Raw genomic sequence first — 71,563 nt, 5'->3', positions numbered from 1 at the left:
CAGTGCATTGCTTTGGTTCAATCCGCAGCCAAGCGGGATGGCCCTTCCCTGGACCCTCGCCCCCATTATAACAGAGAGGTGGCTCCCAAGCAGCTGCATCAGCCTCACCTGAAAACTTGTCAGCAATGCACCTGCTAAAGCAGAAACTCTGGGGGCCGGGCCCAGCTATCCACGTTCTAACGAGCCCCTCCAGCAGTTCCTGATGCACAACCGAGTTTGAAAAGTATTGCAACTAACTTTATTCATGTCATAGAATTTAGCATCTATCACAGCCCACTTCCTGTTGGTTGCATCAAAACGACTCAGAAGGAAAAAATTCCATTGCTTTGCAGCCCCCCTCTCGCTATAAATAGTGAACACTTGCTCACCAGCAGCTGGAGTTCTGGCCCATCCTTGTTGGAGCTCTCCAGGCTCCTTAAGACACAGCTGCTGCAGAATACCAATAGCCGAAAGAACAAGGGTACGCATACGTGCTGAGGGCGAAATGCGACCATAAAGTCATAAAGCGGTTTTGCAGTAGAAGAAGAGGAAAGCAAGAGCTGCCTTGCTTTTTCTTTTTTTTTTTTTTTAATGAGGAAGGTTAAGGTGGAAATAATTCACAGCTACAGCCCCGAATCCTAACTAAATGTGGGATTTAAAGCAACAGCGAGATCTAAGCCTGAGTCAACGAAACTGGGAGGACCAGAAACTGGAATCCTTTCCCTAGCCCTGTTCCTACTTCGCCATCTGACCTTGGGAACATTACTTAAGCTTTTAATTGTTTAATATTCCCATGCGTGAAGTAGGAGAGATGATAACCCCTCCTTCCTTCATCACAAAATGGTGAGTGGATTCATTATATGATCCAGAAAAGAAGTTTTTAAGAGAGCCACGGGCAGAGCTGGCCCTAAGGTACCGCAGCCCTGTCTCTTCCCTACTCTCTCAAACTCAGGGAGATACTGGGGAAGGGCTAGTAACCTAAAGGCCCCTCCGGCTCAGCCACATGCATAACCTGAGCTGCCAACCCAGAACCCACCCCACGGTCAAAGCCTATTGGGCCACTTCAGGCCTTGGCTTGTCTCTCTGACTTTGAGCGTGATGAGGAGAAGTGGGCGGTGCTTTTTCATGATTCTTTCTTATCCCATGGCCACCGTGATCAAATGTTTCAAGCCCAACAGAGTGGCGCATGCCCAACAAATAAAAGGTGCCTATGGAGAAAGGAGGCAGGATGTTTAAAATCAAAGGGCATAGGTTGCATTCCCTGTCCCCTCCTGGATAATCTCTCTCACCCCCCCTTCCTTCATAAGCCCTTCCAAGAGGTCTGTAGTCTGCCCACATTTCCTTCCATTGGGAGCTCCTTAAGAACTGTGTCCTAGCTTTGTTATTCCTTTGCACATTCTAGGTATTTGATACATGTTTGTTGAAGGAAAGATAAAAGAAGAGTGAATGGATTCGTTCTTCCCCTTTGCGAGAGCACCTGACACACATTTTACCCTACTTTTACCTACTTCTTGCAGCTAACAATGGGTTGCCTGCATTATCCCCACTGTGGACTGCCCTGGGCCAGTGCTTCTTGAGATGTAGGATTTTATCATGATGGGGGGCCCTAGTTGTGGCTCAGGCAACCTTCTTTTACATAGGCGAGGGAAGCTCAGAGAGAAGAAATGATCTGGGTCTATGCTCTGTCTAGAAACACCATTGTCAATATGTCAAGTGATTGGATGCTAATCGGTGTATCAAAAGACTTAGCAAACTTCAGAAGTGAAGAATGGATGTGGGATATAAATAACATCTGGACATCGTCTTTAAGCAATGAAGGCACACTCACACAATGCAGCACTCACCCCCGTGTTGATACAACCCCAACTAATTCAGCCGCAATCACAGAGAGCAAAAGATAAAGCTTTTGAAAATAGGGATGATGTAGTTTGGCTGCCACGGGCCTGCCTGAGTCCTTTCCAGGGTTACAGACTGCCCCTCTCAAAGCTCCAGAAGAGAGGGAATGTGCCCTCAATGTCTCTTAATGTATACCGAATACAATCAAAACTTTTATAGCCATTCTTGATCTACTGCTTACTTTTTCTCATCAATTTATGAGGGAGGCCTTGGGTTTTGTCCATCTTGGAGATGAAAAAGCTGGGGCTTGGAGAGGAGCATCCTGCCAAGGTGGGCCAGTCACAATCAGGAGGAATTCAAAGTTTACGACTGAGTCCCCCCCCCCCGGCAGGGTGGGCCTGGACAGAACTCTAATTCTAATCCCCTTCCTCTGCTCCTAATCGCCCAGCTTGCTTGCAGAGATCTCCTGAGCCTCATGCCTGCCCTAAAACCTGGGTCTGGGGTTACCCTCTCTGGCCTGGCACCAAGGCCTCTTCCCAACCAGCTACCTTTTTCTGTCCTAGGCCTCCCACTTGACCTCCCCTCCCAAACACAATTTGCTTTACCTGCATTGATCTCATTTGAGCAAAGAAAAGGGTTTCTATTCCAGACCCACGAATGGCAGACCAGAAAGGGGGACGGATGGCCAGAAGGAGCGCCTCCTTCTCTGCTAGCAAAGTGAGGCCATATTCAATTCGTACCACTTACTCTGCTAAAGTGGGATGCAGATCCACTGTTCTCCCGTGGAAAGATAACGTGCAGAAGGCCTCAAGCAAGTGATAGAAAAAGGTCCCCCACAGGTCCTCAAAACATAATTCTAGCATGATAATAGCCTGACCATTTGTACACGGTCTGCCAGAGATCAGGAATTCCACATCTCACCACAAGCTATGAGGTGTTAGTACCCCCATGTGACAGATGAGAAAGCCAGGGCTTGGAGACATTAGCAACTGGCCCGCTGGTGAGAGAGCTTGAATCTGAACCCAGCTCTGCTTGACTTCAACGCCCACGTTCTTAACTCGCCCATTCTTGCACAGTCACCCTATCTCTGAGAAGGCTGACTCGTCCCAAGCTGCACTGGTACCAGACAGTATCTTACTGTAGGGAGCTGATAATGCCCCACGGTACGGTAGCCTCTCCCTCCTCTTCCTCGTCCCAAACTCTCGCCTCTGCGGGAAGCTGATTTCCTGCCACTTTTCTCTCTGGACTGCCCCTCCTTCCTTTAATCTCTCTACCTTTCATGGGTGGCTTCTGATGGAAGGGTGTTGATGGCTCTTTATAACTAACCTTTCAGTTCTTTGGGGGAAAAAAAACAAGTTTATATTTTAAAATGTGGAAGCATGATTCAGTGAAGTGGAAAATTATGTCAGAACAAAGAACAAAAAAGCCAGAACGCTTAGAGGGAGACATACCAAACCTGGACAGCCCATGGCAAAGCTATTTTACAGTTGAAAGGCTCTCCGGAACCACTGCAGGCAGTGAGAGCATCTTTGTGCTCTCCTTGCAAAGACCACCAGTATTAAAGCCCTAGCACCATCCGGGGAAAAAAGTTGGAAGGGCGGAAGCAGCCCTTAACGGGGGCGTCAGTCAACTACTTGACACCTGACCAACCCTGGTACTCAGTCAGCCTCTCTGGGCCTCAGCTCCCCATCTGCCAGGGACTTCCAGATGTGGGTGCCAGCTTGACTGACCAAATCACCTAGAGAGCCTTTCAAAAGTTCAACTCCACCCTGCAACTCTGATTGAAGATCTCGCAGCTGAAGGCTAAGAATCAATATGTTTTAAAAGTTCCCTGGGTAATCCTTACCTGCAGCCAGTTTGGGAAACCATTGAACTAGGTGATATCTAAGATAGCTTCCAGCTAACTCTGGGGGCAGCCTGGTAGTGACAATTTGCAACATGCTCTGGACAGAGTCGTGCTGGAAAGAATGCCTCCCTCTTTAAACAGCAGATGCCTTGCTTTCAAGTGTATTGACAAACAGAACCAACTTAAGAGTTTCTGTTTTTATACCTCAACATTCTTGGGAGTGCCTGGGTGGCTCAGTCGTTAAGCGTCTGCCTTCAGCTCAGGTCATGATCCCAGGGTCCTGGGATGGAGCCCCACATCGGGCTCCCTGCTCGGCGGGAAGCCTGCTTCTCCCTCTCCCACTCCCCCTGCTTGTGTTCCCTCTCTCCGTCTCTCTGTCAAAATAAATAAATAAATCTTTTAAAAAAAAGAAAACATTCTTGCTGAGCAAAGTCTCTGTGACGATAACATCTTGCAGGGAAGAGATTTTAGAGAGCAAAATGTAAGACACCAGTTATTTTGGAGAATGTTTGAGAGAGAGAACTATCGCTCTTCGGAGTTGCATTGTGTCCCCCACAGAAAAAATAAAAAGGATATGTTGAAGTCCGAGTTTCAGTACCTCAGAACGTGTCCTCATTTGGAAATAGGATCTGTGCAGAGGTAATCAAGTTAAAATGAGGTCACTAGTGTGGGGCCTAATCCAGTATGCCTGGGTTTTATTAAAAAGGGGAAATGTAGACACAGAGACAGACACACTTGAAGATGCCACGTGAGGGGAGTGATGCATCTACCAGCCAAGGAACACCAAAGATGGCGGACAAACCCCAGACACCGGGATGAGGTGAAAGGACTCCCTTGCATGCTGCAGGGGGACTACAGGCCCTGCTCACACGCTGGTTTTGGACTTCCAGCTTCTAGGATTGTGAGACAATACATTTCTGTTGTTTTATGCTACTGAGTTTTGGTGCTCTGGGGCAACGCTAGGACACAGATACAATTACCAGCCTGGAATTTAAACTAACAAAAACAATGGCCACCATTGGTCCCAGGGTTTTACATGCGTGATCTCATCTAATCCTATCCATAACCCAATGAACTGGGTTTATCATCCTCGCTTTCATTTTACCGTCATCCCCATTTTAGAAAAGAGGCAGACCTGGCTAAGTCAAATTAAGAAATTTCCTAAAGATCAGACAGCTCAAAAGGGGTGGGACTTGGATTTGGTCTAGGGCTATCCGACCCCAAAGCCCTCGGTGTTATGTTGCTGTTGACACTACAGAGGAGGCTCCACCGGAAGAACCACATCTAGAGGAGAGAACTAAGCTATCCCTAGAAAACCGCTGAGGCCAGCACTTATGGCCTCGTCTCATCATTTTGCTTAAAGTAAAAATGCAGATCGGATAGAAAAGGTAAATACCAAAACACAATACTAAGTAAAATGTAAAATGGTTTTAAATTAAGTCATCTGAGATTGTCCAGACCCTGCTTCTAGCTCTTAGTATAAATTAATCAATAATTGAGTCTGCGTATTTTATAAATACGATTAAAAACAGTCATGTAAGAAGTACAACTGTTTCCATTTTACAGTCAATGAAACTGAGCATTTCAGAGCAAGAAGGGACTTGCCCGGAGGACGCGGCTGCACCGAATCCAGAACCAGAGCCTGGGCAGTGGAACCTCCTCACTCAGTCCAGAATGGTCTGCCTCTGTCAGAAGCAAACATGTGTGTGATGTGTTCCACATATATAATGTGATCTTTTTTTTTTCCAGTGAGATTTTTTTTTCCCCTTGAATTTGCCCAGTTGGGTATATAAACTATTTTAGGGCTATAGATGAAAGAGTCAAATGCCTCTAATATTTAAGAAATTAATTTGGGGGGCGCCAGAGTGGCTCAGTCAGTTAAGCGTCTGTGCTTTTGGTTCAGCTCATGATCTTGGGGTCCTGGGATGGAGCCCCATGTGGGGTGGGGAGGCTGCTTCTCCCTCCCCCTCTGCCCCTCTCCCCTGCTCATGCTCTCTCTCTCTCTCAAATGAATAAATAAAATCTTTTTTAAAAAAAGATATTAATTTGGTTGCCCATATATTTAAATTACACATTACATAAGAAATATTACTATTTTCAATCTCATATTTCATGAGACAATTTTATTCGAATCCTTCACAAACATCTTCAACATCAGTGGCTTCATCATCACGAGAGCCCTTTTTGGAATCACCTAACACAGTTTTCCAGAGCACATTCTTCTCCTGCCTAAGCACTTAAAATTCCATGTAGGACATGTAGTTGGAAATGTTACCTTCTTTTGTATTTGCCCTCTGTATTTAGATTCATCAGTGCTACAAGTTTAACTATTTACCACTATTACTTTTTAAATGACCTTTAAGAATTCATTTACAATGATACACAGCACAGCAATCGTGAGGTCCTCTTTCAAGGAATAATAACTGACCAACCATGTGTTAAATTTCTTTGCCTCCTTCTTTATCAGTTCTACCAGGAGATCCTCTCTACAAGCCTCCAAAATGAGGGTTGATTGGAGTTGTTTCAGGTTAATGGGTCTTTCCCAACCAGCATACTTTCTTATTCAAAATAACATGAGAAATTTTAGAACACCCTTATAATGAGAACCTCCCCCTCCCCGCCCCCCGCCGCCCCCTCTTTGGGAGGCCTAAATTTTAGGTGTTAAAAGCTTTGGCCTCAAGGTAGTGGTGGAAAGATCAGCTACAAGGGGGAAAATGCCTGAAGTTCCTGAAGTTACCTAGTGGGAATTTCAATGATTTTCAAAGATGAAACCAAAACTGAACCAATGATTTTTTAAGTTGTATTATCATGTTTATACTTAGATAACTCAAGCCAAAAGTCCCGGAGAAAGCTTCTGAGTCACTGATTATTACATACTCAGATCTCGGTTTTATGGAAGAATTCTCACATGTTGAGTCTAGCCACTCAAATTCCATGGGTGGAAGCGTTGGCGTCGGCCCGCTCGTGCCCTCTGTTGCATGCGGACCTGCAGGAATGTTCCTTCGGACAGGCTCAGACCTGCCTATGCCCGAGCCGTCCTGACAGACGGCGCAGCTCTTGCGCAGTGCACAGCCTCGGCCCCTCAGCCGTGTGGGGCCGGGGCAGCCGGGCGTCTACTCTGCTCTCCGAAACTTCCACACCCCTGGCCCTCGCCTCATCCTCCTTTGTGGGAAGCTGCTTTTCCTCAAGCACTTCTATTCAAGATAAACATTTAAATTGTACTTCGCATTCATTTTCCTCATTTTGTGTCCTAGAATTTCAACATGCTTTTTTCTACTGAGCATTGTGGGTTAAATAGGCTTTTGTGGGCTAGTCTGGGAACATTGTTTCCAGTGAAAAATGCATTCTGTGTTGGAAACAAACAACATACACAGAGAAATGTTGGGAACACGACCTCTTTGTAGAGTGGGGACTGCCTGTCCAGCCTTATGTATCAGAGTTAAAGCCTACAAGCATTCTTTTTTCAAATCTGGGCAGCCTTTTTTTTTTTTTTTTTTAAGTCTCTATCTGGGATAGAAAGCTATGAATCTGGCCCCATGTGGGGGGACCCTGAGAAACAGACCGTTCTGATTCTATCATTCTTTTTTCTAACTGGGAGAGAGGTATGGAAACAAAGTGATTTGATTGCCTTCTTCTTCTTCAGGAAAATGTCAGCCTTTTTTAAGGGGAAGGTGGTGGGAGGTGGTGGTTAAATTGTTCATTCAGTTGACAACGATCATCTACTTAATTAATGAAAGCATCCAACAAGCATCTATGAAGCACCTATGATATGTCAGACATGGCTGCAGCTGTTCCAGTGAAACCTCTAACGAAATGAGCAAGGGTTACGGGGACACTGACTCCAGGTAACAGACTAAAACAAATAAACAAAAACATGTAAAGTAGTGACACATGCTTTGATGAAATTTAAGCGGGGCTGGGGGAAGTATTGAACAGGAGAAGTGTGCTTGGGGAGCTACTTTTGGTTGGAGGATCAGGGAAGGCCTCCCTGGGAAGGGACTTTTACACTGAGACCAAAACCCAGCTATGAACAGATACAGGGAAGAGAATTCCAGGCAAAAGGAACAGGGACTGCAAAGGCCCTGAGGTTGGCCAGAACTTGATTTTATTCCATGAACGAAAGGGTCAGTGTGGCTGGAGTGTAGAAACTGAGAAGGAGGGAGGGTAATGTGAGAACTGGTTGCAGAGGTGGTGAGAAATCAAATCCTGTAGGGCCTTGCAGCCAGGCTGAGCTGGTTAGATCAGGTCCTGAGTACAAGGGCAGCACCAGAAGGATTTAAGCAGGGCAACAGCTTATGTGATCTGACTTGAAAGGCCACGCTCCTACTCCATGAGAAGGTAAGAGTAGAACCAGAAGCTTTCACTAACACGAAGACAGTTGGGATGGTGGTGGCCATCAGCTACTGGGCACTTACCCTATGCCTGGAACTCTTTAAAGTGCTTTTACCTGCAATACATTGAGTAATCCTCACAACTGCTCTCTCCAATGGAAATTATTAGAATTTCCATATTACACACAGGAAAAATAAAACCTAGAAAAGTAAAGAAACTTGCCTCTGGCTAGTAGGATTTAAAAAAAAAAAAAACTCCTTTTCTAATTATATAAGTTAATAATAGTTATTATAAAAAAACTTTCTTAAATGACAAAAAGAAAAAATTAAATCACTTGAGATCACATCACTCTGACTTAACCACTGTTAACATTTTAGTTCATGTATTTAGAGATGCTGTGCTGTGAAATACATTATCTACTATTTTCAAAAGCATATGACTGCTTACTTGTATGTGACATAATTCTTAGATTACAGGGCTTTTACATTTTTATTATTAATTTTAGAAATACTGTCTACAAATCCATCTTGAATGAAAGTATGAAAAAAAAATGTCGACTCGTAATACATAGTAAATGATGGTTTAAAATTATAGAGTAAGACTGGATTTTTTTAATATGATGAAGTTCTCCGAAAAGCCTATTTCTGTCCTTTTCTGTGCCGAGAGTTCAAAAATCATCTGTCAGACACAAATTGCTCCCAAGATGGCCATACCCAGCCACCTGCCCCGGTGGGCTTGTTTGGGTCGGTCAATGGCAGAGGACGCCTCCGGCAATAGGCTTGCGCTCATCTCCCACACGGCCACACATCCAGCACCGGGCCTGGCACTTGAGGCCTGACGCAGCAGCAGCAGACCCAGTTTCTGCCCTCCCCTTCAGCCTCTATAGCCAGAAAAACTGAACTAATTGGGCCCGAGTAGTATGTCATCTTAAAAAAGTGAGAGTCCGGGCACCTGGGTGGCTCAGTCGGTTAAGCGGCTGCCTTCGGATCAGGTCATGATCTCAGGGTCCTGAGACCAAGCCCCGCATTGGGCTCCCTGCTCACCGGGGAGTCTGCTTTCCCCTCTCCTTATGCCCCTTTCCCCACTCATGCACTCTCTCTCTCTCTCTCAAATAAATAAATAAAATCTTCAAAAAAATAGTGAGAGTCCTCTCAAATAAGAGAGGGTCACTTGAGACTGCTCCGTAAGAGCGTACTTCCAGAGATAAATTCCTCTGCCATCCGAGGTTAGACATGTATATGCCCACCATACATCCAGCTTGCTGATACCATGCAATCTGATGTGAAGCCTCTCCCTGAACTTTTCCTCTACTCCGCCTTCCTCTAGAATTGTTTCTCCCCCACTGTCCAGTTATTTTCCTTTCCCTTCTGTGCATTTTCATGGTGTGGACAGTCATGGTTCCAATCCCGCTATCACTAGTTATGTGACCTCAGACACGTTATTTAGACTCTGACCCTCAGGTTTCCTAATCTTTATTCGGAGATAATCCTTGGCAAGATCATTTTCAGGATAAAATGAAATCATCAGGATCAAGCTCCTGGGACACAGGAGACTGTCTCTACATGCTGTTCCTTTCTCAATTCTCACCTGCCCTCTCACCCACCCTTCAAAGGATCTTACTCTGCACTGAGATGTGTGGCATGGTTGAAGGACCCATGGGCCTTGGTTTCAGCCCCAACTGGACACGTTTTTGTTGTGGGATCCTGGGCAAGTCTTTGAACCATCATGGTCTTGGAGATTACTCTTAGATACAAATGAGGTCATAGAAACCGAATTACTTTTTATTCAAGATAAAGCTCTCCAAAAATTAGGAGAGAATGGTAATAAGAGAAATGGCCCTTGGATGAAAATGAACCTATAAATAAGATAAATCCACTGTATAATCCAAAAACTTGCAATAAGCATTTTCAGACCATTTTGAAATAGGGAAGTTAATTGCAAAATACCCAAATCTTATACAGGATTGGCGGAAGGGAAAAGAAAAGAAAATTGACTTGCCCCTCTCTCTTACCTTATATACAACTGAGAATGAACCTAGCCTGCTTCAATTCACCACCTTTGGCCACGTGGAATGGGTAGAGAATCACAGGGGGAAGCCAGTCCAGAGACGGAGAGCCCAAGCTATGTGGAGGAGGTGCCCACCTTCCCAGCTGAACAATAACGAGGCTGCCTGTTCTGATGGAGAGCACTTGCTCAGCGCAGGCTTAAGGCACTGACCAGATGCCAGGTTGGGAAGAGATGCTCAGTGCTTACACAAGATGTGCCCCCACACCCAGGCCGCTCAGCTAGGATTGTTCTCTGTGGAGACAGAGCAAGGCCTGCCACAGGGCCCTTCTCCATCTTCCTCTATCTTGAGCATGGGGACTTTGGAGCTGAGCTCTTTAAATTTGGCTGAAAGACATTCCAAAATGTTGGCCACAGCCTCTTTCCATGGGAACTGAGCTATGGACTCAGCAAGGAGGAGCAATAGGACCTTAAATGACCTGAAAGGACACTCTACATTAAAAAAGACTGGTGCCCAGCAAAGTACATTCAGAAAAGGGATGGTTTAGCATGAATCTCCTCTGGGTATGGGCTGTTTATGGGTCAAAAGTGTCTTTTCGAGGCCAGGGATCCCAAAGATGTCATCAACTTGTCCTGGTTTATGACCTGAGTTAACAGGGCCATGTGAATATTTTCATTTCTAGATAATGAGTTCAAAGCCGGCGTCCTGTTTGGACAATGAGGAGCCCACTTTGCTCTCCATCTACGTTCTAGTGGCTGGCACCTGCACCCTCAAGGTGAAATTTCACAGTCTAAGTCATCATAGCAAAAGGCCAAACCTCTCAACCTCCCCAACAGAGGAGAGGAACTATTCTTTGGCTGGATACCCAAGAAAACATGGATGACTCTATCACAGCCCAGAATATATGATCTTAATAAGCCTGATCTCTTTATCCAAAGTGCACGGTAACCTAAGGAAGGTTAGGCTGCTGTTGGTGACCTATGTAGCAAAAATATGCTCCTTCTCTAAGACCTCAGAAAGTTAGATGGGCAAAATCGGCATACACAAGGGATTTGACTAGAATTCAGAGGGAGTAAACCAAGACAGTGACTAAATTTGTGACTGAGGAATTTGGCGATACCCCAAATCCCCATCAAAGTGACTTGACTGTGATATCGGGAAGGTAGAAATAGAATGTGATTATGACTTTAAAAGTGTAAATCTGCCTAGTTGGCTGTATAGGATGCTGTGTGGAGAAACCGGTTTGAAGAGGCTAAAGCATGCAGAAAAGAAGCCCAAAGTCTCAGAGGCTGGCAGGGCCATCTAAGCAGGGATGAGTGGGGCGGGTGGGCAGCTCATAATTTCAGGAGTATTTCTCTTGGGGACCACACAACTAATCTCATTTATTCTAACTTTAGGCTAACTAAGCAAACATTTGGATGGAATTTGTCTTCTCAAGTATATTTATCTACAAAGGAAGACTGTGCTTGCCATGACAACGTGAATTTTCTGGTCTGTTGGTCATCATTTGGGTATATACATCAGTCTCTGAGGTCTGATTAATGTGAATCCACTTAAGGAAGGGCAAGATCAGGGCCTCGATGAATGTGGTGTCATTTGTGGTAAATAAGTCAGCTGGAAATACCCTTTTATTCACTCAGTATACAGTACTGTCAATAGAGTACACAACATACCCACCCCTGGCCATGGTAGCATTTGCATATGAATGATGGCAGGACCTAAAAGTCTTAATTATAGCCAAGTAAAATAATTTTTAAAGCAATAAAATCAAATAATACCTAGGAAAATACATTTGGTTTTGATGGTAGTTGTGTTTTTCAAATTTCGGCATCCTACTGATTTTTCTGAAGTAATTTCTAAAGCAGGTGCCTCTTTGAAAATTGTTTCCCACTTTTCTTTCTTTCTTTTTTTTTTTTTCAAATTACGTCACTCGGCAGCTTCACCAGACCCAAGCCCGACAAGGATTTTCATATCCCACCACGAAAGGACCAAAAGAACCAGGCACACTGGGGAGGAAGAATATTTGCCCAGAGTGCATCCAAATAGGGAGATCTGGGCTGCCTCTTCCCTTCCCCCATGTCTCAAAAGATCTAAATTTAGTTTACTGGATATACTGCAATGACATTAACATGTTGCAAGAACAAGAATCAAGCAAAAGAGAAAAAAAAGAAGCTTAATGTGATGCGAGGTATTTTAATACCATAGCAACTATGATGTCTTCTCTATTATTCAATTCACTTCCTCAGGTCAGGTTATTCTGCCCTCTCCTGCACTTCCTGTTGCCGTAATCAAATCAGGTCACCCGGAATTCGGGAGTCCTCTTCATGACTGCAGTCATGTCTATTTCCAGCAGGATGAATTTTTCGCCATCTCTTCCTTTGCTCCCCGGACCTTTATTTGGTGCCCTTGATGTTCCTGGTTGCTCTTTGCTGTGCACCACATGCTGTAAATGCTTCCCTTTCATGCACATCTCCTCCCCCACACCCTTCTCCTTGCTGCTCCTCTCCCTGCCCCTCCCTCCAGAGCTTCTGCAGTTGTCACTAACACAGCCACTTGATTAGTGACTCAGTAATTCAGGATCCAAGCACCTTGATTCTCCTGAAAGGCCCAGGTCTCTCTTCCTAGACTAAGATAAAGGTCTCTCTCTCACCCCCAGATCTCGGTGCCGTTAAGTTGAGATGACTTGGGTCTTGAATATTCAGTCTGTGAGAGTTGCCCTGGCTGCTTCCCCTCTCCCTTTTCTATGCATGTCCCTGGGTCTCTTCATGCTCTATTTAACTTTTCCCAGGAAAAGAATTTTTAGAGCCCACTTACAGATGGAAAAACTAAGGTCCAGAGAGCGTAACTGCCCAGTTGCATGGCTAGTTCTTGAAGGATATAAAGCAAATGGGGTGAAAATTCAATCAAATTGGCGAACTCGGTGCGAAAAAATCTTGTTAAGGGGTGAGCAGTGCCAAATTAAGACTTGATGGTTATTTAAGAGTTCCTTCACCCATTCTGCTCTTGTCTCCCTGTTGGCCGTATAAGCAAATAAAGCAGAGCCAGGATATCAGCCACAGTTCCTCCAGGACACCTGAGGCGTTCCTGCCTTCCAGGATCATGGAGGCTCAGAAGACCGCCAGGAGCCCCTCCAGACCTACCAGCAGGGCAGGATGAGGGATCAGTCATCCCAGAGTCCCTAGCTCGGGGTCACTAGCCAGCACCAGTGAATCCTGCATGAGCTCCCCAACCACTAGGTTTTTCACAATTCATTTAGTGCATAGAGATGAATTGACAGAATTGTCGCCCCTAAATGTAGGAAGGTGCATAAAATACAAGATGCCTCTAAAAGTATATTGATCGCAAGAGTTCCAGGAGTCTTGTAAGTAAGTATCATCCTTCTCTGGGGGAAAGACAGGGGCAGTAAAATGAAGAAGATAACTCAGTATTGTTACTGCTCACTGCAGTGCTGCGCAGAGGGACTTACGTTTCCCAAGCTGAGTGTGAAGAGAAGTGTATATCCTGGGGTGCAAGGAAGCAAGACCGAGCAGCTCAGAAAAGTCACATCTTGGTGTGAGCATGGAGGCCATCGCCCCCCCGCCCTGGCTGTCCGAGGTCCTGTGCAGCCCCCTCCTCCTGGTGGGGCTCGCTGCGGCTGTGCTCTTGGATCTGCTGAGTTAGGAGCCAGGCCACGCTGCCACCGCTGCACATGCTGATTAAGAGCTTGATTGATTTTCTAGCCCGTGACCACATTGGTGGGGACAGAGTACGACAGAGGAGAATGGCGGGGAGCCAAGTGCAAAGAGGGTTTATGACATGAGCTCTCAATGAAGGCAACTGTGGGAAAGAATGCGATGGAAGCAGATTTGGGGCCAGTAGATGTGGGAAAGTAGAACAACTCAAAATCGCTCTTCAGACTTGAGCTAAAACAAAGTACTTTGCCAAAACACAGGAAGAGGATCCAGTCTGGGAGACTCAGCACTGTTTATATAAAACAAAATATTCCTGTCTGCAAAATCAGCACGGACAAGGCTTAACCTTCACTCTGTACCAGGCACCGTGTTGGGTTCTGGAGCTACAAATAAGAATCAGTCTAGAGAAGACGATCGAAAACGTACACGGAATGATTTGTAAAAATGTAAATATATCTTAAGGGAACCATAAAAACAATTTTGCCTAAACTTTGGGCCCAGAGCCAGCAAGGATGAATGGTAGGGGGAGGGGGCCTGCGGCTGTGTCCCCACCACTGCTGCCTGCCTCGTGTGCAAATCTGAGGAAGGTTCTCAGGGAACTTTCACTCCCTACAGCCCGTTCTGACAGGGAGGCCCTGGTGCTCCCCACCCCCCCCCCCACACTTACAGTCCAGAGAAGGCCTGCTTCAGTGACAGGGGCCGTGGGCAGGGTTCCAGGTGCTTTCAAAGTAGCAGGTGCAAAGTGAGCACTTGACAGTGGGGGGGGGGGGGGGTGGGACCTTACAGCACCAGGGGAGAGTTGGACATCCTCCTCTGAACCTAAAGTTAGGGGCAGGACACTTGGGACATGATTCCTCCCCACGCCCCCACATACTCGCTCACCATAAACTTATTACCCGCGGTTCCACCTGTGTGTTGTGAGAGGCGATTTCTTCCAAGCCACCTGTCCCCTGCTTTAGCTCCCTTTGAGTAAAGGAACAAATTATTTTTGCTTCCTGTAGCTTTCAGCATCTTTTTTTTTTGCCCCCTGGTAAACTGGAAACTGGAGAAGATGAGTATCTGGTGTGTTTTTGTGCATCCATATAATACGTAAGGGAGGAAATGTTATGGTTTTTTTGCAAAGGGGGAAATAAGAACAAATATCATATAACTCAAAACCAGTGAGTGACCAAGTTCAGTACCTGATAGCTTTTTTAAAAAATCAGAAATAAACTCCTCTTACTACGGTTCATGTTTGAAAATGATGTAACCCGGAGTGGCTCTTTCATCTTCCACTGCAGCAACACCTCTGTGTAGCTTTAAAGCCCAGGTATCTGCACTGGAGGACTTTCAGGAGGTTAAACTTAAGCCAGAAGACTTCAGAGAGGTGTAGTCTAAGCCAGGAGACCTCAGAGTAATCTAGCTTCAGCCGGGGTGGGACCTCAGAGTGGTCAAGCCTAGGATGGCAGACCGCTGGGCGGCCTAGACTAAGCTGGAGGGACCTTATACCAGTATAGCCTCAGCAAGAGGAACTCAAAGTGATCTAGCCTAAGCCAGGAGATCTCTGAGTGGTCTACCCTAAGCCAAGGGACCTCTGAGTGCTTTAGCCTAAGCTGGGGATCTCAGAGTCGTCTAGCCTAAGTCTCTTATCTCCTGCAGGAGGAATTCAGGCTGGCAAGGGGAGGGGGGGCTCCCAGGGCCCCTCTGCAGGTCAGCAGCACCAGAACCCTAGTGTCCTAACTCCTGGTCCAGGGCCCTTCCCTCTGTTTCTAAAATAGTCAAAAGGAATTGAAATTCCTGGCAATGTATGGAACGAGTGTCCCTAACATTGTTCTTTTTTTCACAAAGGGAAAACTGAATTTAAGAAGAAACTCACAATACTCGATAAAAATATTTTGCACTTAAGCACAAAGCCAAAAACAAGGCGTGGTCGCCCGGGTGCTGGAAGTACTCTGAAATCCCCAAAGTCTCACTCGTTGTTCAGAAAACAAAATGGAACAACTTTTCTTCGCTCGCTCCTGTCCCCTCCTCCCGTGCAGTAGCTGTTCTTGGCAGATGCCCAGAGCAGCACCCTGTAATTCCACGGTACATTGTGTACATTTGCATCCATTTAACCAGCTATTTACAGCCGCCCTTTACCGCCACCTGTAAGAGGCAATGCCATAATGACTCTAAGTGGCTGGGCCGGGAACTGGGTGCCCCGTGATTTTCTCCACTTGAAGAGCCCGAATCTATGGAGCGGTTGGCACTTGGAGGCACTGGGGTATCACACGTACAGGGCGGAAGGCGCGAGAAGGAGGCGCGCCAGACGGAGGGTCGTTCCTCGTTAGCTCCGCTCGGTGGCTCCTTTTCCATTACCGCAACCACGAGGAGGAACCTGCCGGGCCTTCCGTGCGGCTTGTTTCCTGCCTGATAACGAGCCCGCTGCCATTTGGATTTGCTGAATTTCTCAATCACCCGAGCCGCCTGACAGTCCGGAGGAGGGTGGGGACTCGGCGCGCTGGGGTGGGGGCCCCAGTCCGGCGGAATCAGGGCTGGATGTTACCCCCTTGAGTCCGGGAAACCTGCTCGCGGATGTGATGCGGCGACGCAGGGACACCTGCGCTCCCCTGCGTGCTGCACTCGTGCAGCTCCGGGTGGCAAACGGGGTGAAGTGGGGGCGAGGGCGAGAGGAAGTTGAGGTGCTGGAGCGTCAGAAACGCTGCCTTGGCTTCCCTTGCTCTTGGGAGGCTGTCCCGAGGCGGGGCTGGAGGGCTCTGCACGGCGGACTTCCAAGTTGCCCCGGCACAGCAGGAGGTCGGGAGTTTTGAGCCCCCTGAGGGCGGTACCCCGGAGGTCCCAAGTCCCCACGAGAAGCCGGGTGTACAGGACGGCGTGGCGCGCTCGGAGCGCACCGAGCCGAGCAGAAGCAAAAGATAAACCCTGATGGGCCCGGGGGCTGGCTGGCTGGGGCGCAGAGTCAGCGCGGACCGGGAGCGCCTTTCGTTTTAAGGAGCCTTACTTCTGGGAAGGGACAGGGAACTGTCAATCAGCGAGGGAGGGAGCGCACCGGCGCTGGGTGATGTCAGCGGATCATCTGCTCGATAACAAAGAGGGGGTATTACAGGAGAAAGTTGCAGCGGCGGCGGCGGCCACGGCGGCACCCCGGAGCCTCGGAGACGAGGGGCCAGAGGGCGAAGGGAGGAGCGGGGGGACGGCTGCTGCCGCAGCAGCTTAAGACCAAGGAATTGAAAGGGCTGTAGGGGGAGGCAGTGCGAACCAGCCCCAACTGCCCCTCCTCTTCCTCCTCCTCCTCCAAACTCGCAGGGTTCAGCCCCAGCGCTCGCTCAGCCACCGGGAGCACCCGGACGGACGGGAGGCAGCCGCGCGGCCCCGAGCTGGGCACGGTCCCCAGCCGCCATGGATAGCGACGACGAGATGGTGGAGGAGGCGGTGGAAGGTACAGCGTTTCTCTGGGGCTGGGGGAGGAGGCGCCGAGGGCTTGGAACGCGGAAGGAGTGGCGGGCTGCGACCCGCGCGGCGCCGGGCCCCGCGGCCGCCACTGTCCCCTACGCGGGTGGCCCGCTGCCCGGCTCGGGCACGGGCCGGGCGGCCACGGCCACGCCGCCGGGAGCGCGCACTGCGCGGCGGGGCGCAGGCCGGGAACGGGATTCTGCCGGGCCGGGGCCCCCGGGAGGGTCCGGCCGCTCCAGCCCGCCGGGCCACAGCCTGCATCCGCCCTCGGAGTTGCGAACCTGCCCCGCACTCTGGCCTCCCCGCTTTCGGGGATGGAAGGTGGGGGTGCGCAGGAGGACAGCCCCCCCGAGACCGGCAGTCTCGGCGGAGCGATCCCCCCGCCCGGTTTTGGCAACCCGAGCCCCTCTCCGGCCGCCAGCCCTTTCCTTCCGCTCGCCGCAGCGACCTGCGGTGACCGCGGCCGCGTCCGGGTCCGTCCCCCGGCGCAGCGCACGGGGCCGACCCAGGCACGTGGCAGCCGCGGCCGGGGCGGCCGCTCTTCCGAAAAGATGAAATCATTGCAGGGCAACGCACCACGCTCCCGACCCGGGGCTTGAACGCACGCCGCCCCGGAGGCGGTGGCCTTCCCCTCTGCTGCCCCCGAGCGAACTCAGGCAAACCGCCCCTCCCCCTTCCTGCTTCCGCGCTCGGGTGCCGCCGCCGCCACGCTGTGCAGGCGCGCCGCAAGCCCTGACCGAAATTGCTGGGTGACACTTAACTTTCTGAATTCCATGCCGTTGGCTGTGGGTGATATCACCGCCTCGGTGTCGTGTTTCTCCGCCCCTTCTCTTCTAGCGCCCCTCCCCCGACTTTTCTCGCCACTTTGTTTTGCTGAGTTTCTCCACCTCTTTTTTTGCTAGTTCTAAAGAGCGAGGTGGGGACGTTATACAATCTAGTTGTTTGTATCAGGGGACGTTATGATTTTGTAACAGTGAATACTGGAAAATACTCTTTAACGTGTTTACTTATTTGATTCCACCCCAGACAGTACGTCGTGATGTTTTGAAATGTTGTGTGGTATTATTCCAGAATATTTTAAACCAAGTGTCCAAGTAAATAATGTTAAGCTTTTGGTTGAAGCTGGTTTCTATCTAGTTTGTATAAACAAGCGGTTATAAAAGGTAAAGCAAAATAAAGTAGCAACACTGTGCAAATGCATAAGGATACATAGTTATTGCTACATTGGCAGAAGAAATCAATTTTTATAAAACATAATTAGTGATCTTGAGGTCTTACGGTGAGATTAAGTATAATAATAATTCTGAATTCTCTGGAAGATATCCATCCTGATGTAACTGTTAAAACTTATTTCTCTATCCAGCTTCAAGGAGTGTCGGTGGTGGTGGTGGTTTTAATTTCACAGTGTTGTGAATTCACAGCACTATTTATCTAATAAGCAAATTTGGGGGCTTCTGGGGACCCCAAAGACAGTGATTGAGAGGGTCCATTGGAAGCCTTCGTTTAATTTAAATTATTGACTTGTGCCTTCGTGTCATGAAAAATAAATGAAAAATGTGCTCTTTTCAAATTGTTAAGGCTTGTTCTTATTCTTCAAAGTTTACTTTTATTTGTAAAAATGTATTTGTAAAAATGTAATGCAAACCCTTGATCACAAGCAGTGCTCCTCAGGTTAAAACCACATTCCTTTTTGAAGCTGTTTAGAAGCCTAAGGCCCCGTTGTCCGTGATCCCTGGGTTCCTTGCAGAATGTGAACAAGCAGCTTTAGAAATATATCTGTTGTTTTTGAGGTTGTCCACTGGATAGTTCCTTATACAAACAAGGAAGAATCTGTTATATAGGGCAAACCATATACATTATCGTCCCAAATCAGAATATGCGTGAGAGTGAGAGGGGTCACTATTAATACTCATGCTGGCACAACTAGTTTAAGCCATCAGTGTCTGGGGGCAATCCAGGACACATGGTCACTCACTTGTACCTGACAGTAAACAAGAGTAGCACAGACTCTTTTAGAGTCTTTAAAAGCATCTAAGGCTCGAACTCCCAGTGTCTAGAGCTTGCGTGTGTACACGAAGTGAACTGTACCAGTGGGCTTTTCTCTAGCCATTGTTGGCCTTTTTAGTGCTGTCTGTAACAGTCTTTGCTTATCATCTAACATGTCCTTGGGAGACTGGTAAAAGGCTACTTTGAATATCTTGGTGTTGAAGTATCACCTACCTCTCTCCATAAACAGAGCCTCTGGTCTCCGCAGTTTAGTTGTCTTCACTATTATGATCACTGCTATAATTGTTCAGTCCTTACTGTGTTCAGGCTCTGGGCTAAATGTTTCACACACACATTATCCAGTCAGTCTTATGAGGTGGGCCCTAATATTATCCTAATTTTACAGGGGAGGGAACTGAGGCACGGAAGAGTTAAGAACGAATCCAGGGACACTCAGCGAGGTAGGGGACAGGCTTAGACCTCCAGAACCTCATTCCACCATACCAGACTGTCTCCCTACATTTTTCCTTTTTTTTTTTTTAATTTTTAGTGAGTCCGTCAAATATATGAAATACTTGGTAATTGAGTTTGGAAGCAACAGTTAAGTACTGTGTCAGTACCAGTCTTTATTGCTCTAGAGTTTGATTCTGACAGTTCAGTGACTGTCAGAAAAACGTATTTGGGGAAAGAGAATTTAGCTTACAGTCTCTCCAACAGACATCCTTTTTCCTCTTTTTCTTCCTCCTTAGCAATTTACCCTGGGGAAGAAATTGCTCTTTGCAGGACTAGAGTTGAAATGTTGGTTCTCTGTCAGGGTGGAACCGTAGCCTGGGTGAAGTTCTAGGCTCTGAGTGGATGAATCCCGAGGGGAGGTGGACAGTGGAGGGAGTAACTGTTTCCTCCTGCTGGCTGTGCTCCTTCGGGAAGGCAGCAAGCCCTGGGCCTCAGAGGGCCCGAGAAAGCCACCTGAGATCCTGCTGTGGCTTTTTAAAAACTCTTCCAGGCTCATTGGTTCAGGAGGAAGTGGTGTTTATTACTAGATTTATTGCTTTGTCTACCCATAGATAACAAAAATGAATACAGTGGGGTCCCTACTATAATTTTAAATAGGTCTGTCATATCCAAACAGATGAATTATGGTGGTTGAGAGGAAGTAAAAATTACTTCCAGCTTGGGGAGGGAGATGGAGAAAGATTTCCCAGAAGAGGTGGTATGGAGTTGATTCTAGTTGAATCACCTCACCTCACCTCAGTGAGTGAACACAGAGGTGGGCACCTTGTCGTTATGGAGGCATGTTCAGAGACTAATCACTTGGCTCTGCCGGAACAGGAGGCCTAGGAGAAAAGTGGGGGGTAAGACAGGGGAAGAGGCCGTGTCACAGGCTGAAAATGTGGACTGTGTACTGAAAGCGATGGGAGGCCACAGGGGCTTTTTAGAGCTGGGAATGACAGGATCAGAGCTCTGTTCTGGGAAGATGAGCCAGCAATGGTGAGCAGGATAAGGGATCACCGAGAAGGTTCTTTGAAATAATCCAGATATGTGGTTAAGCAGGCAAGAAAAAATGGAAAGGCTTGGAAAAATATAGGAGACGCTGAGGAAAGCTACTCAAAAAAAAAAAAAAAAAAAAAAAAGGAAGTATCAGAATGTCTGGAAATAAGGAGCCAGAATGAAAACAAACAAATCAGTGTTCCACTACCCCAAGCTCCTCAAAATATTAAAAATATTTTTAAGTCCCCCAAATATCTTATCCTGCCTGTCTCTAACAAGGCTGGCTCGTGCTCTGTACTTAGGAAAAATGCATGCTAAGTGCACGGGCACCACCCCCTCCCTGTGGGCCACGCACTAAAATTATGACCCTCACAACTAATCATTGAGCTCTCACAAAGAATTACTCTCAAAAATGAAAGTATGTTTTTAACAACCAGTGTAAATGCATCATCGTGAGGGCATGTTTTTTGCACTAGAGAGAATCAGTTTGCCTTTTATTAATATTACTTTTTTAAGCAGCTCTATTCCATAAAACCAACAATGCATGTAAGGGTCTCTTGTTCTGAAGGAAACACACTACACACACACACACACACACCACACACACACACAGAGGCCCTACTCTCAGATCTCCTGTGGGTCTCTCGTTCTGAGGGAAACACACACACACACACACACACACACACACACACACACGCAGGCCCTACTCTCAGATCTCCTCTGGGTAAGCCTGAGGCAGTCAGCAGCCGGGTGCCTGACCCACAGGGAATTTCCTTGGCAGAGATGGACCAGCACTGCGCAGAATACAGGCCTGGCTCTCATCAGGTTAAGAAAAAAAGCTCAGAGGTAACTTGAGGGGGAAATTTTAACTTGCTATCTGTTCAATAGATAATGATCTCTAGAACAAAGTGAAAAAGTAAAGGTATGAGACTGTTATATTTTTTTCCTTCTCTAACCTCTGTAAATATTTAAAATCACGCTGGGGACCGATCTACAACACATGAGCTGGGACAGCATTATCAACACCGAACAGTCATTCAAGTGAATTTTCCTGTTGTCTGAGTGGTGTTCAACCTCTGTTTAGTGGGAACTGGCCCAGAAGGCTGTTGGCTGACTTGGAGCATTTTACAAATTGACCTCAATCCAAGCAAGGAGGACTAGTGTTTCTCTTGGAGTTAGGTAACACTTGGAAGGGATAGGAATTTGCTATTGGAGATCCTGGTGGTTTTTTGAGAACTACCTTAACTCCAAAGGCTTCTGATCCACTTCTCTTCCTGGGTCCCCAGGATACCTCTCTCTTTAGTGATACCTTCTTCCATCAGAAGCAGGGAAGAAAGGGCATGCTGCTAGTTTGCCCTTATCTGGAGAGAAAAAGATTGAAAGAATTGGGGAAGGGGCTTTCAGTATTCATTAGCACGTTCGGAGTGGCTAATGTGTTTCTTGGGTGCAAGGCGAGGGCTTCCTCAGATGAGCAAATAAGCTTGGAATGTGGGGGCTTGTTGTGAGGTTTACTTGAGAGAACAGGAAAGGATGTTATCCATTGCCAGATGCCTAATAGGTATGCAGACTTTTGTCTTCTCTGTATCGCAGCAGTATTAAGTGACTAATACTGACCAGACAACTACTCCATGATGCTAGTATCCACGTGGTGTTTGAACAAGAGCTATACCAGAAGATCATCTGTAGAAGCACTAATGTTGAAAGGTGTGAGGGCATAACAACCTAATCTCTTCTCTTCCCTACCTTGCTTTCTTTGGGAAGTCTCTTTGTTGTTGTTGCTTTGGTTGTTGTAGATACAAGGTTCTACTGCTAGGAAAACCACTCCAGGCTATTAAATATTCAGGGTAGAATTCTCGAATGATCACAACCCTTAATTTCTTGCTCTTTTTAATTGATCCTGTTAATCGATAACATCGTCCTCCTTTTGGAAAGATGAGAGGAAAACAAAACAAACAAGCCAACAAGAGGGGGCCTGCTGTGGACTGATAGAGGGAGAGGGAAACAACGCACATCCGCATCTTTCCAAACACACAGTGTCACCCAAGAAATGGCTCGCATTCTCTGTGCCTCTCTCACTAGAGACTAAGTAGGTGATGGGACAACTCTTCACTGGCCTGTTGAAAGACCCATTGACACAAGCATCCTTCATGGAATGGGATTGACATTTTTGCTTTCATCTCAGTTGGGATCAGTGCTGTCCTTCAAGTGCTTTTAGCATGTTCCATGCTAAGTGTCCACATGACACTTTAAATTTTCTCTAATTTTCCGCTGCTGGGGTTGTACCTGCAATGTTTTATTCAGAAATAGGACAGGACTGCTGTGAATGAGGGAGGGTGGAATTGAAATTTCTACACTGGATTTTTTCTCCCTTAGTGCTCATGTTTACCATAATAGTTCTCTTGATCTAAAGTACAATAAAAAATTTCATCAAACTTGAACTTTTTCAAGTCTGAAATATGTGAACTGTTTTCTGTGGGGAAAACACTTTCAACTAATTAGTGAGCACTTCAATATAAGGCTAAAATGATTATTCTGATATTTATACCTAAATTCTAAGTAGAATGCTAAATTCACAGAAATGTTAATCCCAACATTTCATAAAAGCAAGCTTTTAGCTATACACGGGGTGGGTCTTTTTATGAAAGGAAAAAAGGTATATTTAATTTATTTCAATGAGAGAGATGTCACCGGTACCTACTTAGAAAATAATTGTCCAAATGATTTCATATGACTCAAGTATCATTGAATATGCCATGAATAGTTAGTTTTTGAGTTAGAAGAAAGCAATTATGGCCTAGTTGCTTTCTAACCATTAATTCCCTGGCCCTTTGTAGAAAAAAATTTGTGTTAAGAGGAAAGGAACCATATTGATTGTGATTTAAGTAGTCATGTTTTATTGTAATATTCTAGGTAATTCATTCTATACAGAGTCGGATGTAGCAATAAAATAGTGTATTTGTTTATTGTTATTTTATGTTTATGTAATCAATAACACAAAGAGCTTTTTTGTGCTTCATAATAACACTTAACCTCTCTTCTAAGGGATTTTTTTTTTTTTTAATCATGTTAGAAGAAACCGTTTTAGGAGACTAAAGCATTCATTGTGGTGATATGGTTTGTGTTTTCTTTTATGTCTGTGAGCCATCTGGAAGCCCCATTTAAGTGTTTAATGTTCCTGCATTGCACACCGTGTTTAATGCTTTCATACCTTTTACATCCATGACCCAGGTCGTTAACCCAGGAAAAAGCCAAGAGATTAACTACTGCCTTCATTTTCACCCACTTCCATAAAATTAGCTCACCAGAATAATTGGGGAGATACCAATGAGGTGACTTCTGGGTTTTGTGAAATATGTAGATAATAATAAAAACCTAAATATTGACTGTAAACATAAATATGGGAATATACCGGTCTGTGACCCAGGAAGAACCAGCAATTTAAAGATCACAGTATAATAAGAGCTGCTGATGTTCAAAATCACTGTTGAAATGGCCACGTGGATACTTGCAGCTGCGTTAAAGCACAAACCCTCTGAACGTAGTGGTAGAGGGTATATGACAAGGTTATTACTAAACATTCAAGGCTGAAAGACATTGTAAAGGAAAGCAGTAAGTTCAAGGTTAAGCTTAAGTTCAGGCTTAGAAGGACTATGAGTTCATGTGTTAGTACAGTGTGAGGTGTATAAATATTAGGGCAGTTTCAGAGACGTGGCTATGTCCCTTGTTGTGTGAGCATACAGAGCAAAGGTTTTCAGAAGTCACCCGGCTCGCAGTCCTCCACATCATACTATATAATGATTTATAAAATCATATTGTATACTGAGTTCTACAACTAGATAACTTACTGCAAAGACAAAGTACCTTACAATAGACTATAAAATGGTGCTATCTCAATCACATTTCAATTAAGCAAGAGAGTTGGGGGCATTGATTCCAAATATGAGCAGTGCCATGTAGGGAAGTACTTGGTAAACGGAAACATGCAGATGTTATTATTGGTAATAACTTGTAGTTCCCAGTAAAATGCAAGCTCGTTTTTGGTCCCTCGTCTGAAATGTGTTTAAGTCCCTCTACTGTGGCCCCCGTCCGTTCACAAAGTGTACATAACAGACAAGTTGGTACTGCTGATGCGGGCACAGAACGCTTGGCAGGCGCTCTCCCCCGAGAGGGGGCGGGGGGGGGGGGGCTTTGGCTGCTCAGGGAACTTGCGGGCAGGATCTGAGCACAGACATGTCGGTGGGAACGCGTTGAAGATGTTAAAGTTTGCCTTGTGATTCCCTTTCTCCAGGGCACCTGGATGATGATGGATTACCACACGGCTTCTGCACGGTCACCTACTCCTCCACGGACAGATTTGAGGGGAACTTTGTTCACGGAGAAAAGAACGGACGGGGCAAGTTCTTCTTCTTTGATGGCAGGTAGCACTCACCGTTTTGTTTTTTGTTTTGTCTTGTCGGGGGATGGGTACCAAATTACTTCACTTGAAGGAATGATACAAATGAAAGAATTCAAGTGGATGTTTTGGTCCCACTTATAGAAGAGGCAAAAGTCACCCCAACATGTATACACTGCTCTGGGGACCAAGGGAGTCACTCAGGCTGCTCTGGGGAGCCAGCCTGCGGCTTAGGTCCATCATCACTGCCTCCTAGGCTGTGCTTACCACAGCTCTCCTGTCATGCCCGAGTCAGGGAGCTCCCATTATGCACACGACAGTTACGGGGCTCACCCAGTTCTTTGATGGATTTCACCTGCTTGTCCCCGTGTACTCAGTCTCCTTGAAGTCACACAAACGGGGCTTGTTTTTGTCAGGGGCCAGTTTGGGCAGCTCAGATTGTGACTGATTCTCACTGCTTTTCAAGGATAACACCCAGTCACTCCAGTACACGCAGCCCTCTCTCTCCCAGTTGTCACGGTCTGGTTCCTCCATACCCTGAAGGATAGTGCGGCCACCTCGTGGGTTCTGCAGCTTCATTTTCTCAGCATTTTCCCCGTCCTCACGAGATGGGTCAAGAAAATATTTAGCAAGGCTCTTCCAAGCTGCCTCAGCACGGTTCAAGCAGGGAGACCCGGGACAGGTGAACGTAGGAGGGGTTCAGCTCCAGATTCACGGTGCGTGGCAGGCTTACTCTTTGGGATGACTGTCACTATGTGTGGTACCTTCGTGCTGGTATCACAACTCGTACTGTCGACGTTCTACCTCTAGCTAAAATATGTTCCCCAGCAGGGTTCTTGTTACTTTGCTTTCACCTCCCGTCTGAGAATGCCATGAGGCAGAAGCTCCTTACCCTCTTGAAATAGGCGGGAATGACCCTCTTGAAATAGGCGGAGAAATGACTTTCTCTTTCAGGAAAAGATGGCATTGTACGGGTGCAGCTTTCCAACCGCGACTTTTAAACCATGTCGGTTTCAGAAACAGAGAACGACCGGGTGAATTTCTCAAGCATTTGGAGGAATTCAGAGGCATGGGGAGGCCAGCTCTCTTTCTGCCCACTTGACTGGGGAATAGGGAACTGGAGTTAGCTAAAGCAGGTTATAGGATTCTGTAGGGTAGAGCACTGCTTCTAAGCTCTGGACATTGGTAATAAGCCGAAGCTTCCTAAGCCACGGAATTCCTCTGGGAAAGGGAAATGTCTAAGCTGACAGTTCAATGGTGACAGAGGGACTGGCTTGTGACCCAGAAGGTCTTTTCTATGGAGGGAGTGGGTTGTTTTTAAAGTTTTTCACAGTTCCTCAGGCCCTCCACTATCTGATACAAGGAGAAGTGAGGAAAGTAATAAAAACCCATCATAGAACTTTTGTACAATTTCGTTTTCATTATTAATCCCAATCTTCTCTTTCCCATGTTCCCTAACCCCACACCACATCTCTTTTTAGCAGAGCTTTGCTTACAAACTATATATGTATTTTTAAAGATTTTAAGTTATCTGTACACCCAGTGTGGGGCTCAAACTCAGAACCCCGAAATCAAGAGTCTCACGCTCCACCGACTGAGCCAGCCAGGCGCCCCACAAACTGTACCTTTTAAATGGCCAGATATTTTACTCCCTTTCCTTGGCCCCGCTGGGGATACCTGGTGGACATCTGAGTCCCACACAGGACTCTTGCAAGATTTGGTATCAGTGCTTTCTTCTCTCATGATTCCTTTAACCTGTCCAGAGGGAAACTTTTCCTGCCTCATTCTCATAGCAGTTTATTTATACCTCTTTTCTGGAAAGTGTTACTTCTTACCTCATGCTGCAGTCATTCTTTTATTCATTCAACAAATGTGTATTTGTGCAAATGTCTTATTTCCCCTATAGGACAGAGGTTTCCTTGAGGACAGAAGCTGATCTGCTATGTTAATGGCACTTTCCCTTAATTTGATACTAAAAAAAAAAAGAAGTCTCGCTAAATGAGTATGGAAACAGAAAGAGAAGGTAGAATTCACTCAGAACACCCGCTCCACCCCCACCACACACACACACACACACACACACACACACACACACACACACTCATGCTTTAAAGCTGGTAGTTTGATGATCATACCCGGTGATTGACTTGAGGGCAACAGTGCAGCAGGGTTGGCTGGTTGTAATGTTGCTTTCTTGCTTCCCAGACCTGACATGCAGTGTTGAAGGGCTAGACTGCTCTTCCGCACCAGTGTGCTAGGAATGAGCTGTGTTAGCTCCAAGATACTGATCCTGTTGGCCCTGGGGGGAGCTGAGTGGGGCCTGACACTTCCCAAGCACCTCCCTCCCTCGGTCAAGCTAGTCACTTCTAGCTGCAGGTAGCTTTACCCACTTCCTCTTGCAGTCCTGCGCATGTGTGGCACCGTGGGGGGCGGGCAGGGGGGAAGCTGAAACACTGGTCAGGTTGAAATAAGAGGCCAGTAACTATCAATGGAATAGAAAGAAATTCATTGGCTTTTTTTTTTTTTCTTTTTGAGGCACTAATTCACTAGATTTTATATGTACCAGTTAAACGTCTATAGAGACTTCGGTCAGATAGAATCAAAGAATGATGGTATTAGCACAGACCTCAGGAGGTTACCTTTGTACCCTTCTTCAGATAGATTGGGGCTTAGAGGGGAGAAAGTCAGTATCACTGCTTTTATCATATGTGATGTAGCGGTGTGGTGACAGGTTCTCAAAAGGTCACTGTCACCTTCTTTCTTCAGCCCAATACTGAGCATATTACGAGGCATCTGCTGAAAGAATTTGCTATAAACATTAGTGAGATAATCTTATGACTGAAAAAAAAAAGGCCGTGGAATCTACTAGGTCTTTTTAAGGAGGGTGCAGGATGTGGTCATGGAGAAGTCAGCTGTTTCTCCATGGAATAGTACCTTAATTTACATTTGTCAATTATTAATTTTTCTCCCTATTAACTGCTCCCAATTTTTAGGGTCTGATGTATTGGGTAAAACAAAGTGGGGACCCCATGCTTTCAGTGCCAGTCAGGAGGCTTTAGCCTGAAAAAAAATCCCCCCAAAAAGGCTAAAATCAAGGTTTTAAAACAACAGGTGAGGAAACAAAAAGTTTCTTTGAGAGTTTTTAAAAGCTGTCCAAACCTGTAACACAGGCTTGTGCTCCCATCAGAGGGTTTGTTTGCAATTGCCAGAACCTGTCTGGAAAATTGCAGAGTGTAGTGACAAAAGATTTAGCCTGGTGCATTCTAATCTTATATGACACCTGAACCTGGGTGTGGGATTTCTGTAACCCACTTTACTGCGGTACAATTCACGTACAGAAAGCTGTCCATATTTAACATATACAACTTGATGAATTTGGAGGTAAGTATATATTCATGAAACCATTACCACAGTCTATGCCATAAGCTATGTACGTGATTTATGAGAGGGTTACAAACAAATATAAATTTATATCAGGGAAATTCTAGAATCACTTTTCTACTTTACGTAGACTATGATAATCCTGAATAAGAATTTTAAATATTCAGATCACCAGGAAAAATGGCTCTGTTAAGTTTTTTAGCCAAGTTCCTAGATAGAAGCAGAATATTTTTAAATTGCACATAGAGCAGATACTTGGTAGAATAACAGACTTCAAGAAATACACCAGTGTGGGGCGCCTGGGTGGCTCAGTCAGTTAAGTGTCTGACTCTTGGTTTTGGCTCAGGTCATGATCTCAGGGTCCTGAGATTGAACCCCAAATGGAGCCCTGCATTGGGCTCTGCACTCAGCAGGGAGTCTGCTTGTCCCTCTCCCTGTTCCACCCCCCATGCACGTGCACTCTCTCATAAATAAATAAATAAATAAATAAATAAATAAATAAATAAATAAAATCTTTAAACAAATAAAAGAAGAAAGAAATACACCAATGTAAAAAGTGAATATGCCTCCCCTTTTTCTATACCCTCACCCCCCACATCACAGAGGTGAGCACTGTTCGCAGAGAATTTAAGCATCTTAATTAAACATATTCACGGTAAAATAAGGAAATAGCTATTTATTTCTAAATCAATTTAAATAGCCAAAATGTACATTGTACATTACTATTATCTTAGCCTCAGAATGTTTGCTAGTTTTGAGATCTTCATCAACAGTGGGTCTCTCTCCTTTATTCTATGGCAAAATGTAGAACAGAAAAACTTATTAAAACCAGCTTAAGGGGCGCCTGGGTGGCTCAGTTAAGCATCTGCCTTCGGCTCAGGTCATGATCCCAGGATCCTGGGATCGAGCCCCGCATCAGGCTCCCTGCTCAGCGGGAAGCCTGCTTCTCCCTCTCCCACTCCCCCTGCTTGTATTCCCTCTCTCCCTGTGTCTCTCTCTGTCAAATGAATAAATAGAATCCTTAAAAATAAATAAATAAATAAATAAAACCAGCTTAAGTCAGAACCTTAAGTCAGATCAGTCATTCTTTACCAGATAATTTATCCCAGGAATTAGGAACGAATGGGAAAATTGACCTTATTTTTTAAATTGTCTTTTCAAGCCGTTACTGTTTTCCATTTTCTCCCCCTTTGTAAAGAATGAAGAAAATGCCCTAAGACTAAGATTAGGTCATTGGGACTTAGTATCTGCTCTGGTCCTGAGATGAAGGCATTGATGCAGTGAGGAGAAAGGGATCTAGAAGCTTCATTGCTGTGGCTCTGGAGTCTGTCTGGCACCACTGGACTGTGGTGGGTGCCTATTACGAAAGTATTTAGTATGCAGAGTACTTTGATGTACACATCTCTCATTTTTATATTAATCCCCAATTCTGGATGCTCATTTTAAGGCATTTTTTCCCTAATTGTTCTCATTTCAACCAAGATTTATAGATGCAAAGGTAATTTTGCAGAACTACTTGAAATTTTAGAATGGTAACAAGAAAGGTATTTCAATGCAGCTTGGCTTTGGGCTGGGTAATATTAGGGAATTGTGTGGTTTTTAGCCTGACTATCAGGTAAAGGTGAGTTAATTCATTTAGTTACATATTTTTTATATTATTGATGCTTCCCCTTGACATGCCAATAAGATTTCAAAGTATTATTTACTAGTCCTAGTGTTGATTGCGACACTGATGTGTCCAGCTAAGAGGTCTTTCTGTAGTTTATCATTGGCCAAATAATCTAAGCAAGGCTGTCCATTCGGTGAGCCACTGAGAAAGGCTGACATTTTCCAGGTGACGGACCCATGCACCATTCCTTGGGTTTGGTTTTTAGAAAATACTTGGTCACATTTCAGGGAGATTGGAGTCGGAATGGACTTCTGAAGTCATGTATTCCCAGCCTCCCACACAAGGCAGAAGTCCTTTCTGTGTTCCTGATAGTCATCCAGCTTTTGCTGGAACCAGGCTCAACAAATACATTTGTCTGTATTCTAATGAACTGTTCTGATTAAGGCAAAAACTTTTGTGACATACAGAAGGAAAGGAAGTGGGGGGGGGGGAAATGAATAACTTTGAATACCTATCATTTGTTCAACCCTGGACACGTTTCCTTCAGAACAACCTGTGAAGTAGGCTTTATAATCCTATTTTACATATGAAGAAACGAAGGCACAGAGTGGTTAAATAACTTGCCCAAGGTCACCTAATCAGCAGGGGTTGGAGTTGAGATTCAAGCCAAAGTGAGCTCAATTCCAGAGCCCTTCTCTTCTCACTACACCTAAAACTCTCCTCTAAAAAGAAGCAAGGAAATAGCTCTGACCCCGACTGCTTTCTTGCTTGAAGTTTACTTGAAGTCACTTGTTAGCTATAATTTGTGAAGAGTTCAAAAGAGTGCTGGGTTGAATTTATTTACTGTCTTGTAGGGGCTTGGCAAATTGTTGGAAAGTTTACTTGAAGAATCAGGTCTGAAGAACTCTAATCTGTGAACTTATTTCCTCATTTGTAAAGTGCAGATAATTATACCGACTCCTCCAAGTTATTGTGAAGATTGAATGAGAAAACCTGTAAAGACCTTGCAGAGTGGAGGGTTCCTAGGAGGCACATATGGGAAAAAATGGATTTGTTTCCTTTTACTCTGTATCTGTATTTTTCCAGCTTTATTGAGATATTATCAACATATGATATATGTAAGTGTAAGGTATACAACATGATGATCTGATACATTTATATAGTGAAATGATTACCACAATAAGGTCAGTTAACACCTCCATCCCCTGATATAATGACCTTTTTTTTTAATGGTGATAATATTTGAGATCTACTCTCAAGAACTTTGAAGTACATAATACAGTATTGTTAATTATAGTCATCATGCTGTACATTAGATCCTCAGAACTTACTCATCTTATGGCTTGAAATTTGTCTCCTTTGACGAACAGCTCTCCATTTCCCCCATCCCCCAGCCCCTGGCCACCACCATTCTACTCTGTTCTATGAGTTAGGCTTTTTTAGATTCCACATGTAAGTGAGGACATACAATATTTGTCTTTGTCTGACGTATTTCTCTTAACATAATGCCCTCAAGATCAAGGAGGATTATTATTATTATTTCTCACTATTGCTGTCGCTATTATTTGTTGATAATGATGGCTAGGATTATTTATTTATTTATTTTTAGACAGGGAAAGAGAGGCAGAGGGAGAGGGAGAGAGAGAATCCCAAGCAGATTCTCCACTAAGCACAGAGCCGAAGAGGGGCTCGATCTCACAACCCTGAGATCATGACCTGAGCTGAAATCAAGAGTCTAACGCTTAACCAGCTGAGCCACCCATAGGATTTATTTTTAGAGAGCAAAACTAAATTTCACTAATTGCTATTCAATACTGTCATCTTGAGCCTTTATAATAATCAGATCCTACAGACTCACAGATCTTCTACTAAAGGATAAAAAAAAACTTTAAAGATAGACAGCACACTCTATTACATGGAAGCATGGTAGTGCTCCATTCAGCTTGCTTATCACCCCTTGTAAGAAGTTGAAGTTTCTCTCAGATAGAGCCCGAGCAGATGGTTTAGGTTTGTGGGAGATGTTCTTCTTTTTCTTTACTTAGTGTTCATCTTTACTTTGTGTTCAGTATTTTAAAGAGATAATGTATAATATATTACTATATGTCAGTTACATCTCAATTTTTAAAAAAAGAGATAATATATATTGTCACATAAAATAACTGTTTAAACGATGTTTCAATACCAAGAGTCACAATTTAATTCGGTTAGAAGTGGGAATTTAAAGTAGAATTATGATTCACTTAAAATTTCCCTCTTGGTTCTTGTATTACAACAGCTGACGAAAGGAAGGGAACACAATGGGGGAGGGAACAGAGTTTGTGCCTCACGAGGTGGAAAGCCTGAAACATTCTGGACCCCAGAATAACAAGGAGAAGCCCAAGCTGTCATATCTCCTAAGAGCACTTTTGTGTATTCAGATATTAAAGAGAATTTTAAAAAGAAAATATAATAATATTTGAGTAAAATGCAGATGTGTCTGTCTAGGTAAATAATTACAAAAATTCCCAGTTTCTTTTTAAGTTAGATTTCCTAATTTAATTTATCACTGGAAATTTAAGTACAAGAGCTTTGATAAAACAGGTAACAATGGTCTGTGTGTATATGTACAGAAAGAAATTTAATTAAAGTTGATGTTTTAATTTTCTCCACATTTTCTGGTTACTTGATTCAGATGTGGGTGCCAGAAAAATCTAAGTCGAAAGACCATTTTTGAAGTTTCTTAACATACTAAAGAATCTGCCAAGATGTTGAAAGAGACTTCAGGAAATACCAGTCAAGAACACTGTATATAGTATGATACCATTTTTATTAAAACAGAAACAACAAAGGTGGGAAAGTGCATGATATATAAATGGGGAAAAAGTCTTAAATGGTATATGCCAAATTGAGCGAGAGGACTGGGAATTTCTACGTTCTACATCTTTGTAGTACTTGGTTTGGTTTTTCTTTGTTTTACAATGAATACGTGTTACTTTTTTTACTTAAAGGAACATTTATTTCATCCTTTTGCCATGCAATGGGTTGCTCATAAATTATTCCAGACAGAGGAACCTTTCTTGCCTGTTTTTTTTTTTTTTTTTTTTGTAGATTTAAAGCAGTTTTGGTAAATGTCTTTGACTATTCCATTATCTCATAACTATTTCCCTGATGATGTTTTAAGCCCAGTTTCTCAGTAGAAAGCTCACCATCATAACCATGAGTGTGCATGCTTAATCATAATAGCTATTACTTATTTGAGCAATCAGTATGTCCTAGATCATCTTCTAAGCACTTGATATATATGAACCCATTTAATCCTTATTATAACCCTGTTAGTAGCTACAGTTTACAAATGAAGAAATGAAGCAGGGAGAGTTTAAGAGACCTTCCTGACGAGCAGACTCTATGCACATATACCGCATAGAAAGAGTACTCCCTGCACTTGCATAACATTGTTATGTTCCCTCTTAATTATCTCTTCTCAAAGCAGAACTAGCCCAGTTTCCATTTCCATTCTTTCATTTAGGAAGTACCACTTGAAGATAGGCTGTGTTCCTGTGTTAGGGAGGGATACGTGGATGGATAACACCTAACTTGTTCCTACAAAGGGCTTAGAGTCTAGTTAGAGAAATGGGACACGTAAGGTGACCATCAGTAAAGACACGGAAAGCTCTGCGATGGTTCGTGATGAGGCTCCAGTGAGAAATATGGACTGGTTGTGGAGCTCAGGGTAGACTCTGGGGGAAGTAGGGTGGGTAGGCTCCGGTTAAGCCAGTATGAGCAGACTTCCTCCAAAATGCAACTCTCCATCCAGTTTCAGCAAGAAGGATGAGAAAGCTACTCGTATGTAGCTACCTCTCCAGTATTCTCTGATACTAACAATTTAGTGGCCACAAAACAGTGCCATTTTCTCAGCATATTTCTTTTTTGAATAGAAAAATGCCAGAGGCTTGAGGATAGTCGTTATTATCCCAAGGTTATTTTTGCTTTGAATGAAAAAAAAAAAAAGGAAAGAAAATGTGACCCACAGCTTTTTTCCTGAATGTGTCCTCAGGGATTTAAACCATTTGGTTACATATGTTTTAAAGGCAGAAGCAAGGGTGCCATAGTGTGGGAGCTAAGATACAGAGAGGTGCGTGTGCCTGGGGCCAGTGAATAGACTAATGTGAGCAGGGGACTCTAGAACAGGGGTCAGCGAACTTTTTCTGTATAGGGTGAGATGGTAAATACTGTAGGCTTTTTGGGCCTACAATACAGGGGTCAGTCTTCCCTCTGCAACTCTGCTGTGGTGACATGAATGCAGCCACAGAGGACGCGGGGAAGGACGGTGCGTACAGAAACAAGGAGCAGGCCGTGGTTTGCCACCCTCCTCTGGAAGAAAAGTTAGAAAGAATGGCAGGACCTTGGACCCCAGACTCAGAAGCTTTTATTTTATTTCCTCGGTGCCAGAGGATGTCAAAGCCTTACCATTTTTCTTGCCCTGGAGGCCCCCAGTTCAGCAATAATGTGCCCCTTTGGTCGTCAGATTTCCTCCAAGCTATCACACTGATTTGCTGAGAGCACTAACAGTCTTCCTCAAGCAGGTGCTGAAAAATAATGCAGTCAGTTTTGCTCTTCAGCGCCGTAAGAGTTTGCATTTGTGCACCTTTGTCATTTGGGCAAAGAGGGAAATAGCTATTGGTTCTTAGTGTTATGAGACTAATAGGGATGGGCTCCATTGTAAGGGACGATGGGACAAGCTACTTAGGGGGAAATATGTGCAAGTCCATATTACTGTTAAGCGATTTGCAAGACCCAGGCCTTGTAGATTTTATCATAACCTGAGAAATATTGGCAGCCTAGACTAGTGTGTCAGGGGAGAATTCTGCTCAAACACACACAGGAATGTTTTGAATGTTCCTGAGAACTTAGTAAATAGGGTTGCCAGGCTGAGCAAATAAGAATCCAGGGCACTCACTTAAAATGGCATTTCGGATAAGCAACAAAAAATATTTTAGGATAAGTGTGTGTTCTGCTCAATATTAGGGACCTATTTATACTAAAAAATTAACTGTTGTTTATCTGAAATTCAAACCTATCTGAGCCTCCTATATTTTATCTGGCCAGCCTAAATGGGAAGATAGGTGAGTAAGTAGTTTTTTGCACTATTGTATCATTACGTCAGTTGATTAGCTATCCTTCCCCAAGGTTGTTCTTATTTTTATTTTTAATTTTTTTTGGTCATGGGTGGGGGGAGTCTAATGACAGTCGAAACTAATTCCAACCTCATTGATACAGAATTTTGATTATTTATGCAAGGGCTATGCTAAAGTGCAGTTTATTCTCTTCATGAATTTATTCAGCCTATTTATCATTGGTAGTACAAACAAAACTGAAAGAACTGTTTCTTACCCATAGTGTAAGTACAGTGTGATCAGCGGCTACAGTTACTTAGATTGTGCTTTTCATTTAACAATCATAGATCATTCTGTCATTCAGTAAGCAAGCCCAGACTTTACCAGGCACAGCCAGGTGCAGCCACATCAGTTCCCACGGCCCCCTTGGCATCCCATCTATCCACATACACAGTGTGTGCCTGCCATGCTCTCCTTGTGTTCCTCGTGCTTTCTAGAACCTCCCACAATGCTCGCTACTTACGAGGCACCCTATAAATGTTTGTTAGGTGAATTAATGGGTGAGTGCTATCTGCAGATGTTAAAACAAACTGTCACCATTGCTAAACATCTTACATTTTAAATTTTAAAAAATTATTTGAGGTACTCTTTTCCCTTATTCCAAGTTGTAGTACATAGAGGGAATTTTTGGTAAAGTTGGTTTCGTTGCACAATGGCCTTTGAGAAGCTAATCCTGAAAACAGATTGAAATTCCAAAAGTGTTCTATGAAGAGGGAGGGGGAGGTTCTTATAAATTCACCATGAGCAGCACCCCTGTGAGTTTCTTCTGTTGTGGAAGGAGGGGTCTCAACACTATCAGGCTGCTAATGATATTAACGAGGTTCAGGCTGCAGTCTTCCTTACTTGTCCCCATTTGCCCTGATCATGTACACACACACACACACACGCTCAAACACACACACACACAGGTGCGCACATGCATATACTTAAGTAAATCCCCATATATCATCCAAATAAATGGAAGGGGTTCTTTTGACTGGATATCAATTATGGTTGTCACCCATAAATAATACACTAATGACCTAAATAAATATGTAGATATTTACATTCTAAACCACTATTGTGGTCCTTAAGGACCACTATATACAAGCCATCTGAAAGAGCTTGAGAACCCAGTGAAGTCTGGACCAGTGTTGAGGGAATTAAACATGAGTGGTTTATATGTGAAAAGGGTAACACCACCATTTCTATTGCCTGGTACTGGTCAGCATCTTAGCCTTGAAAACATATTCAGATGAGGCTTGGTCTCAGTTTCCACCTGTGGCTTTATTCTTCTCTATTTCTGCTAGCAGAGAAAAAGGATGAATGGGAACCGGGAAGTTAAGAATGAAATCTCCCTCTGTCCCTAATCCTACCCAAATCGCGGGAGTATTTTTCTTAGCGATGTAGGGAATTCAGGAGGTGCACTGAATACAGGTCAGCAGCGAAACAGAGCGTTGCCTGTGATCCTTTCTTCTAAGAGAGTGGGGCCATGGTCTGACTATTCCCTTCTGTTCTCCCTTCTCTCGCAGCACCCTGGAAGGGTATTATGTGGACGATGCCCTGCAGGGCCAGGGAGTGTACACTTATGAGGACGGGGGCGTTCTCCAGGGCACATATGTAGACGGAGAGCTGAATGGGCCCGCCCAGGAGTATGACACGGATGGGAGATTGATCTTCAAGGGGCAGTACAAGGATAACATTCGGCATGGAGTCTGCTGGATATACTACCCAGTAAGCCTGGTGACTGTTCATTTTGCTGGAACGTAACATGGGTTAAGCCAATGCTTTGGCTCCTGGCAATAAAGAGTAAAATGTAGCCTCTATGTTAGAAAATGTGAAGCTATGAAACTTGAGAGAGTCACAGGAGCTGAAGCCACCAGCTTCCAAGGGGTGCCCCTCACTGTTACTCACTATCCTCTTAGATTGTTGATCCTCACAGCTACTATTCATTCCTCCTTGGTGTTGTTTTGGAAAGGAATGGATAGTCATGATTCAAACAAATTGGGACAAAATGGCTTTATTGTACCACTAATAAAGACAAAAATGTGTGCTTTTTAAAAATATTCTTTTGGGGGGCACCAGGGTGGCTCAGTCGTTTAAGCGTCTGCCTTCAGCTCAGGTCATGATTCCAGGGTCCTGGGATCGAGTCCTGCATCAGACTCCCTGCTCAGCGGGGGTCTGCTTCTCCCTCTCCCCGCTGCCTGCCGCTTATGCTGCTTCTGCTCTCTCTCTCTTTCTCAAGAAAATAAATAAAATCTTATATATATATATATTTTTTTTCTTTTGGTATATAGAAAGAGATGGTGGAATATTCCATTGTGTTGCTATTAATTTTATTCTGGTTCTCATACAGGAGAACTGATCCAACAATCTCCCATCTTTTGGGACTTACTGCACTGTTACTACTTGATTTTACAACCCTATTCCCTACTTTATAAGTGATTTATGGCTTATGTTGCTTAAATTAAGGTAATTAAAATTAACTTGCCTTTGAGTATTTGATAACATTTTCCAATATTTCTGGAGTTTACTAGAGCAAATGATGTGGCAGAACCCATTGGCTTGGGAATTAATGCTCTAATTGTTGTTTGCATTTCAAATATCCCATCTGTTATTAGTGAATTTTCAGAAAATATGTCAGAAAATAGACCTTAGAAAATATTTTATCTACTATTTTATTTTGTCCAGGGCACCTAGCTCATTGTGTCAGTAAAGCATGCAGCTCTTGATCTTGGGGTCATGAGTTTGAGCCCCGTGTTGGATATAGAGCTTACTTTAAAAAAAAAAAAACTAAAAATAACAGTAGTAATATTTTATTTTGTCCAGAGCTTAAGTCAAAATACAAGACAATTTTTCTTACTCTGAACCCTATCTTCTTATGATTAAAAAAACGTTAATAAAAACAAATGATCTATTACATGTGTAATAAGAAAAGTAGCCCCAGCTAAATCTACTTACACATTATTGTTCTTTAAAAACAAGTTATACTCTAGGAACAGGGCTTAAGGAAAGAATACTGTAAAACATTTTTAAAATAATTACCAAAGCAATTACATATCTTCTTGGTAGGCTCTGTGATAGATCAGGAGTCCTTTGGGTTACTGCCCATAAGGCAGGCAGGAAGAGGGACATCATGGAGGTACTTACCAGCTTAGGAAGACTGAGACTTCTGTTGCCTCATGAGTAGGCCGGTTGAGCATCTTGCTGACTGGGACTGGGGATCTGCTGACATGACAGTGAATCATGAAGTCAGAGAAAGTGGAACCCTCTGCGGGAGGCTGGGTATAGGAAAGAGGCCTCCTCCTACCTGTCATCTTACTTGTGACTATGATCAATTAAAGTCTCTAGAGGAGATCAAAGATGCACCAAGGTGAATGGATCCATTTCACTCAGTGTAGTTGCATCTTGACACCTAAATGGTGCACCTACATTTTATTTTAGTCTTTGGTGTTCATTATTACCTTATTAAATGCCAAGAGAAGACTCTGCCTTAGGAAAGAAGCACTAGGGAGTTATGAGCTTCCAAAATTAACTTGGGATAACACTTGCTTTATATATGGTATCTGTTGGCAGTTGAGGGGGCTGATCACACCCCTCTTCTCTCTGGATTCAGAATCAACTAAGACACCTATGTCTCCAGGTGTCAGAGATCAAGATGGTTATATTATAACAGTAGTGGGGGATTGGAGATGTGATGTGGACCCAAAGTCAAAATGGGCTTCTATTCTTTCCCCGTCTGAACTAAACAGTTGGACCAGCGGCAGATAGAGCTCTGGAAAGTTGCAGGCCGCCCCCCGGGGGAGTAGGGCCTGCCTGGGGAGCTTCCCCAAGGAGAGAACAGGAGAGGGCAACAGGTGCAGCCTGCCGGCTCCGCCAGCTCCCAGGACAGCGTGAGTGAAGATGTCGCAGGACCTCTGGGAGCAGCAGGCTTTATCCTGCTAACCCCCACCCAATAAAGAGATGGGTGTCAGTGGGTGTCAGACTCTGCCTTCTCACTAATCAAATGAATGATTCCTTCTCCCATGAAGAGGAGCCACCGAGCAGAGGAGAGAAGGTAGCAGCTTCCTCCCCGACACTCCCTGACACAGCAGACAAGGACGTTTTTGTGATACAGAGTCAAAGCAGGAACAAGAGGAGGGAAAATAGTGATTCGCCTTATACTATTTATAAGCTTACTCTCAGGACAGCTTATTTCTTTCAGAATGATGTCACTTGGGTGGCTCCGTTAGTTAAGTGTCTGCCGTCCACTCAGGTCATGATCCCGGGGTCCTGGGATCAAGTCCCGCATCCGGCTCCTTGCTCGGCAGGGAGCTTCTCTCTCTCCTCCCCGCTTATGCTCTCTCTCACTATCTCTGTCTCTCTTTCACAAATAAATAATCTTTAAAAAAAATGTATACCTCCTTTTGGAAATAAAAGAAGAAATTCTGCTTTATCATACTAGACAAATAGATTCATTGCCTCCCTGACCAAAAGTTTAAAGTACTTAAGGAAAAAAAAAAAAACGTGAGAGCTTAGAAAGACAGAATTATGCACAAATAAGTCGAGACATTGGCTTACATTAGTTACGGCATGTTAGACGCACAAGTGCTCTAACGCCCTTCAGCTCAGTAATCACCACTGAAAGCCTGAAGGCAGATCTTGCAGAAAGTATCATCCCCATTTATGCTGGCTTATTCAGAATTAACTCTGGGAGGAGAAAGAGCAATCATATAGCTCTAAGGCACTTTCTACGCGTTAAAAATGCTGCCAAGTATTTTTCTGTCTATGAAAGTGCTGTGGTTCGTTTTTAAACTTATAACCTTTTTCCTCCAAAGAGCAATTAGACTATGGTGAGCTGTAGAAATCAGGTACCTGATGTTATTTATTCCTGCTGTCTCTCAGTAAGCAGCATTTGAGATCACTCAGAAGTCATCCTACACCACTGACTTTGAGTAGCTGTTTCTAGAACCTTTGATTTGGCGAAATAACCAAGCTTTTAGAAGATGTCGTGGCATTAGTATTGTTATATTGAACCCACATAGGTCTCAGATTTTCAGTTATACCATAAAGACCTTCTACATGGGGGGTGGGGGAGGAAACGTCGCTTGCACCCTAGATCCAATTATTTTTTGATTATTTATTAGATTATTTTTTGGTATCCCAGTTCAATTCAAAAGTCATTTATGGATCACCTGCCGTGTCCCTAGCGCTTACCAGGATACAGAATTCTATCAGAGCCTCTGCCCTAAAGTATTTAATGACCCTTAGGAATGAAAGCAAGTGACAGTTAAGCAGGAAGCATAGCTGGCTTCGCTCCTGGAAGGAGACAGAAGGGAGCAGTCAATACAAGTGGGAAGAAAGAGATGATGGCGAAGGGAATAGAATTTAGTTGATTTTTTTTTCACTTTTCCTTGTAATACCATTAAAGTGACGGTGTAAGATTCTCGGAAAGGCAGTGTCCACAAGTCCTTTTGTTTATCTCCTAGAACATGCAGACGGCTCTCTTTAGTCATGTACACTAAATTAATTCTTGAATACATTTGAACTAAAGATTTCCTTAGTAGACCAGAAATCCAAAATCCCACATGGAGAAGAAGTGAGATGGTATGAAAGCGGGTAAAACCATCTTGCTATAGATCCTCATCACATTGGATATGGGCCCACAGTTTAACACATAGTTACATTTCCTTTAAATATTTGTAACTAATATTACAGATACAATGCATTTGCTTCTTAGATAATGAACCAAAATAGAGTGACTTGTCAGGATTATAAAGTGCGGCTCAGTCTCTGACTCCCTAAATCAGGCTTCTGTGCTTCTGTGTGTGTAACTTCTAGCAGTTTATTTGTATGGGGCTGCATGGGGAGGTATGCATCATGTTTTTCTCACATGAAAGCTTTGAGTTCAACTGTTAATGTTAGCGCTAGCAATGATGGGAGCACGCAAGAAAAAGTCCTTGAAGTCGTGTCATATAGATAAATACTACATATAATATTTTCTGGCTTTTGGTTTCTCCCATCAGGATGGAGGCAGCCTTGTGGGAGAAGTAAATGAAGATGGGGAGATGACTGGAGAGAAGATAGCCTATGTGTACCCTGATGAGAGGACAGCACTTTATGGAAAATTCATTGATGGAGAGATGATAGAGGGAAAACTGGCTACCCTTATGTCCACTGAGGAAGGAAGGCCTCACTTTGAGCTGATGCCGGGAAGTAAGTCGGATCTGCTTCAGATGGGCTGCTCCAGTTCCAAAGCAGGTTGTTAGGGCATATTTGAGAGAAATTAATTTGTCTAGTCCACTTGAATCGTGTATTAATAATCAGCCTTGCTGCATAACAGACATGTCCTCAAATACAGGTCTGCTGACGAGCTGTACTCAGCTGGGTCAGGCTGGGCTGGGCTGGACATGGCTGGACTTGAGACTTCTTATCTTATTATGCCTTATAGGTCTTAATTCTGGGGCCCAGTCTGAAAGGACTGTGGTGACCTAGGTCAAGATTTTCCCAAGTGGGTCCAAGAAGCCAGAGCATGAGTAGACACCTAAGCTGCTTCTAAAAGCTTAGCTTGAAATGGACATGATGTCACTTTCAGGCACTTTTCATTGGTCAAAGCAGATTGCACAGCCAAGCCAAATATCAGTGAGATGGGGAAATAGATACCATGCATTTCAGTAGCAGATGCTAAAAAGTCACATGATAAAGGCATAGCTATATATTCTAATACAGGGAAGAAGTGAAGAAATGACAGCAGTAATTCAATGCATCTCAAAAGGTTAGATCTCAGAAAAAACTGAAATACAGTTTAATGATATTAAAGAATCAAATTAGGTAGATCTCCAGGTTGGTACAAATTGTAAAGCTGATTCAGCCTGAGCTCTGATTTGGAAAGATAAATGCGTGTTGGCATCCCCTGCCTTCTTCAGAGCCCAGGATCTTCACGGGGCACATACTGGATACGTGAGTGAGCCCAGTGGAATCCATATTAGAAAAAAATCCTTTTTCCTTTTAGAAGTACAGTATGGCATACTAAGCATTTTTTTTTCTGAGTATAAAATTATTTATTGGGGGCTTCTGGATGGCTCAGTCGTTAAGCGTCTGCCTTCGGCTCAGGTCATGATCCCAGGGTCCTGGGATCGAGCCCCGCATCAGGCTCTCTGCTCCATGGGAAGCCTGCTTCTCCCTCTCCCACTCCCCCTGCTTGTGTTCCCTCTCTCGCTGTCTCTCTCTCTGTCAAATAAATAAATAAAATCTTTTAAATAAATAAATAAATAAATAAATAAATAAATAAATAATTTATTGTAGAAAGTCTGGAAAAAAACAAGGAAAAAAACCAAGATTTTGTATTTTGGGTAGCATAACAAACGAAATCTGTTTAAATTGGTCTCATTCCTTGAAAGCAATGTGTGCATATATGTCCCATCTAAGTTAGGTTATACAGAGAAAAAAAGCAGAGAAGATAATAAATCTATGCTAAATAGTCCTAAATAATATTTAGCTATTTGTGATCTGAAGGAGAATCTCCAGAGGAGAATGTCCAAAACTAGGAAATCTAGCATTTACACTTAGGTCTAACTTGGTTGTTTTAAATGTCTCAGTTTTTGTTTTTTTAAGTTAAAAATTGAGGCAGCCTAAATGCAATGTGGGATTCTGGATTGGATCCTGGAACGGAAAGAAGGCATTAGTGGAAAAACTGGTGAAATCTGAATAAAGTTTGAAGTTTAGTTAATAGTAACGTATTTATGTTGGTTTCTTAATTTTGACAAACATACCATGTAACATAAGAAGTTACCATTACAAGAAACCGTGAGGAGTATTGGGGTGCTCTGTACTACCTTTGCAACTTTTTTTTTTTTTTTTAAGATTTTATTTATTTGACAGAGAGAGAGACAGCGAGAGAGGGAACACAAGCAGGGGGAGTGGGACAGGGAGAAGCACGCCTCCCGCCGAGCAGGGAGCAGGGGCGGGGGAAGGGGCAGAGGAAGAGGGGGAAGCAGACTCCCCCACAAAGCAGGGAGCCCAATGTGGGACTCGATCCCAGGACCCCAGGATCATGACCTGAGCCGAAGGCAGACGCTTAATGACTGAGCCACCCAGGCGCCCCATCTTTGCAACTTTTCTGTAAATCTAAAATCATCCCAAAATGAAAAGTTTTAAGTGAAACAGTCATCTTCGCACTTCAAATTCTACTCTCTGTGCTCTTCACATATGTTCTGAACGGAGACAGTGCTACCGTGTTTAGCAGTGAGGGGCCCCAGGCCAGGGGAGGATCCCAATGGGTGATGCCCATTTTAAAACTTAAGCAGTGGCAGCATGTTTTAGTGGCAAGAGCCACGTGAACTTGAGAGTCACCTGATTTGGGTTTCAGCTTCAACATTTACCGTACTATGGTCTTGGGCAAGTTATTTATCCCTTCGGAACCTATTTCTTCATTATAAAACACAGATATTGGTACCTACTATACAACAGCATAAGGGAAGTTACTGTTCTCTTTACGTTCTTCTTGGTGTGAGTAAGCAACAGATTTTGGGAAGCGAGGGTGATAATTCTCAAAGGGTTATTTTTCTTAGAACTCCTGGTTGTGGGACACCTGGGTGGCTCAGTCAGTTAAGCATCTGCCTTCAGCTCATGTCATGATCCCAGGGTCCTGGGATCGAGTCCCACATTGGGCTCCCTGCTCTGTGGGGGAAGTCTGCTTCCCCCTCTTCCTCTGCCCCTTCCCCCGCCCCTCCTCATGCTCTCTCTTACTATCTCTCTCTCTCTCTCCCTCAAATAAATAAATAAAATCTTAAAACAAACAAACAAACAAACCTCCTGGTTGTAAATAACAAACACCCTCTTCACCTTAACTTAAGACCACAAAAAAGGTGGGGAGGAGGCACATGATTCTTGGTAAGATTCTGGTAGGACTGTTAATTTGAGGACATGTTGAGCAGTTTGGGTTTCACAGGCATCAGGAAGCATGGCTGCTTCGGGTGCCTGGGAGGAACATGGGCCTTCGGTTTGGGGCACTTCTCGCCTACCCCCCAACCCCTCTCAGTTACAGTGAGTGAGCTGTGGACCAGGTCTGACGGGGCCCTGCCACCATCTGGTCCGGCGTGGGGAGGAGAAGGAAAACGTAAGGCAAATATCCCAACCTGCCCCTCGCTGACCTCTCCCCACACCCTTTCTCTTCGTGCTTCTGTAACCGCAGACTGCTTCTAGTTATCCACTCCTGCATGCTGATTTCCTCGTCAGGGCTCAGGCTGGACTTTCTTCCTGCCTCATCTCTTCCCCTCTCCGCAGAGGAACTCCTTTCTCTGGTAATTCCTGTGCTGTCTTTAAGGCTTAGAATTCATGTCTGTCAAGGAAATGAATGAATTCTGGTCTGGCGTAGTATAAATTACAGAGGAGAGGAGGATAAGTAAAGAGTGTGCTCCGTGTGCCCGGAGCCTTGGCCCATTGGCCAGTGGGGGAAAAACAGGAAGGGACAGCGTGTGTCGGAAAAGATGGCGTCAGCCCCTTGAAGGCAGCCGGAGATGTCCCTCCTGTTTGCATCTGTACCGTCCCTAATGCGGGGCTCTCCATGTAGCTGGTCCATGGTTACATTGTGATGACAGGTTTAGTCTAAGGAAGGGAGGGGGGAGTTCAGAGGAGATTTTCTGCACAATAGAACAAGTATTTCACAGAAAAGTCTGGTTAAAAAGTGTGGGTTTTTTCTTTTTTCAGCTAACTTGCTTTAACGGATTGAGCATTGGTCCGTTACCAGTTTGCTCTCAGATGCATTTCTCGTCCTTCTCTTGCCCTGCTTTTATTGCAGGGGGGCTTCTGCTCCTCGAAGGCCACATTGCCTAGGCCCTCGTGCGTTGGCTTCTGTCTGGGTTTGGCCACAGGGAGGCACTGGCCAGGGCCACGGAGAGGAAAGGCATCAGGAAGAAGCTCTGTCTCTGTGTCCAGCAGCATCTCCAGCAGGGGCCTGTCTCCTGACTCCATCTCCCACCAGGAAGGTCCCCCCACATCCCAGCTTCCCTGGGCCGGTATACCCCAGCTCTAGAGCCCCGGGCACACCACCTCCACCTTTGTCCCTCTGGCTTAGGGTTACGTGGCTTCAGCTCCTGCCAGTCTCTAGGCTCCTCACTGACCCCTTCGGCTTCTCAGTTCCTCTGTGCTCCCTATAACCAGTTCCCTAAGTGAAATTCTCTCTTTGAAATACGCAAATGGTCTGTTTCCTAGCTAGACACTGACCAATCTGGATTGCTTTTTAACTTTTAATTTGAGACACTGATTTGGGTTTTGTGATTGTACCAAACAAGCAAAAACCAGAAGGAGGACCTGGTAACCGCTGAGGAATTGCTTAACGGGATGATTTGTGATGCCTTAGTGCCTAAAAGAATTTACTTTACAGGAGTAAGCCCTTCGGTTCTAAAATGTGTTTCTTTGCTTATTAGGCATTAGAGCATTGGTTGTCTTCATTGCGCTTTGGGAGGATTCCCGGAGGCTAATCCTTTGCAGAGAACCAATGTTAATTCTAGAACAGTTGTGTACCTTAGTTTCTGAATAAATTACTGATTGGCGTCTGAACCACCTTGATAAAAATAAGAAGACTTTGTTTTTGCTTTATCAAAAGCAGTTCTGTTCTTAATTCTGGTGAGGCAAAGGTTTATTTTTAGCGAAGGGGACAGTTGCTGGGGTTGGATGGTTGGAGTCTACAGCCCCTGTGTCTAGTAGGAAGAAAATCACAAGAAAATTTTAAAACCGTCATCCAACCCGATCTGACCAGAGAGATCTCAAAATTTCATGACAAAGCAGGATCTTGATTAAAAAATTTTAATTACACAAGCATTTTGGTAAACCATTTGAATAAAGAAAATTCAAAGGCAAAAATGGGATTTTAAGAGATACATCTGATGGCTGTTCATTAAGACCTAAAAATAAAACTCAAAAGCAAATCTAAAAACTGTTCATTTATATTGGAGAATTTATTCTAGTCGGTGTAATTTGAATAACATTTTTCATTATTTAACTCCTGCTTTAAAAGCTCTCCCCTAACTCGGTAATCTCTAGATTGAATGTTCTCTTGCTTTTCAGGTTCGGTGTACCACTTTGATAAATCGACATCATCTTGCATTTCTACCAGTGTTCTTCTTCCAGATCCATATGAATCAGAGAGGTAAATTTTTTCCTTGTGGTTTGAACGGCATTGTTTATGGGAAGTTAAATAACCCTCATGGTGGGAACTAATCCTCCTTTGTAGCCCTCTGAGCAGAAGAAAATATTGATATATTCTGAGGAAGAGTGTTTTTATGCTTCTTTTGCATCTGTCGCTGTGAGAGAGTTTCTCCACCCATAAAGCACAGAACGACCACGTGTCAGTCCCAGAAGGAAACTTCTACATATAGAGAGCCCACTGTGCCCTGCCCCAACGTCCCCTTTCTTGGGGCCCTGGTGCAGCTGGTGCTGCAGCCACGTGCTGGCCTTTAGGGGAGCATTTCGTACTCCTTAAAACTCTAGCCTGGGCAGGAACCAGAATGCCTCCTTTACTCAGCCCCGCCGAGCAGGTCTGGAACACGAGACAATTTCTTGATTCACGAAGGGAGAACAGCAGTGAAAGAAAGACTATAAGAAGCATAAGAAGCTTCCAGTGTACAAATGACAAGCTTCTGATTCTGTAAGCTCGCTCCCCAAGTGTCAAGTCCCGTTCCAGTCCATCTTCTCTAAACTCCAGCTCTCCGTTGTTGGTGTGGCTTTCCCTGGTACTCTGCCCGAGACTTTTCTCCCCTAGCAACTGGCCTGTTGGTGAGGAAGAGAGCCATCTGCGGTTGGTTTTCTCTTTGCCTTGTTCTTTGTAAGCGTGGCTTGCAAAGCATAACTTCCACTCACTTTCTGTTCTGTTCCCATCTGAAAATAGGCCTCTTCCCTGGTTGAAGTGACAGGGCTCCCACCACAATGTCACAGTGAATGAATGGCCTCTTTCTTGATGCAGAGCTCTGGTCCATTTACAAAGGGAAGGGTTCAGTGTCTTGGTAGCCCCGAAACACAGTAGCGCGATAATCGTATATATCGGTCTTTTTTGTTACTGCCGTTGTGACGAGGCTGTAGAAGGATGCCCTCAAAACTCGCAGTGGTTTATGAATGCACACATTTTATTTTACACTCGTGGTTCTGTAAGTTAGCTGAGGTTCAGCCACTTTTGACTGGGCTCCACTCGGCTCCCCTTGGCTCAGCTGGACGAGGCTGGACTCCAGATTGCAAGTTGGGCTCTTCTGGGCTCACGTCTGAATTCCAAGACTGAGGCTAAAGGAGGAACAGCCACCTGGGGCATCTTCTTCCTATGGAGATGAATGGAAATTCAGGGAAGCTGGCAGAAACTCGCCATGCCTCTTATCACCTGAGACCTGGCACGCAGTCCTCCTGCCCATGTTCAGGTAGCAAAGTAGATCCTACGGCCAAGCCCACAGGGATTGAGGCAGGGGTACATCTCGTCTCCCCACTCTGAAGGAGGCACCGCAAGGTCACGTGGCTAAGTAGCAGGACGTTTAATTCTACCACAGGGAAGGAGGAAAGAGTTGGAAGCAATAATTCAGTCCCCTAGTCTACAAAATAAGCCTAAGATCCATGTAACAAAAACTAAAGATGACCAGTTCCGCCAGAATCATTGAATCCCAGTGCCCAGAGAACTGAAATAGTTGTTGATGGGGCGTGTCTTCTCTTATTAAATCCAGTTCAGTAGTCATGAGTGCTGTTTTCCTGTAAATCCAGGGATTGGCAAACTCTTTCTGTAAAGAGCCACGTTGTCCATATTTTAGGCTTTGTGGGTCTCTGTTGCAACCCCTCAGCTCTGCTTTTGTCACCCCAAAGCAGCAACCGACAATACTAAATAAATAGGTGTGGCTGTGTTCCACAAAATTTTATTTACAAAAGGGCGCAGCTGCCAGATGTGGGCCTGGGGCCATAGTTACTAGACCCGTTATGAACTCTTTTGTTGGGAAGTGCTTACTGGATATGTTTTGTTAATTGTTTGTCACTCTTTCATGTGAAAGATTCATCTTGGAGCTTAATTAAAACAGTCTTTCCCTCCTATTTGGCATTGACAAACTTGGGTATAGCTTTAATTACTTTGGAAATGTTTTACTTATCCAGGAAGACAGTGAAAATACTCATTAACTAAAAATATAAATTAAAAAAAAAATCTTATATCAAACATTGCTTTATGAATACAGTGAAACCTTGAAAAACACACGGGTTGGGGCATCGACCTCTGTCCCTACCCCATGCAGTTGAAAATCCACATGTAACTTTTAATTCCCCAAAAACTTAACTACTAAGAGCCTACTGTTGACTGGAAACCTCACCAATAACAAACAGTTGATTAACACATATTTTGTATGTGATATGTGTTATACACTGTATTCTTACAATAAAGTCAGCTGGACAAAAGAAAATGTTATCAAGAAAATCATAAAGGGGGGTGCCTGTCCGGCTCAGTCAAGTAGAGGGTGCAACTCTTGATCTTGGGGTTGTGAGTTGGAGCCCCATGTTGGGTGGAGAGATTACTTAAAAATAAAACCTTTAAAAAAAAAAAAAAGAAAGAAAAGAAAGTCATAAGGAAGAGAAAGGACATTTTCAGTACTGTAAAAAATCTGCATGTAAGTGGACCTGACAGTTCACACCCATGTTGTTCAAGGGTCGACTCTATATAATAATCCCCATATCAGAGAGCAGATTTTAAACGCCACTCCTAAAGATACATGAGTACAAGTTCTTCAGTTTTCATTGCCAAATACTGTGGTTTAACTTCTCATCCTCCCTTCCTTCCTTCCTCACTGGATTACTATGAACTGATGCTTCGGATTCATTAGCTATCCTGATATTTTGGTGGTTGATATAAAGAGTGACATATCCAACTAAAAGAACCATCACTTGGCCCTTTTTTCTATTTAGGGTTTATGTTGCTGAATCTCTCATTTCCAGTGCTGGAGAAGGACTATTTTCAAAGGTAGCAGTGGGACCTCATACTGTTATGTCTTTTTATAATGGAGTCCGGATTACACACCAAGAGGTGAGCGGGGTCTAAGTGGAGGATCAACTTGATTGGTTACAGGGCTTGGTTTCAAACACTCTTAATTTTCCTGTTAGCCCCTTTACTTTAGTATTCACTAGAAATATGAAGGAATAAACAGTCTTTTTTTGTAAAATTGATGGGATATTGTCTTATAGCAGTCTTCAGATTTCTATAGCAAAAATACCATACACGGGGGGCACCTGGGTGGCTCAGTCAGTTGAGTGCCTGCCTTTGGCTCAGGTCATGATCCCAGGGTCCTGGGATTGAGTCCCACATCGGGCTCCCTGCTGTGTGTTGGGGGGGGGGTCTACTTCTCCCTCTCCCTCTGCCTGCCGCTCCCCCCACTTGTGCTTTCTCTCTCTCTCTCTCAGTCTCCCTCTCTCTCAAATAAATAGTCTTTTAAAAAAAAATACCGTATACTGGGTGGCCCATAAACAACAGAAATTTATGTCTCACAGTTCTGGAGGCTGGACGCCCAACTTCAGCGTGTCAGCAGATTTGGTGTCTGGTCAGAAACCACTTCCTGGTTCATAAATGGCTCTTTTCTCTCATTGCAGCCTCACATGGTGGGAGGGACAGGGGAACTCTCTGGGGTCTCTTTTAAGTTTCACAGCTACTTTATAGAAAGTGGGATGGCGCCCGTCCAGGAGACAGCAATTGCTTTGTACCGTACTACACCCAGTTTCTGAAAAATTGAGACCCAACTGGATTCGGTCAATAATTAATTTATGATCTTGCACAGGCTACTTTATGGGAAGGCTCCCTACTTCTGTTTGTGCAAAAGTCATACAGTAGCCTACATCCAGCCAGGAAGGGTTCTATTGCCCAAAAAGCTGAAAATAAAAAGTTAAAGAATAATCACCTCTTGCCTTTAAAATACAATCTTTGATCAGGCGCCTGGGTGGCTCAGTCGTTAAGTGTCTGCCTTTGGTTCAGGTCATGTTCCCAGGGTCCTGGGATTGAGCCCTGCATCGGGCTTCCTGCTCGGCGGGAAGGAAGCCTGCTTCTCCCTCTCCCACTCCCCCTGCTTGTGTTCCTGTTCTCCCTCTCTCTCTCTCTCTCTCTCTCTGTCAAATAAATAAATAAAATCTTTAAAAAAAAATACAATCTTTGATATATTTTCCAGAATTCGGAGGTGTTTTTGTTTTTGCTTCTTCGCGTCACAATTAACTTCCTTACATGTCCACTTAAGGGCAAAAAGTCTGCTGCTTGAGCCTGGCTTGTAGTCTCCATCTGGTCTCACTTGCATTAAGGGTGTGGGACTTGGGCTTGTTGCTCATATCCCTCATTCATGTACTTCCCTTTTTCACTTATTCCTATGGAATGCTACGGGGGAAATGCCGTGAAGTAATCAAGTGTTTGCCCATTCAGAGCCGTCGTACAGACAAAGACGGCTTGGCGCTCACACTGAGCCATGGTCTGGCACACGGTACCCCTAGTGATGGCCAGACCTCTGTGTCCGCAATCCTGACAGTCCAGGAAATTCAGCATATGAAAGGTGGCTCAGGATATTGATACACTATCTATCTATTCTAACATTTTACAGATAACAAAACTGAAACCCAGAGCGGGTGAGCCATTTGTCCGAGGTCACAAATACAGTTACTAGCAGAGTTCAAGCAGGATTTCAAATAGAATCTGGCTCCCGGCAAAACTCACTATATGCTGTGCTGTGGAAATGAATGGGGCACCCTCCTTGCCTTCATGAAATTTAGATTCTGTTGGGGAGAGGTGCCTGGGTGGCGCAGTCAGTTGGACTCTTGATTTTGGCTCAGGTCCTGATGTCGGGGTCGTGGGATCAAGCCCTGCATCAGGCTCTGTGCTCAGGGGGGAGTCTGCTGGAGATTCTCTCTCTCCCTCTCCCTTTGCCCCTCCTCCTGCTCTCTTTCTAAAGTAATAAATAAATCTTTAGATTCTGTTGGGGAGATAAGAAAAATATACAAGTAATGGCAACGTAAGGTAGATGGTCCCAAGTACCATATATCAGTTCATATAACAGGGCTGGAATACTAAGATCCATGAAGATTTTTTTCACTTTCATCACTGCTGTATCCCCTACACCTAGAACAGTGCCTGGCGTATGATGGGCACTCAGTAAATATTTGTTGAATGAATATCAGAAACAAATAACAGCATAATTATAATTTAGGGGCAGGAGAGGCAGTATACGTCTGAGAGTCAGCAGTTCTGTATAAAAATGTGGTCCTAGGGGCGCCTGGATGGCTCAGTCGGTTAAGCCTCCGACTCTTGGTTTTGGCTTAGGTCAAGATCTCAGGGTTGTGGGTGGGGCTCCCTGCTCAGCAGGAAGTCTGCTTGTCCCTCTCCCTCTGCTCCTCCCCCTGCTCTCTCTCTCTCTCTAAAATAATAAACAAAATCTTTTTAAAAATTGTTTGTTTTTTTTAATTTATCTATTGGTCAGAGAGAAAGCACAAGCAGAGAGAGCTGCAGGCAGAGGCAGAGGGAGAAGCAGGCTCCCCGCTGAGCAGGGAGCCCGATGCGGGGCTCGATCCCAGGACCCTGGGATCATGACCTGAGCCGAAGGCAGACGCTTAACCGACTGAGCCACCCAGGCACCCCTAAAAAATTGTTTTTAATGTAATCCTGTTTGCTCAAAAAACTGCTCTGCTGACCTCAGCAGATGCTGGGGTGTGGGTTGGAGTGGGGCGGTGGGCTGGAGAAGTGAAGACTCTTGGTGCCCTGCAGAGAGTGAGTGCTTGTTGTAGGTAAGAGAGCACACTGGGAATGGGTGACACCATCTGCTGGTCACATTGATCCCCCACTTGTAACAAAGGTGAAGGACTCCGCTTGAAGCACGATTTTGCATTCCTCATAGTTCCCGTTCCATTTGACGTTCTTGTGTGTTTCTTTTGCCTCATCTTCTTCACAGCGGGGCTTCCAGGGATCTGGGGGTTGGTCAGAGCGGCAGATCCGACCACCGGAGGCAGTAACCCACAACAGGCTTCCCTGGCACGGGGCAGTGCTTGGACAGGGGGGCAAGAGAGGGGACGTCCTGCCAGCCCGAGACGGTCCAGAGGCTTGTGGCACAGGGGCCACCATCCGGAGCAGGAGGAGGGCAGGGAACTCCCAAGAAAGAGAGGGTCAGAGAGGGGGCTGACGTGTCTAGGTGACGTGTAGTACAGAGAGGAGTCTCTGGGCCACAGAGCTCCGAAGGACAGAGGCAGTCTGGAGGCTTTGTGGTGCTGGGCTTTCTCTCACGAATCTGCTAGCAGATGTGGGGTCAGGTGTCCCAGGGGAAGCAGGCCTGAAGTGGCTAAAGCTCCGCTTTGTTTGGGCTATTTAAAGAACAACTGGATGTGTAAATTTGAGTTTGGTGCTGGAGGGCTTTGGAGGTAATAGGTCTTAGCCTGCAGTGAAGAAATAAACCACCTAGGGGCATCGGGTTATATTTTTGTGTGTCTTTGTCGGGGACTTTCAGTCCTTTTTCTCATGTAAGATGAGGAGAAGTCAGTACGTAAGAAGTTGAGCTGCCTGATGCTGCCCACAAACGGCTTTCGCACCATCGATGTGCGGAGGGATGCCTTGGGTTCTTTTCATGCATCTAGCACTCACACAGCAAAACGGAAGGAGAAATGAGTTAATGTTGCTGATGTTCTCTGAGATTTGGGGAGAAAGGCCCTATCTAACGTTCGCTTTCTTGTTTTCTGCAGGTTGACAGCAGGGACTGGGCTCTTAATGGGAATACCCTCTCCCTCGATGAAGAAACGGTCATTGATGTGCCTGAGCCCTACAACCACGTGTCCAAGTACTGTGCCTCCTTGGGACACAAGGCAAATCACTCCTTCACTCCAAACTGCATCTACGATATGTGAGTATGACACCCAGCTTCCAGGGTGGATCCGGACCCCGTCTGCCGGGGCCCTGCGACTGACGAGGGCCTGTCAGAGCTGTCATCCTGCCCCAGGTGAAGGACGCCCCCTCTGGGTTCCTGAGGCTCCTCTCCCAGACGTCTCCCGGTTAGGACTTGACACTCGGAGTCTAAACAGCCCCTTCCCTGGCCTTGGTAACTCAGACAGGGCAAAGTGCTTAGAAGGGTAGAAATGCTATGGAAATGAGACACTTCCTGGTTGCTGTTTCGTCGATGCTTTTTTGTCCTTCAGTGGTCTCACTCTGGAAAATTAAGGATAGTGTTATTTGAAATATTAGAAAAATTAAAATTGTTCTGCACAGTGAAAACTCGTGAACTCTTTTATGTTGTGAAAGGAAGGAAGAAAATAAAATGCCAAGCCTAGAGCACAAGGTCTTGGTGCTGGAAAAGACGAATTAAATCAGAGTCCCCATTATTTGACAATAAAGAAGAAAGAAATACTGACACATGCTACAGCGTGGATGAGCCTTGAAAATATTATGCTAAGTGCAAGAAGCCAGTCTCATAAGACCCGATAGTGTATGATTCTATTATTGATAGGACTTGTCCATTACAGCAAAATTCATAGAGACAGAGTACAGATCAGTGGTTGCCCAGGGCCCGGGGAAATGGGGTTGATGGCTAATGAGTATGGGGTTTCTTTTGAGGGTAGCACACTATACTAAAATTAGATAGTGGTGATGGTTGCCTGCCTGAAACCCACTGAATTGTATGCTTCAAATGGGTGAATTTTTAGGGTATACGAATTGCATCTCAACAAAGCTGTCATTTTAAAAAGTCAAATAGTCCTGGGTGCTTGGGTGGCTCAGTCGTTAAGCGTCTGCCTTCGGCTCAGGTCATGATCCCAGGGTCCTGGAATTGAGCCCTGCATTGGGTTCCCTGCTCCGTGGGAAGCCTGCTTCTCCCTCTCCCACTCCCCGTGCTTGTGTTGCCTCTCTCGCTGTGTCTCTCTCTGTCAAATAAATAAATAAAATCTTAAAAAAAAAAAACACTCTAAAAAAAAATAAAAAATAAAAAGTCAAATAGTCCTACCTCTCGGAGTTTGAGCCCTCCCCTTCCAACGGCTCACTGAACCTCTTCTTGTAAACCTCCATTGATGGGGAGCTTCCTGTTAACCACGAAGGCAGCTATCTGGACAAACTGACATAGATATTGTTGTGAAATTAACTTTCAGGCTCAGATGATTAAAATGTTCTTTGTATGAAGCCCAAATGGGCTTCCCTGTAACATCCAGCCCTTTGCCCTAATTATTCCCCTATGCACTATGCCAGTCTCTCTTCGACATAGTAGCCCTACAAATATTTTAGAAGCTTTCATATGCCCCCTGAATGTTCTCCTCCCAAAGTCAAGCGTCTCTGACTATTCCTTGAAGAGTACAGTTGGCATTCCTTGGATCATCATCATTGATCTCCTTAGCTCAGCCAGAAAATGCCTGTTCCCCCTGGGAGGCAGGTGGCCACATGCCACCTTTTCTGCTCAGTTATAGCTCTCAGTCCCCCCTGTCTATTGCTTGTTAACAGAAGCAGGATCCAATCATGTGCATTTAATCTGTAGGAAAATTGCCAGGATATGAATGTCCCTCCTCACATCCCTGAGATGGCTTGGAAATTGCTCTGGCAGGGACTTGCTCTCCTTGGCAGCCAGTACCAAGTACTACAGCTCCGACTTCTGTTTAAAGGGCAGGTAGAAATGGCAAAGGACATGTGTCATGTGAAATGAAACCGACACTGTTATTAACTCCATGGCTTTCGCGGCCAATGTGAATTAGGCCAAAGCATCGTTCCAGGCTGCACACGGCTTCCCAACAATCTTTTAAAGCAGTGGTAACAGTAACAAATGCTACTTCAATTTCTCTTTTAACAACTACTCTTTTAAAACGAACGAGTTCTGTGATTTCACTGCAAGGACATGGTTTTTCTCACCAAAAAGAAGAGCGCACAGGAGACAAGGGAGAGATCCATTTGTGCAAAATCAAGTCCCCAGACTCGTCAGGGTTATTTCCTTCCAGCCCAATGTGAACAATTAGTTATTTGGGGTAAAGGGAAGACTACCTGAAAAATAATAAAATACAAAATTCAGATACCGATCCATGGCATTCATTTGCTTCTAAAATTATTGGTATCATTATGCACACTTTAACATCAGCAAAGCAATATCCCTGTATAAGCTGCCGTCCGGTACAAAATCCAAACGGACAAGCGGACACGAACCACTGCCCTCGTTGTCAATAGAGGTGACATGTCGCCAAGGGCCCAAACCACTGGGTGCAGAGAGCTTTGCTTTGGCCACTAATCGTGCTACTGGCATTGATTGAGCACTTTGGGCCAGTGCCATGCTAACGCCTTCTCATGAATTCTCTCACTCAGGCCTCCCAGGACCTCCATGGGGCAACCTCTGTTACCTACCCCGCCCCCCCATCACAGACTGGAAACGCGGAGCTCTTAGCCGCAGTGGCTGAGTGTCCTTAAGCGTCATGCCCCATGCTGCCTGGGAGAATCAGCACCTGAAATGGAGTGCCTTCTTTTCAGTCTGTCCTTTTTCTACTCTTTGAAAATAATAAGCAGGAAAATGAAAATAAAAGAGGATTATACCACAAGTCTTAGGTTTCTCATGGAATTTTGTCAGTGTGCAGTAAGATTAGCTAGAGCTCCGTTTCAGGGGTATTATTTTTTTAATGCAGTATTTTAATTTAGAGACAAAGAGCTGTGATTTTATTTTTTTTTTAAAGATTGATTTATTTATTGAAGAGAGAGAGAGCACAAGCTGGGGAAGAGAGAGAGAGAGACAAGCAGACTCTCCGCTGTGTGGGGAGCCCCACGTGGGGCTCGATCCCAGGACCCTGAGATCATGACCTGAGTCGAAACTGAGAGCCGGATGCCCAACCGACTGAGCCACCAAGGTGCCCCAAGAGTTGTGATTTTAATAAGGACTTCCCGAATCCCTGGTCAGGGATGTCTGTGATGGAGCACAATATGAGAATTCTGTGCGCACGCACACTCACTCACAGATGTGCGCACGTAGTCACTAGTAGAAGCTGAGTCCTCACTTTGTGCCAGGCCCTGTGTGAGGTGCTTCCTATATGGGACCCTATTTTGTCACAGTGACAACTCTTAAATGATTAGGATTGCTAGTATTACCATGAGGTGAGGGTGAGGAAAGTGAGATTCAGAGATATGGAAGTGAGCTTTCTGAGAAGGGGCAGTAATAATGTGTGGAACCGGGACTCAGGCTAAAGTCTCTGACCCCAAGTCAAGCGTGCTTTCCAGAAAAGATGACACCCAAGTGGGGTGGACATAGAGGCCCCTTGGAGTGAGGGTGCGCTTGTTCCTTTGTCCTTCACATAAAAGATGTCCCTAAACCACAGACACACTCCTTTCCCCACCACCAGTAGAGGGAACCAGCCAGGTCTTTGCTATCATGCCCCCTGTGCCCGTCTAACTTAGGGCCTGGAAGCCTCTCCTGTGGTGTCGCCAAGTCCTTTGCTCACAGTGTGACGATAAATGAATGAGACTGATTTGACCGGATGCATATAGAGATAAAGCGAATTTCTTTCTGGCCATGCCTTACATATTTCCGTTCTGGGTTTCAGAAGCTGTTAGGTGAGCTAAATCTATTCCTTATTTATCTCCTGTTCTCCTGCAGGGGTCATAGGGGTGAACCGGGTTGGGAGCCTTTGGCAGAGGAACACAGTCAGAGCGTTAGCCCTGCCTCGGGTTCCGAAAGGCTCGAGGCTGCTCCCTTCACAAGATGCTTCACAGGGAAATATTTAAAAAGCAGGTTGGCAGAGAGGTCTAGGCTTCGCTCCTGGAAAGAAGTCTTCATCTACTTTTATGCTAGAAAATAATACTTCCTCTGTCTGTAGAGGGTGGAATACAGTTTTTCGCTTTTGAAAATCCATGGGGCTCTTCCTTACACCTCCCAAAGTGTCCTGGTAAAGCCTCGCGCACAAGGTACAGCCAGGTAATCTGATGCCACAGGCCAGGTGGGCTGAAATGCCGACCGGCTGCGCTGGATCCAGTTTCTCATTAAGGATAGATTTTTGTTGTTGCCCATGTTGTTGGTTTATAAATACAGAGTGCCAAATATGCTCAAAGAGGAAGCTACAGCAGTGCTTTTTAAACTTGAACGTGCATATGCATCACCTGGAGGTGTTGTTAAAATGCAGACACCAAGTCAGCAGGTCTGGGTGGGGCTGAGATTCTCGGTGTCTAGCAGCACCCAGGTGAAGCTGATGCCGGCCAATCTGTGGGCTACACGTGAGGGCCTACCAGTGGTGCCCAGGGAAGAGCTCCTGGGTGATTCCTATCCCCCCCACCCCCCACACACCCCCCCCGCCCCAGGCTTTGCTTCCCGATCTGACCCAGGAATGACTGTGCGCATCTTGATGTCTAGGTTTGTCCACCCCCGTTTCGGGCCCATCAAATGCATCCGCACACTCCGAGCGGTGGAGGCTGATGAGGAGCTCACCGTGGCCTACGGCTACGACCACAGCCCCCCAGGGAAGAGTGGGCCTGAAGCCCCGGAGTGGTACCAGGTGGAGCTGAAGGCCTTCCAGGCCACCCAGCAGAAGTGAAAGGCTCAGCCCTGGGCTTCCGAGACCTGGAATAGAAACTTGGATCTATGCACTACGTTTTCCGACAACGGGACAACCAGGGACTGCTCATGCTGTGACATCACATCCTCTCACTCCACGTTAGCAACGACTTTCTCGCATACTAACTAGGTTTGACTGTATTACTCATACCAGATTTAAAATTAGCTAGCCTTGCAGCAACGTCCTACTGAGAGGTATTGTCGAACACTTGACACAGCGTGATGTTCTTGGGTGGTTCAAGTCTAAATCTGTACCACACCAGAGATGCCAAATGATTAGACTGAAAAAGGGAAAGGGGGCTTTTCAGTCATTTTTAGTCTGTGGTTTTTCCATGATGTTTTTTCCTATGGCCAACATAAAATGTGTGTTCACACTTGCATACGTGCCGTACGGAGGATAGAGGATTACTACATTTTTATTCTCTAAATGTAGTATAATTTGCCTTTTAACCTTTGATCTGTATCTTGCAATAGAACGGCTTTGTTTTTTCTTTTCCTAGCAAACAGAACCCCACTTTTTTGAGTCATGTCACCCCTCAGTCCCATTCTCTATCTTAGATATCTTTTACAAGAGAAAAAACTTCCAAATGGATTTCGTGTCAGTGCCAGTGCGTAGGTCTCTCTGGCTCTTTCTAGATCATTGTTTCATTATTATGTCCTAATATAAAGAACTGGCTCATAGGGCCGGGGTATTATTATAGAACTATTATTCTCGCATGTAAACAAAGATACCTTTGCTTTAAGATGTGAGAAGACATGAATTTACTTTGTTTGCATTAAGTTATGGGAGAGTTGTAATATATACTTTAAGAAAGGAGAGAGGGAAATTAGTATTTCTAAGCAGTAACTGTGGCAATTTTGCAATATCTTCAATAGTGCTAGTAATTTCTTCTCGGGTACACATTAAATGTACATAACATAGAGCAGTCTGGCTTGTGGCGCAGTGCACTGAATTCAGAAGTCAAATAACAACGTAGAATTCTGACGCAGAATTCTAAAGTTGGGGTTTGTTTTTTTTTTTAATTGCTACTGTTAGGAGAGACATACTGATCACTAGGTGCAAATCAAACCTTAGTGCTAAAACTCTTCATTGTCATATTTCCAGAGCACTTACGTGCTTCAAAGCATTGTGAATTAGGAGTAACACCTGTATAGTTTAAAAGCAACGATATCACTAGCATTTCAGCCATTTTGCAAGCCACGTGTAATCACAACTGCAGAAATAAGGAGAAAACCCCTGTTTTTTTAGTTTAACTGCTAGTCAGGTGTGTAGTGTACCTGGGATGGCTCTGAATGATTTCTGTGAGCTCGGGGCTTTTGTAGGCGCCCTCACCCCATGCCGTAGCTGTGGCTTCCTCAGATGCCTCGACAAGGCTGCCGGAAGCGGTGGAGAGCCCCAGCTGCCAGTGGGGGCACCTGTCGCCTGAGCCAGTTTGGCCTTGAAAGCTAGCGCCTTCCAAGCCACAGCCCATAGGGAGCTCTGGCCGAGCAGAGAAGAGTAAAGAAACGGGCAGGAAGGAAGTCTGCTATTTCTCGTCAGGTACTCGTTGCTCTTAGGAAGAATTTAACAAAAGTGCTTGACCTGGGGCTGCTCACAGCTGTCTGTTCGGGTGGCCCCTGGGCACAGGATTCAGCCCTCAAGACAGTGACAGAAGGGGGCCCTTCCCTCCTTTGCAGGGCCAGGCTTCCTGGAGCCCCTCCCTGCCCCCCCCCCCCCCCCCCCCCCCCGGTGCCCGCCCCCAGGGCCGGGGGAAGGCACGGAGGGAGGGGGGGGGGGGGGGGGTCGGGGGGGGGGGGGGGGGGGGGGGGAAGCTGATGGTTCCCACGTGAGAAGTTGTCAGAGCTGCCAGAAGGATCTCCCACAAAGGGAACCGAGTAGGGTTTTTAGATGATAGGATAGCTTCTGTTCTGTAGAAAGAGACGGTTCTGTAAACTGTGACAGATGGGCAGTCTCGGGACTTGTATTCTGATGGGTGCTTTAATTCAAATGCGTCCCAAAGCAAGTGACTGTCTTCAGGAGAAAGATGGCTTTAATTAAAGTAGCCCCAGTCAGTTGGGTCGTGGAGCCAGGTCAGTGAGCGAGGTCAGGATGGAGCAGGTCACACTTCCAACACAGCTACGCTTTGAATGATTTCATTCCTGGTGGTGATGTCATTCTTGTTGAGGCTGCAGTAGGGGTATAATTTCTGTCCTCATGGGTTACTCTGATTACCCCCCACTCAAATGGAATCTTTCTTTCTTCCTTTCTTTCTTTTGATATAAGGGATTGAAGAGTTGTAAGTAGTAATTAACCAACTAATCCATTTTTCAAATTAGATGTTGAATGACAGCACTCGGTTTAAAACCCAGCAGTGTGTCTGTGACCTTCAAACAAATCAAGAGGAAACAGTACACCCAAGCTGAGCCTCTCTGTCTTTCTCCCTCCTCTCTTCTTGCGTCTTCTGGCTCTTCTTTCCCCTGTCCCATCTCTTCCCGCTTTCTCTCTCGTCTGTGAGAATGTCTTGATGTCCCTGTCCAGCTGATCTCTTGCTCTTTTCCGTCCTCTCCCTCCCCATTCTGAGTGTCTCTCGTCTCTTGCTAGGCCCTCTGTGTGCACCTCTGTGCCTTCACTCTGTGTCTCTGCCTGGCTTTGTGGCACCTGCTCCCCCAGCCCCTCCCCCACTCCCAAACGGAAGGCTTTGTCACAGAGTGGACTCCGAGGGGGGCTTGAGATTCACTTTGTTCCGCGGGTAGGTAAAGACGTCGCGGGCGTTGAGGTTCCATAAGGAGTTAACTGGTGAGGAAGGAAGGGTTTCTCCTTGTTCGAGCCGAAGCCCGGGGGGGGGGGGGGGGGGAAAGCCTCAGGATGTATTTCTCTACTGAGTCTTTATATCCGCTGTGGAAGGAAACGTGTCAGGAAGCAGCCGAATCTGGTAGTTCTAGGAGCATGATGATCGCAGCGGAATTGCGGAAGATTCCACGTGGTGGGGAATAAAGAAAGAACCTCACGCTCTCCCCAAGAGCGCCGGCGCCTGTGCGGTGCGTGATGCCCTAGTCCCGAGAAGATTCACGCCGAGCTGTCTCAGCCCAACTCCTGCATGACTAGATCTTTCCTTAGCAGCTTTTCTCTGACAAAATATTATCTTGTGTTAGAGCTAGGAATAGGAACTAAGCTGTGGGACTATGTCCCCGCGTGGACGTTTGGATGGACGGACAGAGACAGAAGCGCTGTAAGGACTGACTCTGACACAAGGCAGAGAGGAGATTAAGAGGCAACGGGCGGGGAGGACTTGAGTTTTGTAGTACCTATTCTCATCTTAACCTGCTTCGCCCCTGGTCTACTTGAGACAGGAAGAAGGAAATTCGTTTTTCAAGACCTCTTTGAACCTGTCTGGGGCGTATCGTTCAATTTATTTGCCTTCTGGGGGTTCTTCACGCTTGAAAAAGGATTTCCTTATCACCAACAACCTGGAAAGGCCAACATGGAGGCAAGTGTCACCATTTACAACATGTACTGGTAACTCTGAAAATGGCAGTAACTGTGAACAGTGAATTCAAGGGTTGCCTTCTTAGTGAGACAGTGTGTGGCACTTTAGAAACTTTCCTTTAATATATAAAATTTTAAATCACTCACGGCAAAGTGCATCTAAGATCTTCCAAGAAGGGATAGTTTTCTGTTTTGCCTTGTTTTAAAAACCGTTGCCTCAAGTTTCTGTCTTAAGAGTAGTGATTTAGAATCCAGACATCTTTTCTTTTAGAAAAACAAGCGAAACTATGTTGCAAGACTGATAGTTGTAATGTTTATTTGCCACAGATCAAAGGTTCACAAAATATCTTAAATTTGCATCTACTTGAGGTACCTTGATAGACTGTTTTTTTCTTTGATCTTTCCCTTCAGGAATTTGGAGCCTTGGTGTCACTTTTTTATTTTAAAAAAGTACTAAATTTTAATAGTTTTATTTTGCCAAATGTGTGCATACATATTCAAAGCAATGAAACTATTTCAAGCCATACAACCACAGGGGTGGAAACCCTTTTCACAAATTTTAATGTGTTTGTATGTAAATAGATGTTTGTATGAAATATTTTCATGGTAGAATGAATATATTTAAATGAAGTCGAATTATTCCAGTGCTATTTAAACAAATTACAAAATTTTTGGTGAGAATTATCTGAGTCTATTGAGCTATAATGCAGATCAATTTTGATTTTTAAAAATCAAAAGCCTACAAATAACTCTGACTCATGGCAACTTCCCTGCGTCGTTGCATCGGACACGGAGAGAGCTCGTAGGCTTCCCCAGTGCCTCCGCCGCTTCCTGGTGTAAGTTAGGTGCTCATGGAGGTGTGTCCACCTTTAAGTGACATCACTCCTGGCCTCCAAGGGCCTGCGAGTGAATTAGAGGCATTCGAGACACTGGTGCAGTTATCCAGAGCACAATTCCTTTGCAGGGCAGCAGAATCAGAAGCCACGTGGCCGCACGACCCTCGGAGCTGGGTTTTCTGGCCACCATCAGCCGCCACCCTTACTGCCTAGTCACACACGTCAGGGAGGCTGCCCTCAGTGGAGTTGGGGTTCAGACCCCAGGGTGGAACTTCACGGTTTTGCCAGCAGTCCCGGCCTCCTGGCCTCCACCTCACAGAGAGGAAGGAGGGAGGGAGTGGCTGGCAAGGGGCCCATTTCTCAGCACAGTACATTTCCTGTCTCAGCTCTGGGAGACTATGCACCTAAGCACCAAGCTTCCAACCAGAGAGAGACGTCCTCGGATAACGCAAATCCTTGCTTCCTCTGTCTGTGACTTTACACACTGTTGTTAGAAGTCGTTGTAATAGCAAGACCAATCGCATCTCTGGGACATACCTCCCAACTCTCCTGACTCTTATGTTACTAGAACACTCCTTTATAATGGTATTCAACTTGAGTGGGTTGTTTTGGTTTGTTGTTTTTGGGGTTGTTTTTTTTTTTTCCCCTCTGCTTTGGTCCTGGATATAATGAAATGATAAATATGACAAAATTTTCACTGTGTCTACTAGCAATATGTACACACATGCCAATGTATCTTAACATAGCAACTTGGTTATATTTTGGGTTACTATAATTAACCTCGATTCTTGTATTGGGAAACCACAGGGATGTGTAATGCCTGCTTATCATGGAAGAAATTAGGTTCATGGTCTGAGCTCCCTCTTTCAAAAGGTTTCCTCCTGGGTTTTCTATGTTCTCTTTTTATCCTGAAATGCATTTATTAGGTTGTGAGGTATGTTTAAGGATTGGAACCTAGGGGTAGGCTTTCAGCATTTATTGCAACCAAAAGTTAACCCCATCACAGTTAACAAAAGATTGGTCTTTTGTGGAATTTGAACTAAATCTATGAGCCTTATTCAATATCTATAATTCTATGATTTTTTTAAATTATGGGAAATTAATGAAAGATGTTTACATGAATAATGTTTGCCCTTACTGTGTTATGAATGAGTTTTTTTGTAGTGTGTCTGGGTGCATGTGCAAGAGAGTAGGAAAAATGTTTCTGAAACAAAACTTGACAAAATATTTGTAATGAAAAGTAAATTTAAAGATTGCTATAATTGCGCTATAGAAACAATGCAAGTATTAAACAAAATATACAATCATCTCTCATTGTCTTTCTTTGGTCATTTAGGGCAGAAGGGCAGTCACTTTTTTCTTTATAATTTTTAAAAGATTTATTTATTTATTTATGTATTTATTTATGTATTTATTTATTTATTTCAGAGAGAGAGAGAGAGAGCAAGGGGGGTGGGGAGGGGCAGAGGAAGAAGCAGACTCCCTGCCGAGTGGGGAGCCTGACTCAGGGCTCCATCCCAGGACCCTGAGATCATGACTTGAGCCGAAGGCAGACACTGAACCACCTAGAGGCCCTATTATGGTATGTCTACCTATGTGTTTAAATTACTAAGCAAACTTTACATTTTGAGTTTTGGGTTTTTGTGTGTGTGTGTTTTTTTTTTAATTAAGAAAGTTGGTCTTGGGTTGGTTTTTACATACCTTTCTGATCTATTTTTTTTTTTAAGATTCTATTTATTTGACAGAGAGAGACACAGCGAGAGAGGGAACACAAGCAGTGGGAGAGGGAGAAGCAGGCCTCCCGAGGAGCAGGGAGCCCGACACGGGGCTTGACCCAGGACCCCGGGATCATGACCCGAGCCGAAGGCAGACACCTAACGACTGAGCCACCCAGGTGCCCCCATTTTGAGTTGTTTTAAAATGTTATTAGCTATTTGCCATTTTCAAAGCATGAGAGGAGGGGTATGGAATGGCTAGGAGCTTTACATTTATTTAGCACGACTCCACATACACCTATGAATCCAGAAGAATCATCAACATCAACCCAAAGGGTCTAGTTGATACGTAAATGTTAAGGGTATTGAATATAAATGAACTGATCAGGGGAAGTATCTGAAGGACGGGAAGCTTCAGCTCATGGTTTAAAGAAGATAATAGGAATTTTATTAGATGTGGTAGATTTGGGTACTCTTAGGACAGCTTTGAGCTGAGGAAACCAGGAACCCCTTGTTCCTCCCCAAATCACAGCTCACATTCCCAAACTCGCCCCTACAACATTCCCAAAGAAAAAAGCCAATGACACACATGTAAAAATAGTACTCTGCTACCAACTGCAGCTTGTGCCCAGGGACCCAAAGCAGTGGATTCTAGTAAGTGGGGTGTTACTAAGGGAGGCACAGTTAAGCATCAAACTGAAGCAGGTGTGAGACCTCCTGCTTGATCTTCCCTCCCTCAGTTGACCAGTCTTTGATTTTCTCACACTTCCTTCCATCCAAGGAAGGAAAGGGAAGCAAATAAGATGACTAATCCAAACTCTGATGCTGGATTAGCTTCATCACCCGGATGGAGACACATCCATATCTGGATCTTTAAGACAGAGTTTCACCCACTGACACACAATATTAGTATTCTTCCTCCTTGCGGGAGAGACGGGGATGAGATTAAAATTTTAATGCAAATTGGGTAACTCTGAGAAGCTAAAATCTCAAAAGGGAAGGATCAGGCATCTTTTTGGGTATTAAAAATGGTATGGAATCAAGGGTGGTAGAATAAGGTAAGGTGAGGAAGACTGAGACCAAATTATTTTAGTCTCAGTGATCATCCCACATACACCTCTCACTAAATGTCTGCCTTGAGGTTTTAATGCTCCAAACTGTTCTGTCTGCTGGTTCATATTACACTTGAAAGTATTTCAGTGGCCATATCCAGAATTAGATAAGTCATTCAAAAGGATTTTATGCTATGCTCGACATTTATTTTTTTTTAAAGATTTTATTTATTTGAGAGAGAGATAGCAAGAGAGCACAAGCAGGGGGAGCAGCAGAAGGAGAAGGAGAAATGGGCTCCCCACTGAGCAGGGAACCCGATGATGCGATGTGGGGCTCCATCCCAGGACCCTGGGATCACGACCTGAGCCAAAGGCAGACGGTTAACCAACTGAGCCACCCAGGCGGCCTTGTGCTCGACATTTAATTTCAGTTCAGCATCTGACTGATTTGGGTGGTTCAATAAGAAAGTTCTGCCCCAAAACTATTTTAGAAAACAACTGTTGCCTTTTATATAAAAACATAATGCTAACTCTACAGCAACATATTGGTATATGTTTTTCTTAAAATTTTGTTTCTTTGTGAAAACCAAAAGCCATGGTTTTGGGAAATTAGAGCCTCACTTCTTATACATAGAAAAAGATGAATGGATTTATCTAGCTTGCTACTAAATTTTTACTTCAAGTATCAGAATGCTACCAGCTTCAAGAAACATAAAAACCCAACTCAATATGGCTTAAGCAGTAAAGAAAATTTATTACCTCACATAATAAGACCCTCACATAATGAGACACTGTTGAGTGACCCTGGAGTTGTTAATTCAGCAGCTCAGCCAGGTCCTTTCCATCTTTCTGCTCTGCAATTCTCAGCTTGTCAGGTTTGCCCTCAGGGACCAGCCCACCTCACATTCACAGTATGGCTGTTGTAGTTCCAGACATCACAGCCAGCATCCAGTGGGTGAAAAGGAAAGTCTCTTCTCTCTACCACTGCGGAAACCTAAATGAATCACTTGCAAGGGCCATGGCGGTGTCGTGATTATCCGAGGGAAGCATAGGGCTTTTGGAGAAGAGTGGGTGGCCCAAACAAAGCTGGGGTTTTCCCAGCAAGAAAGAAAGAAGAAATGACAGTTGGGCTGACTACCCACAGTATCTGCTTCATCTGCAACACAGGTTTTGTTTTATTTTCTTCAGAGAAGAAAGGTTAGTCTCTTTAAATAAATAAATGGATTTTTAAATTAATTCACATCAATTTAGAGAATTCTCAAGTGGTGGGTATGGGAGAGGTTCTACAAATATACATTTATGTAGAGTTTATAAGGTGGTTTTAAATATTTAGATGATTTCTTAACAGCCATATGATATAGGTACTGCTATTATCCCATTTCACAGAAGGGAAAACTGAGGCATAGAGATGTTAAGTAATTTGCAATTAAGTAATAGTCATGGAAGTGGTAGAGGCAGAGTCTGAAGCCAGATGGCTGAGCTCCAGGCTATTCTCTTAACCACAGTTGTGGGAGCTCCTATCTCCTCCTGACCTTCACATGCTAAGGCCATCGTTAATATCCTTAGTCCTCCTTTCCCTTGTTCATTTGTTTAGCGCCAATCAACTGATCTCGCAGACTGTGGTCCCTCCTCGAGCCAATCCATGGGACACCCAGACCAGCTTCCCCTACTTGTATTCTCACCACTTTCTGCCCGGATCCAGAACTCCCAGTCCCCTCTGCCTGGATTTCAGTCGTAGCTTCTCCATCGCATCTCATCCTCCATTCCTCACCAGCACCACATGAAGCTCCCTCAGTGACAAGGCTTCCCCGTTCCTGCCGGTCCTTGGTGGCACTGGGAGGGCCATGTGCTGGAAAGGAGCTGGGCTCAACAGGCAGACTGGTTTTTTGCTTTGCATTTTTGTTTTTTTCCTACTTTGCCCATCCCCTGACCTCTCTCTTCGGGCAACCACCAGTTTTTTCTCTGTGTTTATGAGTTTGTTTCCGTTTTGTTTGTCTGTTTTGTGTGTGTGATTTTTTTTTTTTTTAGATTCTGTACATAAGTGAAATGAAATGGTATTTGTCTTTCTCTGTCTGACTTATTTCACTTCACATAATACCCCCTAGGTCCATCCCTGTTGTCCCAAGCAGCAGGATTCCATTTTTGTTTATGGCTGAGTAGTATTCCACTGTGCACGTATACCACCTCTTATCCATTCATCAATCTGTGGAGGTTTATGTTGTTTCCATACCTTGGCTATGGTAAATAATGCAGGAATGAACATAGGGGCACAAATGTCTTTTCAAATTAGTGTTTTGGTTTTCTTCGGATACTCAGAAGGGGAATTGCTAGATCATTTGGTAGTTCTCATGTTAATTGCTTGAGGAATCTCTATACTATATTCCATAATGGCTGCACCAATTTACACTCCCACAGTGCACCAGGGTTTTCTTTTTCTCCCCATCCTTGCCAACAGTTGTTTTCTCCCGTCTTTTTGATATTAGCCATCCTGATAGGTGTGAGGTAATAGCTCATTATAGTTTGATTTGCATTTCCCTGATGCTTAGTGAAGTTGAGCAGTTTATCATGTGTCTGTTGACCATCTGGATGTCTTCTTTGGAAAAATGTCCATTTAGGTCCTCTGCCCATTTTTTAATTGGATTGTTTGCTTTTGAGTCAGCCTGGTTTTAATCGGCTTTGCCACTGTCTTTGTGACATTGGGCTATAGGTTGGACTCTAGCAAATGTGGATAAAACCTGCTGCACAGGGGGCGCTCTGGGATTGAAGAGACTGAGTGATGCGTGCTGTGCCCCCACCCTCCTCCTTCCTCCAGTGCAGTCACCTGCACCTCCCTGTCTTTTGAAATGCTGGGCTCTCACGGCCTCGAGACCTGTGCATGTCTTCCTCCGGGGTAGCTGCCTGGCTCCCTCCCACCTTCAAGTCCTCACTGAAATAGGCCTACCTTGGCCACCCCACCTAAACTGCAACCCCCTTCTCCCCCCAGAATCCCCAAACCAGTTTGCCTTCCTTTCTTTTTCTCCATACCACCCATCACCTTCTAACTTACTATCTAATTTAGGAATCCATCACGCTTGTTTATGGTCTCCTCCCACTAGACTGTCAGCTCCAGGCGGGCATGGATTTCAGTCTGTTTCATTCACTGGTGGGTCTTCAACAGCTGACGCACAGTAAGCATTCAAGAAATTCTATGAAGGAATGGGACAGAGTGGATCATAATGGTTAAGAGAGCTTTGGCAATCGCCTTAGGTTGAAAACCCAGCTCTGTCATGTCCTAACTGTGGACATAACTTCTTTGTGCCTCAGTTTTCTTTATTCGTAAATTTGTAAGTTTTACAATTTTTGTAAAATTGCACGAATAAGGATACCTGGGGAAAAAAAAGAAAAGAAAAAGCTTGTGTTTGAGGCGTGGTGCGGGTTCACTAACCGTGGCCCTACTACTTCAGAGTGCCAAAGCCTGCCTCCTTCCGAGAAGTCCCCAGTGAAGACGCCTTGCCCGGCAAAGCTCCCCTGACTCTCCGGGCCCGCCCTCACTGGTCCCCCCTCTCTGCACCACACGGAGGCCGACAGGCCACGCCAAAGTGTGCGCTGCGTAGACTGCTGAATGAGTGAAACATCCAGCTCACTTCTCACTTACATGACAGGCTTTTGGGAACCAGCAAGTGTTTCTTCCTGGATGCATATGAAGCAATCTCCAAATATTTGAGGTAAGAATGACTGGGCTAGAGGATCTTTATTTTAAAACCTCATGTTCTCTGTTTGCTCATCCGTTCAACATCGATTTCTTCAGCTTTACCATCTAACGGTCACTATTCTAGGACATGAACAACCCAGCAGTGAACAATAAAGTCTCTGCCTTTGTGGGGACACTGGCCAAGGAAATGCTGCGGGACAGGGGACGGGGAAGGAGTGTGGGAAGAGATGTTCAGGGGCAAGATCGGGGAGCCCTCACTGAAGAAAGGAGAGCACAAATCAGGGGGTCTGGGGAAAGTTTCCAGACGCAGGAGGGGCTGCAAGGAGCCAAGCCCTGAGATGGGAACTTGCGTGGAGTGTCCAAGGACAGCCAGGAGGCCAGAGTGGATGGCGAGGACAGGACTGGGTGATGTGCTCAAAAGAAGAGCAGGAAGCCAGACCGGTGGGGCCCCCAAAGCCATTTTAAGGACTTTGTGGATTAACTCAGAGTGTAATGGGAAATCAAGAGATGATATCAAATACTTTTGTCTGTTTTTCAAAACAAACCAGCTTTGTCTAACTTCGTTTACTATAGGTTCCAAAAACACTTGTATAATTTTAATTGCTCTTAGCCCACCCATTGGAGTGCTCTGAACAGAAGAGGCTAAGAGCTGCTTTCCTGCTATCCCAAGATCACTCTATCACTCTCACTGTTAACAGGTGGAGAACAGACTGCAGTGAGTGTGGGGCCAGGTGACAGCAGGAAGGACAAGATGATGGTGGAGGCAAACAGAAGGGACAAGGAGAAGTGGCTGAATCTCAGACATGCCGTAAAGCCAATGACAATAGAATTTGTAGAGACGAGATATGGGGCTCTTTTCAAAGGTGTATATTATTATTATTCAGGTATGGTGAGGCCAGCACACCAGGAGACAAGTGCCATTGAAAGACAGTTGGCTACCTGGCGACTCACCGTTCCCAGAGGAGAGGGCACCACGGTGGAGTTGGTGCTGGTGGGAGGGGGGCGGTGCGGGGAGGTCACATGGGGAAGTATGAATGTCAGTCGCAAGGGTGCAGGGGAAAACGTGGACAAGGACCTTTATTATGATTTTGGGGGAAGGAACAGGTGAGGCAGGGTAAGCAGGTTTAGGATTGACTCCTTTGAATAATTTCAACAGGCTCTCGGGTGTAGGGGGGCCTTTAGCTGCCCGGTACCTGGCCCTGGGGCGATATTGGCCTGGCGAGCAAGAGCCTGTAAGAGCCGTGTACAAAGAAGCTGGTTGTGGTGTGGGCTCCGCAGTGGTTGCTGGGCATATAAATGGCATGAGATATTTGCTCTCTCTAAGAATTGGTAGCCCAGGGTCAGTCAAAGTAATAGAATAAAAGGACAAGCTTAATAGGTTGGGAAGTTAGAAAAGTCAAGGCTAACTCTGAATTTTGGTATAAACAACTGCAAGAATGGGGTAATCACTTGAGGAATAACTTCTGTCTCAACAGCTCTTACTGATGGTCTTACCTCAAATCACATGCACTCGCCCTGTTTTTATTTCTAGTTCCAAAGCAACCCATTAATTCTTCATGGTCCAGCTCCCTCTTGTGGTAAGGATCTGGTACTGTTTCAGACCTGGAGCTCTAAAACAAAAAGAACTTCAGCAAAAGGAAGATTTAATACATTTCAAAGACAAACATAAACGCTGTGCTGAAGTTTACCCCCATCATCAGGAGGAACTTTGATGAACCAACTGAAGACACCACTTTCAGGACCTTTTTACGTTTCAAATAAGCCCAAATTTCAAAAGAGCCAATAACACGTTTGAAGCCTACAGTAAACTAAGTTGAACAGAACTTGTTTATTTTTTAAAACAAACCAAAGCATTTCATGTCATATAGCTCTTTAAAATCTCTATCTGGCTAGAGCACAGTTTTCTGCAAAACATGGGTTATAAATTCATTAGTCCTGAATTAATCTAATCTTGTACTTCCCTAACCTATCACTTCTTTTTCTTTCCTTATGAGTCAACATGAGTTGTGAGAGAGTCGTGGATCACCAGGGGACATTACCTTCTAGTTAACCTTATGCACAAACTATGCAGAACCAAATGCAAGTATTTAAGATACCTTCACCAATGAGCAGCTTCCCGAGTTTCTTCTAATCTCTAGAATCTAGCTCATAGTTGGGGCAGAGGGATATAGTTTCTCCAAAACAAGAGAATCTTAAGTAGCTTAAAATAAAAAATGGAGTCATATTCAAGTTCACCATGTGAGCGGGATATATACTGGGGGGAGCTCTGTTCCATCCATACCTACCAAAATTGTCCCTAAAAGGAAAATAACTTATCCCAGTAGAATGGAGGTATCAGAGAAATTTCTCAAAATTTCTTTACACAGTAGAGCTATCCAAAATTTAGCACTTGGCCTGTGTGTGTGCATGTGTGTGCGTGTGCGTGTGCGTGTGTGTGTGTGTGTACTGGAACACCACTTATGTAGGGAAGATCTACAGCCCCATGACTATGTGAAACAGCCAGAAATCTGAGTGATTGCTGAGCAGCCAACAGCTATTTCAAAGTTCATGCCCTTTGTTCTGTAGAACCTCCCTGACGCAACCACCATGGAATGTCAGCCTTCCAGCCTCAGAGCCTCCGACCCGTGAGAGGTGGGGGCCAGCAAGAGAGAGCGGAGGGAGTAGCATTAGAAAATGTGGCTGGTTTTCTCGGCACCATGGCTCAAACACCTATGTACTTGAACAGCCTCTGACAACATGCTCAGCTATTGCTTTTCCAACTGAGCGGGCAGAGTCACCTGAGAATTCGCTAACCGCGCAGACTCTCGGACCCCAGTCGCAGAGATCCGGCACGTGGGTTGAGTCCCTGGGCAGAACATAGAAAGCCTGGCATTTCTGCGTCACAGTGCAGTCTTGTCAGAGATCTGAGAATGATGCTCCTGTGTAATTAAGGAAAGATAAAAGTAAGTGGAATGTACTCTGCCTAATGATAATGCTAATTGTTGTCAGAACATAGGCTTCCTCCAAGAACTCAAAAATGGCTCTTTGGGAGCCATTTTAAGATCAGAGCAGAGACATCTACAGTCACCAGAGAAAGAATAACATGGCTATCAAACCAGCAGGACTTGGTTCCATAAAATATCTTAAGAAACAACCAGGATTTTGGAATTTACTTCAAATTCCAATACAAGAGGTAGAGAAAGGGGATGGGGGTGTAGATAAAACCAGTGTGAAT

General features: G+C 44.8%; 1 protein-coding gene across 3 annotated transcripts; it reads left to right on the top strand.

The window, feature by feature from the left end:
* The first annotated feature begins 15,724 nt into the window (after nucleotides 1–15,724).
* On the top strand, nucleotides 15,725–57,878 carry SETD7 (SET domain containing 7, histone lysine methyltransferase). Of its 3 annotated transcripts, none has more exons than XM_032412876.1 (9): nucleotides 15,725–16,132; nucleotides 16,955–17,087; nucleotides 24,864–24,993; nucleotides 36,623–36,824; nucleotides 41,096–41,285; nucleotides 46,137–46,218; nucleotides 48,990–49,107; nucleotides 52,779–52,936; nucleotides 57,389–57,878. In XM_032412876.1, exons 2-9 carry the CDS (start codon nucleotides 17,048–17,050, stop codon nucleotides 57,567–57,569), a joined length of 1,101 nt encoding a protein of 366 aa, XP_032268767.1. In that variant the 5' UTR covers nucleotides 15,725–16,132; nucleotides 16,955–17,047; the 3' UTR covers nucleotides 57,570–57,878. The 3 variants fall into 3 exon arrangements, with proteins under 3 accessions (XP_032268767.1, XP_032268768.1, XP_032268766.1); XM_032412877.1 differs by lacking the exon at nucleotides 15,725–16,132 and adding an exon at nucleotides 16,171–16,444; XM_032412875.1 differs by lacking the exon at nucleotides 15,725–16,132 and having other exon boundaries at nucleotides 16,171–17,087.
* The last annotated feature ends 13,685 nt before the right edge of the window (nucleotides 57,879–71,563 follow it).

Source organism: Phoca vitulina, unplaced genomic scaffold (assembly GCF_004348235.1).
Source record: "Phoca vitulina isolate PV1807 unplaced genomic scaffold, GSC_HSeal_1.0 scaffold14, whole genome shotgun sequence".
Classification (NCBI taxonomy): Eukaryota; Metazoa; Chordata; class Mammalia; order Carnivora; family Phocidae; genus Phoca; species Phoca vitulina.
The sequence above is the reverse complement of the archived record's forward strand: the minus strand, read 5'-3'. Positions and strand labels throughout refer to the sequence as shown.

What these genes read in the sequence shown, in the direction of transcription:
- SETD7 (XM_032412876.1), top strand. Translation starts at nt 17,048, where the DNA reads ATGGATAGCGACGACGAGATGGTGGAGGAGGCGGTGGAAG. An exon ending in TCTGCTGGATATACTACCCA is followed by an intron (nt 36,825 to 41,095) that starts GTAAGCCTGGTG and finishes TTCTCCCATCAG; the next exon opens with GATGGAGGCAGCCTTGTGGG. An exon ending in TCCGGATTACACACCAAGAG is followed by an intron (nt 49,108 to 52,778) that starts GTGAGCGGGGTC and finishes TGTTTTCTGCAG; the next exon opens with GTTGACAGCAGGGACTGGGC.